The sequence below is a fragment of the Anopheles coluzzii genome, chromosome 3 (assembly GCF_943734685.1).
Source record: "Anopheles coluzzii chromosome 3, AcolN3, whole genome shotgun sequence".
NCBI classification, from domain to species: Eukaryota; Metazoa; Arthropoda; class Insecta; order Diptera; family Culicidae; genus Anopheles; species Anopheles coluzzii.
Window position 1 is genome coordinate 60,792,072 of NC_064671.1, and position 66,700 is coordinate 60,858,771.

Genomic DNA, 66,700 nt, shown 5'->3' on the forward strand with positions numbered 1-66,700 from the left:
CTTTTGCCCGTGGATGGCGGACCCGTGAGGAGTGAAAATGCGGAAGCGATAGGATGAGCAAGTTTTGGGGATACAGTCGCATACCATATTACACCAGCTCCAATTACAGGGGAAGAAAGATAAGGAAACAAACCTAAGTAAACGTAACCCAAAGCCTGACATGAAAAGAAGTGAAGCTGCACACTTTAATAGAATCGTTAAACAAAACCCAACCCTAAAGTGTGTAGAAATACTAAAGCACCAATTTGCAAAACTTGATGGAGACGCATTGAACCGAGCGAGGGTAGAGAGGTGCATGAAAGAACGATCGAGTGATGTGTATTGGTTGAAAAAAGGGTGAGAAAAGAATTAAATTTTGTAATGCGAAAAACATGTGGACAAACAATAGGTTAGTATTTTCAAAGATCAATTGTATACAACACGATCAGTTGTACTAACTGCGTTTAAACCGTGACATCGCCACAAGATATTGGGTACTTTGTTTGTTGAATTAACACTAAGTCAAGATTACTGAACACTTTTTTCCACACGATTTTGCACCTATTTTACTACTAACACGTGGAAAGGGCAAACAAAGCTAACATGGCAAAGAATGTACACCAAGAAGTGAAGAAAAAAACATGATTCTTAAAGTACCATAAGGATGTGCACACTCAATTCCACATTTTCAAAGAAACGCATGAATTCGAAACTGTATCGAGAACTTTGTACTTGACACCATCATCGATTAACCTTCTAACGCACATGCGTATGTGGGTCAATGGTAGATGTTTGTCCCAAGCATATGTCCCAAACGAAACGTAAACAGAACAGGTTAAACTGTAGGATACAGAAGGCATGATAGCCACGCAGTTACTAAATTAACTTATCAGCCAACACAACAAATGCCACACGCACGATACCCCCGGGTACGATTGGTAGGATTCTAAATGTTAATACGAAGACGGTACGTTAACAAAAGTGCATCATCCACTAAACTACTTTCCATCCCCCCCACAGCTCCACCCACAGTGCGACATAGCGCGATCCTTACGCCGATCTGCAATCTATTGACAGTTAAAATAAACAGGTTTTAATCATACGTTTAGTAAAAAACGGACACCGAACTGTTTTTTGTCATTGTTTATGAGAAATGTTTAATGGAAAATTAAATTCCCACATACCCTTTTACTTCGCGGCCAGTACGGCCAGTACGTACATGTGCTACCTAGAAGGGCTACTAATCATATCCCGGCTGATCCCTAAGTACTGATGATCGCAATGCTGGTGATGATGGTTATGAAGAAAAGGTGGGAACCGTTCTTCAGTCAATATTCTAACAAACGTTTATTGAAACGAAAGAGTATTCCTCGCCGAACAGGACGACTATCGCCTTTACTTTACTTGTACATTTTTAAGCGTCTGTGCTTTGACCGGTCCCTTCCCAGGTACGACAAAGGAACGCTCCTTGTAGCACGCCACGAGCTCACCGTTCGTCTTCAAATCCGGCGCTACCGTTTCGAAGATCTTCTTCTTCGGGTTCATTACTGAATCCGGCACGCGTGGATATCCCTCCACGTGTACCAGATCGCCCGGCACTGCGTCCGCGGGTGGAGCCAGAATCTCTACCCGGTCCGGCGTCGAAGCACACATTACCATCGCCTCCGACAGGATGCCGCGCATTTTCGCCGGCTTGAGATTGCACAGCGCCACCACCATGCGGTTCTGCATCTCCTCAATCGGCACATACTTCACCAGCCCGGAAATCACCGTCCGGGGACCGTTCGGCTCGCCACAGTCGATCTTCTCCACGTACAGACTGTCCGCGTCGGGATGGCGCGAAACTTCCACGATGCGTCCAACGCGCATATCCAACCGTCCCACATCGATCGGTGGTTCTTCGACGGACGGCGCCGCCGGCTTACCCTCCCCGCCGGCCGGTTTTTCCTTCTTGGGCTTCTTTTCTTTCGGTGGTTTACTGTCGCTCTGCTGTTGCTGTGCCTTGGCCGGTGGCTGCTCCTTGGGACTTTCCTTAGCGGCCGGTGGCTGTGCGACGGGTTCCATTTTTACTGTTGCTGGACCACTGCCAGCCCGTACTTCATCCGGTGTGGGGACCGGAATCTGTACCTTTCCGTGCGCCACCTCCAGCGAAACCAGCTGCTTCAGACAGGAATCGACCTGCCGGCGAAGCGTTTCATTTTCCGTCTGCAACATGGCGATTTTGCGTTGTATTTGCTCATTTTTTATCACTTTCAGCTTCAACGGGAAAATGGGTATTAATGTGAGATAAATGAGGTAATTGACCGCAAACGAGATACGAAAATAAAACCTGCCCGCCTTACCTCTTGCTTCAGCGACTCGAGCAGCTCCTCGGCTGCCTTGTTGTTGGATAGAATGCGCTGCAGATCACTCATCTTCAATAAACGCGGGACGGACAATATTCGTTTTACGACTGTGCCAAAGGTGACACCAAACATCGGCTGCAATGTCCGGGGAAAGTGAACCTTGAGAAGGGAAACCGGTATTGGAGGAAAAACGATATCAAAACACCACGGAACGTATCCGCAACGCAACGTGGAGGAGGCCTTTCCGAGCTGTCAAAATGATGGGTTTTTGTTTTTATTTTCTCAACGAAAATAATCCACCGAAAACTGAAAAATTAATAAATAAAGAACCAAAAAATGGAGTAATTCATAACAATAACAGCGCATATATTGTCTATTTTTATGTTTTGCGAAATTTTCTAAATCTTTATAGAAGTAAACGGTCATTACAAATGAACAAAGAAATGTCAACTGCATTTGTTGGTTTGGTGCGTTTCCGATGATAACAAACATCTGTCAACTCTGTCACCCTGATAGGAAAGGGAGAATCTATGGAAAAACACCAAACACGGCCGCGAAAATTGAGCTGTTTTGTAATTTTTCTCACCCTCCGTAGGGATTTTATCGATTAAAGCATAGAAAAGGGACAACAGACTGCGTAGGGCAGTGCGATAAGTTATTAGACATAAAGTGCTTAACCGTACAACATGACTGGACGTGGCCGTAATCAAGTAACGAAACTCGAATCCTCCATCGAGCAGTGTCGCAGTGAAGGACGATGGAAACGGGTGATCGAGCTGGCCGAAGAGCTCAAAACGGGATACCCGCAAGGTGCGTATGAGTCATAGCGACGCTGGGTAGGGACTTAGTCGTATCGTAATCTCACGACCGTGTCGTTTATGTTGCAGAATGTCTTGCCAACTTTCTCACTGGCGAAGGGAAGCTGGAAAGCTACCTCGAGGAACATCCACCGATAGAGGAAAACTACTCTAAAGCAAAGCTGGGACTGTCCGAGGCCAAGCGCTATCTTAATTCCGTCACGGGGGAAAATGGAAAGAAGGCTGGCTTTGCACTGGATGCACATTTGCTGCTAGCCAAGCTTTACTTTGCCTGTGGACAGTATGAGGAGTCGCTGCAGAACTTTGTGCTGGCAGAGTTGAACACCCTATCGGAGAAGCATCTTTCAGCGTAAGTTGGCATTTTATTTAAAAAAAAAACTAAGTTAATTGCGCAAATACTAGATAACGCTACGCAATTCCGAGGTGCCGATAACGGATAAGGGCCAGATTCATCTCGATTGTTGTATTTTTATTAGTACTACTTCCTAAACTGGTAAAAATACTATTCTGGTTTAAAAACTGTTATCATAGGTCCTACATAGGTCGAGGAACAGATCCTGAAGCTATCCCGATTTAAAAATTCATTCTTACCGTGGGATGATGTCTTTTTTAAATTCTATATCTATAACTGGACGAAGTAGTCAATTCAGGAAACAAGAACAAAATACGAATCACTCACAATTACCAAACAATGTATACTTTTATAGGAAAATCTAACACTTCTGTTTTCCTCGTTTCCAGGAGAAGTATACGAATCCTTGCTGAATCGTACGCCATCAAAGGCATGTGCCTGGAGAAGAAAGGCTCAAAGGCACCGTCGAAATTTAAGCAGGCGGAACAGGAAGCGGAAATGATCAGTTGCTTTGAAAAAGCTGCCGATCTGGGCATCCTCTACCTGCAGGGGCAGGATAATACCAATCAAGGTGAGGTACGTCGCATGGGTGCAATCCTCGAGACGGGCCTGCAGCAGGCCCCGATTGTGCTGATAAAGGCGGGAAAGCTGCAGAATGCCATCGACCGTTATCGCGTCATGTTGAGTGCGGTCGAAACGAGGGCCACTCAAACGTTACGCCTTACACTTGCCCGCCAGCTGGCGGAAGTGCTGTTGCGCGGTGTATCGGGCACCATATACACGCTTCCGACCAGCAACACACCAACACGCAGTGCGTCCGGCGGTAACAAGCGTCTCTGGGAACCGCGCAAATATTCCGGCCGGCAGCAATTCATCCCGAAGAACCAACACGAGGAAACGATCCTGCTGCTGCTGATTGCCGAAACGCTCGCCGTACGCGATGCCGTTCTATCGCAGTCGCCCGAGTTTCGTGACGCACGCGTACACTCCCTTGGCAATGCGACGGCCATTTACGATCTGCTAACGTTGGCCACCGTACGATGGAACCAGGTGGCACTGTTGCACGATTCGCTCGAGAAGGCGCTGAAGTTTGCGTTCGGCGAAAGTCACGTGTGGAAACAGTACGCGACCTGTCTGATGGCACTCGGGCGCTTCAAGCACGCGGTCTGCGCTCTGAAGGAACACTCCAACCTCGAACCGGGCGATAGTATGTCCTGCCTAATGGCGGCTCGCATCTGCTACGAACATTTGGATCAGGTAAAGGAAGGTCTTGCTTTTGCCGAGGAAGCCCTGCGGAAGGAGCTCAAAGCCCCGGTGGGACGAAGGTCGCGCGCTCAGCTGTACGTTGGCATTGGGCTACAGCAGATGGCCGTATCGTCGAATTTGGTATCCGAGCGCGACCGGTACAATCGGCTAGCGTTCGAAGCACTCGAGCGTGCCGTCCAGCAGGATCCAAACGATCATCTGGTGGAGTACTATTTGTCCTGCCAGCATGCACACAACTTCAACATTACGGAGGCACTGGTGCACATCACGACGGCACTGTCGCTCCGGGCAGAGCATGCCTCCAGCTTGCTGCTGTTCGCACTGCTACTGACGGCAAACCGACGTCCGAAGGAGGCGCTTGCCGTGGTGCAAGATGCAGTCGAAGAGTTCCCGGACAATTTGAATCTGCTGCACGTGAAGGCACATCTGGAGCTGTATCTGCGCGACGTCGAGACGGCCCTCGAGACGGTGCAGCAGATGTTCTCCATTTGGCGCGAGGTATACGAGGTGCAGCTCGCGAACGCTGCCAACGAGCACGACAATGAGAAGCATTCGGACACGAGGAGCGTCATACAGATGCAATCGTCTCAAATGTCTGACAAAGATTCAAGTAAGATAGAAAGAACCCCATCTTTCACGGCTGCTGTTGCTGTCTAACGGTCCTGAAAATGTTCCCCTTTTACAGATTCAATTCACGCAGCATCGTTGGCGGCATCACGCATTGAGCACGCGCTTAGCGAAGCGGCCAGCTCTCTTAGCTCGTTCAGTCCCCGACCCGGGCCACAGAAGGCTTGGATGATTCAGTTCAAAATTTGGCTTCTGCTAGCGGACGTATATCTAGCGATTGAACAGCCAAACGAAGCGATCAACTGCATCCAGGAGGCAAGCCTCATCAATCCTGTTTCGCATCAGGTTATGTACATGGTAGGGAAGGAAAATATTGTTAGCCATTATGGGTATATTGATTCTAATGATTTTTCTTTACAGCGAGGCCAAATTCACATCTTCCAATCCCAATGGAATGAAGCAAAGCAATGCTTTCTTAACGCCGTCTCAGCGAACCCGTACCATACGGACGCGTTGCGAGCGCTCGGTGAAGCACACCTAACGCTGGGAGAACCCCGGCTGGCCGAAAAGACGCTGAAGGACGCGGCCAAAATTGATCCAAACTGTCCCAAAATATGGTAAGTGTCAGCCACTTTTATTGAACAATGAGCCAGGATTATAATAACCATCCTTGTAGGTTCCTGCTGGGACGTGTGATGGAAAGTCTAGGAGATTACACGGCTTCGGCTGATTGCATGGCAACGGCACTACAGCTCGAACCGTACTGCCCGGTGTTGCCATTTAATGCGATCGGTCTCGTTTTCGACTAAACCTCAGTAAAGTTAATCTGTGTGAAGATTTTACCCTGCTCAAAGCAGCTCACTCAACACCACCAGACCGCGGACACAATTGTTCCGTGGAACGAATGTTCATCACCCGTATCTATTTGACTATTCTTATTGACCGTTGACTAATTTTAGGATCCAGATAATCAAACCAGTGCTATGCTCACGCTCCTCCCCTACCGTTTCCACCCTGGCGTGCGTGCATAATTCATATCAGTTTTAGCAAACCCCTAAAGGTGTCGGTCTATTTTAGAGCAAAAGTATTATGCCACAATGTCTGTGTGTCATTATTGGGTAGCGGGATAGTAGAGGTTCACTCCCTTGGATGCATTTCAACCTTCTAGTTATTAGTGTGATGTTTCGTTACATATGTACGATAATGCACTCAAATCACAATCTCTTCCCACTTCCCCCCAGATAGTTTTGTTTTATCACACTGTGATTGTATCGTTATTCATAAGTTTAAATGTTTTGTTTACAACGGACACGTCTTTGAGACGATTTATGTATTGTAGAGACCGTTGGTGGTAGTCAGAATGCAGACATGTATAAACAGAACTGGTGGTATTTTCTCTTCAACAAGCTCGGGATCATCATCATGATGTATTATCAATTGCAACGTTTAAGGAAATGGAAACCAAATATATACAATAAAGTTCGGACAATGGTTAAATGAAAGCTGGCCTGATCTTTACAACAAGCCGCCCAAGATCGGATGTCTTTCAGAAAGAAAGCCCAAACAACTAGCATTGATTAGAAATCACGATTAGATTATCCTTCCAGCTTCTGGAGGGGATGTTAGAAGCTTTATTTGATTTCCTTTTCCGCCACACATGTTCATTATCAACATAAAGGTGGTGTGCGCAGTGAGTACAATTGCTGGCAGCTGAGAGCAGCACAAAGGAAACATCCAGTGAAAAAAAACCACAGCACCTACTGCCAGTTAGTCCCACCCGCTCGAGATGGAAAAGGTGGTGTGTGCGGTTTTATATTTGAAGTGCAGCATAATGTGTAATATTAATCTTATATCCTGCAAGGTGTTGTTGTGTGAACGAGCATAAGTGTTAGCAATGAAGATAAAATTAGAATTAAAGTGCAGACGAAAAATGCTGATGCAACGAAAAACGGGGCCAAGATGAAAGTGTTACCAGCTCCAAAGGGCTGCTTACGATTCGTCGTCACTTCCGGGACCGCCCGCACGCGGTTTCGGTCCACCGGCCCGCTTCGCCATGATGATTTCGTCCACCTTCAGGATCGTACAGGCAGCACCGACGGCATACTTCAGTCCCCAGTACTTTGTCGTGTACAGGTCGAAGATGTTCTTCGTCGTGACGTCGATCGTGGCCGGTTGTTCCGATTCGATGTCGAAGCCTTCCGTCTTCTTGCCCTGCTTGTGTGCCAGGTACAGCTGGTGGACTACCTCGGTCGCGTTTACGCCACTGTTTTCGGCCAGCGCCTTGGGGAAGTACTCCAACGCCTTAGCAAACTTGCGCACCGCGTACTGCTCCAACCCGGGCAGCGTATCGGCGTACTCGGCCAGCTGTTGGGCCAGTTCGATTTCCACCGCACCCGCACCAGGCAGGAAGCGCCCATCGCGCGTCAAACCCTTGAACGTGTTAACACCATCATCGATGACACGCTCGATGTCGTCCATGTAGTTGTCGGTGGAGCCACGAATGACGACCGTCGCGATGCGGCTTTCCGTGCCCTCCGATTTGAAGATCGTCACCGAAGTGTCGCCTAGCTCGTGCAAGTACACGTTGTCGCAGTAGCCCAGCTCTTCCGTGCTCGGCGGCGTCAGCCGGGGCAGCACCGTACCACCGACGGCCTTGCTCAGCCGGCGCAGATCGAATTTGGAGTTCAGCCGCACCGCCATCAGACCGTACTTGTTCATGTAGTGCAGAGCCATATCGCCAAACTTTGCTCCGGCCACGATCACCGTCGCGCCCGTATCGACGATCGCCTTGATCTGGGCCTCCAGCAGGTTCTCCTCGCCCTGGCTGAACGTTTTCAGCTCGTCTGCCGACTTGATCAGCACCGTGCCCTTGGTCTCCGTCTGGATGATGTCTACCGGGCAGGAGTAGAGCGCAATCTTGGCCTTCGTCGCCGACGTTACCTCACCCTCGACGAACCGCTTGAACACCATGCCCGGGATGACCTCCGACATCTGCAGCCCGCTGCCCAGGATCTTGCACACCCGGATGTTGTCCACGTTGAACGTGGTCTTCTCGGGCATGATCGAAATGCACGCCTTTGCGATCAGATCGGCCAAGAAGTCCTCGTTGCCGAGCTGTTTTGACATGACCGTCGCACGAATTGCGTTCCGCACCGGCACCAGGCTGCGGTAATCCTTGATCTCGTGGCAGGAAAGCGTGGGCAGAATGTCCAGCGTCTTCTGGAGCGCCTTCTCGTAGCCCTCGGTAATGTCACTGCTGGTAACACCCAGCCGCAGCAGCTCTTCCGCCTCCTCCAGCAGGGCGCCGCAGAACACGACCACGAAGTTTGTGCCGTCGCCCGCTTCCGCCTCCTGCATCTGGCTCGCCTCGATCATCAGCTTTGCCGCCGGGTGTTCCACATCCAGCTCGCGCATAATCGTACCGGCATCGGATGTGACGAACTGTTTCTCGATATGGTTGATGATCATCTTGTTCATGCCGTTCGGCCCGTAAGCCGAGCGGACCGAGTTGGCGAACTCCTTGCAGGCGTTGATGTTACGGTAGACCGCTTCCTCGAGACCGGAATATGCCTGCAAATAAGCATGTGCGTGTGGGTGTGTGAGATTTCTCACGTGAATCATCATGCGCCGAGGGGAAGTGGGTTTTTTCGCTGTGTACGGCTCCACCGGCATGTCGGATGGATGTTTTCCATCGTGTTGGGTTATTTTTCAACTTACCCGAGCTCCTTCCTTGAGCATCGACGCAAAACCGGGTGCTTTCGGTACATGAAGAGCCATTTTTGTGCACAGATTTTTCTCGTTTCAGGAAACAGCGGCCGCAAGTCGAACAAAAACGCAATGCTCTCGCTCTCGGAACGGTATTGCTTGCTCCTGTTCTGCCTTGTGAGGTTATATTGGAAGCTGTCATTTTAGCCCAATGCGTTTAGCTCTCTTCGTCCGTTTCTGCATTGATGGCAATCGGTTTGTTTGAATGTTTGTTAACATTTGTGAAGTGATAGAAAGCAATTGAACTCATTTAACAATGGCTATAACAAATCAACGTGATTTAATATGTTCCAGGTACAATTTGCAGATCATATTTTTGTTTCTGCATAATTTACCACAGTTGAACTCGACACCAACTGTCAAAACGGAATGTCAAATGAGGGGTACAGAAATTTTTCATCAATAAAAAAAACTACGAACGAAACGATCATCCAATTAAAGCTTTCTGGAATCTCTTCGCTCGCAGCAAAAAGTCCCCACAAAGCCAAGTGCAGTTCACACGCCCTAAATAAAAGGCATCGATATTCGGCAAAAAGTCCACAAGTGCCCTGAACGCAGTTGTTCCCCTTTTAGCCCGTTGGTGAAGCAATCCGTGTTGCGGGTTTCGCATAGCTGCACCTGCTTGTTATTTTTTTCTGTGCGCGGAAACTTCCCGTAAAAGCATTCACCATAGGGCTATCCGAGACAGCCGTGATGGATATAATGGCCTCGAATCTGCAGCAGCAACGAGCAATCACCGAGCAGCTCCGGCGCGAAGCTGCCATCCAGCGCATCACGGTGTCGCAGGCCGTGGCGGACATAGTGAAGTACGTGACGGAGCACCAGGCCGAAGACTGCCTGTTGGTCGGGTTCTCCAGCCAGAAGGTGAATCCGTTCCGCGAGAAGAGCTCCTGCAGCATTCTGTAAGCTTGCCTGCACGATGGATGCTGCAGTACTCGTTAGTTTTGCCCCTATTTTCGCTGGAATGTAGGAAACAGATCCAGCGGAAGGAACAGCTCTATCGTCTCTATGGCGCGATGACGTCATCCGGAAAAAGGAGGATGAGGAGGTAGTATAGGAAGCATGCTCAAAATTGTACCGCCAAGATAAATTGATGTGTTAAGTGTCTATTTGGAAATGGAGTAACCGTGCCCTCCCCGGTAAAATGCAACAAGAGAAACGCACACAACAATCCCGTAAATCAGCCTACAGCGAATGTTGCTCGTACAACAGTTTGCGTGAGCAAAACAGGAAGCGCAACAGTTTGTTGCTTCGAATGTCACCCGATTACTCACATCGCTAACACCAACCCCATATCTCATCCCTCTCCAACCTCGACGCTTCTCGTAGGATAATGTAAAGCATAGAAAAGAACTCAACGCCATCAAATAAATTATACCACCCAATGGTGTGGTAGAGTGGAAATTGCAACCTCCTCGACACAGTCTGATCAGAAAATTCAATCCAACCATATTTACCGTCACCACCGGAACCACCGCCTATACAACCGTATACAGGAGGATGATGGGTGTTTTTCTACCTGGGAGGAACACGCCCGCTCGAAGACGGTGGGACACCTACCTACCCCAACTAGTACCGTGTTTTTATAGAAATTTTACTCCAGTACAGTAACCACCCGTGTCACCAATCGCTAGAAAGGCAAAGTAGAAGAAAAAAGGGCAAAATGCATCTCTCTCTATATATTGAAACTAACCAACAGACTGGAGTTTTCTCAGACGCTTCCATTCGTTTTTAAAACCTACACGTATACTGAAGGATGGGGATTGAAAGAAGGGAATTGCTAAAGTGTTGCTACCACGCTTTCCTATCCATTTATCAGAAAGCAGGAATCTCATTAGCCAACCAAAAACTCAACAAAAAAAAAAGTAAACCAAATATTTAGAAAAACGTACGAAACAAAAACAATACTTCTTCTTCCACCAGAACAAACCAAAAACAAAGGAGCAAACTAAACATCAATACTACAAGAAATGGGTAAAGCAACACAGGACAAATAAGGTAACCATAACCACCACCACTTGCTCTCGGTTCAAAGATGTAGTAGGCCAACAATTAGACTTTATATAGCTGCTGACTGTCGTCGGTGTTGTACAAGTATATTAGGGAAAGAAAGCGCGTGGAAAAGCAAAAATCAATGTTACTACTACTATATTATATTTACCACACTACTGACACACTCACACATACATACACCACACCCAACAAATCCGCCCGTTGGTTCCAGTGGCCGATGGGGCGCGATGTCACGCTCGTCCCCCTACCAGCAGCGTGTGTGGGGTGATGTTAGCCAGGGCCCGGGGTGGTTTTTCCGACCGGTTTCTTCCCTACTGGCTAGCCAACACGCTAGCGATCGATTGTTGCGGAATGGCTCGAATCGCGGACGGCAGCGGCGCCGGGTGGGTAATATGTAAGCGTGCAACAAAAAAACTAATAAACAGTGGACTATTTAAATGTGTCGTGTAAAAACTGCCCGTGCCCTACTTGTATAAAAAAGTATCCGAAACTTCTTTTTTGTGTTTTTAAAGGTTGCTTATATTAAACGCCACTCAATCCTCCTCCGCACTACCTACAAACGGACTTACGGCCATCCCGCTAGGCTGCCACCCTCCCTTACCACGCATTCAGCCACTTGAGCCGAGAATCTTTTCGTAACGTTTCCCCGTCTATACGATCTTTGGCGTGACGAAGCTGCTCCGCAGCGGACAGCTTCGTGTTGGTCACCTCCGCTGCCTCTAGCTTGCGTATCACGACACACTCGCCATCCTCCTTTAGGAACGTTCGCTCGATGTCAGCCTCCGTCGGTTCGCCGTACCGGTACGTGATCGGAAGTATCTCCACCAAATGCTTCACCTTCCACAGGCGGGCATTATTTTCCGGGATGTTCTTTACCACGGCGACCGCATTTTTCTACAAACACAAGGTTAACGAGAATAAGGCGTCTGTTTCGGGGTTAGCATCGGTTAGTTGCGTTACCTCATACAGTCCCAAGCCGCGCAGTATCCGCTTTTCCCAGTACGGCAGCCCTTTGATTGGTTTCATACGACGAACGCTGAACAGTTTCGAAGGTTCTCCATCCAGCGCAGGTAGTTCACGGTTGTTGTCCCTAAAAGCAAAGCCCAGTCGTATGATATGATGATCGACTCGTTTGCCTCGCTTTGGGTATGCTACAGTGATGTAAAGACCACACGTGCACCTGGTACACAAAACCTTACCGTGGGTAGTAATAAATCTGGTCCTTCAGGATGCCATCTTTGTAGAGGAACTTTTTGTTCGGTTTGCCGTAGTGTCGGACTGAAACCAGGGCTTTCAGCTGCTGTCCCAGCAGGGTGGACGACGATTGGAACACTTTCAGCATCTTGCGGAAAAGCCACCCGGCAGAAGCTTGAGAATAGTTTATTTTACATAACAACACTGTGCGCTGCCGCTTGCTGCGATTCGAGCGTGTGTCTTTTGTGTCACTTTTGGGAAAGACAGTTTGACAGCTTCGAATGCTTCGAAACGAACGGGCCGGAGGAAAGGTAAATAACACATATTGGAAATAAGGAATGGTTTGTTCAATGCGGGAAAGAATTTCTCTATTTCCTGAATGGATTATTTAATGCAGCGTAATCAATGTATGATTTTAGACAAGCAAATGATGCATATTTGTTTAGAACACCTTACGGCAGGGGTCAGCAAAGACTGGCGGCGATGCGCAAGAACCGTCGAGATTGTAAAAAGCTCAAAAATGCAAATAATTTCTGCGTGATGCGTGAAAAGGGAAACGAATCTTAGTCGGCTAAGAATCAGCTTAAAATACAGTCTATGATGATTAAATCTCAATCCCTTGGTACAGTCGTCAACTAGAACGACTTAACAACATGCCCGTCCTGAGTTCAAGCCTGAACTGGACCGTCCCATCGTAGAAAGGATTGACTATCCAGCTGTGTCGTAATGAAATAAGTCACGAAAGCCTGAATAGACCGGCATGTCCGCATAGGACGTTATGCCAGATAGAAAAAGAACGATTAAAACTAACTGAATGTGAATTGTGAAAATTAATCTACTTAAGTGGTTTCTCATTTTAACTAGAACTGCTAGGGACTTTAGTCTTGCCAAATAATAATTATTTCTGAAAAGTCCTCTTTGTTTCGGCAGTCAAAATACCTTGTATGGGTGGATGATTCAAACGGAATAAAATATTATTCACTTAAGAAATTGGGACTCAATTTAAAGAACCAAACAGAATATACATCGACGAAGAAGAAACAACTGTCGCTAAATTAGCTTTTGATACTAACATGACAAGTTTTTCTAGTCCTACATTTTACATTTTATTTTCTTTCGGAAAACTTTTTGATTAATTTCCAGGTCCAGGAATTTAAAAGAAAAAATAAAAAAATGTTTCTAAATAAATCATTGAAACATTTGGCCAGTAATAAGAGATGCAATTGCTTCAGAACCGCGCTCATTTCCCTTGAAAGTTATTCACCCCTGAAGCTAATGACTCCACCATGCCGGTGTATCAAGCCGGTTGTCAAATATCACGAAATAAACAAACCACAACCCAATGCCGGCTCGCGAAGAAAATGATTTCACGGAATTGTGTGGTCATTGAAAGATCTGAGAGGATATTCAGTGATATCCTGTCGTGAAACTATGTCTATTGAACGTAATAATCATTATCTAACCACAGACCATCATTTGCAGTGATAGCTTTTCAGGTTAGATCACTGGGCTAAACTCTACTAGATACTTTTTGTTTAATGAATTGTTACCCCTTTCGGGGTTTGCAAAAATTGCCATAGCGGACGGTATTTCACGTCCCCAAGGCGGGGTATTGGTATTAGTTTTCAACTAGCAATAATCGCACCTCGGTTGTACCTCATTGGTTACGATATCGCCACTGCGCAAAGCTAACCCAACTCTGCCCTTCCCGACCGTCCTCATCTAACGCTGACGTGCTGCTCTAGCGATACATAACACACCACACTTCTAACGCAGCTTGCCCTGATCTGCACGCACACCCATACAATCGCATCTCCAACCGCTGCACGCGGTACCGTTCGGGCCGAAGGGATGACTTGTGCCGCTCGCCAAGGCGCGTCCGGTAGAAACCTGTTTGTTGTACCCCTGCTGTTCGCCCAAATTCTGCATTTGCAAACCAAGGGGTGGATGCATTTTCCTTGCACTTTTGCACCCTTGCATGATGGGCGATTTACCCTTTTTGTATGGTCCTGCTTCAAGGTTGAATAAATCTGCATGTCCTTGAGCATTAGGGAAAATGGGAAACGATTATTTTGCAGCGGTCAGTCAATTTGCTATTTTAAGGGATTAAAAATGCAACACCAAGCGGTTTGTTTTAAACTGCATACGTTTGAGGCTGTAAAATATTGTTTACAATATTATATTAAATTATCAGAAAAAACGGCTAAACATGTGCCGTAATAATGGAATATATTATGCAAAAAAGTTTAATTATTAATATAATTTTTTTTAAGATAATTATTTACAAATAGTACTAATTGTTATCATGTGTACGCTGTACAAAGATAATATTAGAAATGATAGAACAAATCGAAGTTGAAAACAAGGATGCTGATCGTACAGGCGTCGCTGCTGGATGGTTTGCAAGAACATTTGTACGGTTCTTTCTTTAAGTCAGGTAAAAATGCAAACGGAACCCCTATTTTTCCAAGGATATTCGGTGCTTTCGTTTTATTGTACCGGCCGAACCGTCGTCCAGGTAAGAAGCAAATGTAAAGGTGAATATACAAAAAAGCCCTTAAAATGATTCAACGCATCCGTTCCCCGCTTATTTGATGCGTACAACGTCCAGCAACCGTTGGGACAAGGCCGCCGAATCCATCACCATACCGACCGAACCGCTGGACCGTGCGGAAGAAACACACCTTTGCTGATGCTGCAGCACCGAACCGGGCCGGGTGTTGCTGGCCGAAACCGTCACCACCGTTCCCGAACTGCCGCCACCACCCGGCCCGATCGTGTGCTTGACCATGTCGCGCAGTGCGGCCGTCGTTTTGGCCCGATTCTTCAGCTGATCGAAGATGCGCTTTTTGCTGTCCTTGAACTTCTGGAACCGACTCTCCCGTACCAGGATACGTTCCTTCAGCAGCGACAGCTTGTACCGCTCCTGCTCGAGCGTTTGCTTCAGATTGTGGGCATGCATCTTCCGCTCGAGCTGATTGTCAATCTTCAGCCGGCGCCGGTACACGTCCATCACTCGGCGCCGCAATCCTTCCGCACGGTTGGCACGCTCCTCCAGCGTTTCCACCAGCGACTGCCGCCAAATGTCCCTATCGAGCACCTTCTCCTCCTGATTAACCGTAGCGTCCTCGAGGCGCTTCAGCTCCCGGCTGCGACGTTCGCACTCCCGGATGCCCTTCTTGATCTCGATGTTCTTCAACAGACTTGCCGACCGAAGGTCCTTCTCGTTGATTTCGTTCTGTATCTTTTCTATCTGCTGCTGCTCGAGCCGGGCCAACCGTTGCTTTCGATTGCGGACCTCGATCATCTCGATGGTGCGCTTCTGTCGGATGGCTTTCCGATAGTTGCGCTCCTGCTGATCGAGCAATGATTTGCGGAACACTTTTTCCTGCTCCCAGCACTGCTTGGCCAGGACGGCCTCCTCTAGCTGCTCGAGCTCCTTGATGCGCTTCAGCACCATGCAGTGCAGGATGCGTCGATCGTGATCGGTTAGATCGGCACGGCCCGCGATCGGATCGGCGGATGATGGAGTGGCCGCCTCCGATTGGAGCGAGATTGCGTGCAACCGTCGACAGATGGTGTGGTAGTCGGTGGACATTGCGGAATCGGTACCGGTAGTGTTATCGAGCGAATCCGCCCGACCACGCTGAGAAGCGGAACGCGGTCGTCGGACACCAGACCCACCGGCCGAAGATGGGTTCTTTTTTCCTTCGCCACTCGCCACTCCATTGCGAGACCGCTGCTCAGGCCGGCTTTTGTACGACGAAAGATCGCTCGTTGAAAGGCATCTTGTGGTGATTTTATTTTCAAGCAAGGCCCCCTTCCTATCAATGTCCGGTTCCGAGGACACTTTTGTCGAGGACGCGCTGGACGCAGCGGTTCGGTTTCGTCGGGTTTTGGCACACGATGCTCGAGCCTTTCGTGGAACTTCAGTCGAGCTTTCCGACCCTGCACCCGTCATGCAGCTAGTGCTACCGAACGGTGTTCCATCGGTATTATCGTCCGTGCCTTCCCGCCGGTTGCCATGGTGATGGCGATGATGATGGTGATGATGGGGAGCCACATGGTTGTGCTGCAACCGGTGGTGCACGTTGTAATTGATGTGCAAATTGTAATTGTAGCAACAGTTGTAACTGAAAAGGGATGAATTGTCGCTACTGCCAGCACCGCCAACCGGGGCGCTACAGCAATTTCGAGCGTGCCTATGGTAACCGCTACCGTCACCACAACTGCTGCTACCCGGTACTGCCACCGATGTATCGGATTGCTCCGAAGCGGGTCGGGCCGGACTCTCGGATTCAAGCGAGTGCACATCGTAATCTACCCGATTGCTATTACAATCGATCTTCGATGAGCGGAATTTGCGTTTCAGCTTACTTTTCAGCTTCCACATGCCACAGGGAAAGAGAGTTTTAATCGCAAAAAATGCCGACCGTTTCACTTGCACTTTCGAAACGTGTGCGCCCAACTAACGATAACAATAACATGAACGTTCCAGACTACTGCTGGAGGGCACCCGGGCTGAATGTTTTTCGTTTATCGACCTAACGTTGGCAAACATGACGCTCCTTTGGACAAAAGCCCCATTCCTTGCCATGGCAACCCGGGTGAGGTAAAAGGGTTGCTAGTGACTACCTATGACGACGGTATTTCTGTAAAGAGTTTTCTATCGTTATTCCATAAATGGAATGGGCTGGGGGGTGTAGATACATGTGTGGAAATAATTAGACAATTACATTGCAGAAATTGAATGATTACAAATAGATGCGAGGGGAATTGTGATGGAATTTGTAATGCAAAACGGAAATAACGATAAAGCGAACAATTGTCTGCTATGGCAAGTCAGTCATTTCCATTGGATACTTTCAACTGGCACAGCTCAAACGAAATTTTGGGGTCAGTACTGGACCAGACGTTATTTTGACTGATAAATTTAGAACCATCATTGATATCTGATAAAACATACTATGTAGATGAAGCGTTAACAATAATTCTATAATAAAATATTATTTTCTTTCGCTTATGAAATTAAGTAACATAAAAATCCAGATATGTGCCCTTTTAACGTAAAAAACGTTTAAATACTTTGTTTTCTTTTTATTCCGTGTAATTTGCTACATTCCTTGTCGATGGTAACTCTACCAGAAATAAGCAAATGTACACGGAGAAAAGGGGCTTGTTGTTTGGTTACTATACTTGGATGTTAGTGCAAGTAACCGAACGTTTTATACACGGTAACACTCACTACTTCCATTGATGGTGGGTGAAGTAACGAACGTTACCATGCGGTCGAGCCACCAGTGACAGAGAGAGAACCCGATCACACGATGCTGTTGCTCGGGAGCTTTTGGTACTGCAGTAGCTTATGGGTCGGCAATCGTCACCTCAACCTCTACACCAGGTTCCATGTTAATCGAGGTGATTTGTTTCACGATTTCCGATGGCGAGTGCAGATCGATGATACGCTTGTGGATGCGCATCTGGAAAAAAAGCAGTAAAGAAGGATCGATTGTTTAGTACAAACAATAGCGAGCAGCAGAGCAATGCACCTGCGGCAGTGCGAAGCGAGGAAATGTCCGAGACCAATGGAGACTTGAAAAATTATGAACCATTGATCAAGCACTATGACGTAGGACGATTTTATCTTGGCCGGTTTTTCGAAAGTGCGGTTACCAGTGACTACGAGAGCCCCAAAACGGACACTTTGGTTTTAAACTTGCCGTACCCCGGGAGGGCGAGATATGCAGATTGTGCAAACTGAACGTACCTGGAAACGATCCCACGTCTTGGAACCCTCACCGCAAGGAGTCTTACGGGTGGTGATGCGAAGGATCTTGGTCGGCATGCGAACTGGACCCTGAAGGAAGTGGCGAAAAAAGTAGCGAATTAGTTTTGTCTGTTTACACATCCACAACAAAGAAGAAAAAGTGCAACAGAAACACTTACCTTCACACGCAGCTTCTGCTTCTTGGCTCCGGCAATCAGATCGGCACACACCTTCTCCAGGCTGCGAACATTCCGGGAGGTCAGCGTGATACGGATGCGGTGCACGGTCGCGGTCTCAACGACCGGCTTCTCAATGTCCTTGGTAGCTACGGCAGCCTAAGAAAATAAGGAAAAATCAGTAAAATAATCACTCCTGAATCTGTGACACGTGTAGCTAAAAAACACAGCCAGTCCCGCGCGCGGATACCCGCAGAAACCTAACCTAGCTTATGCCATCACGATTGTTTTTAACAAAAGTGGCCTCATTCAGCGGATTTACCCCCATTATCAATCGTTTTAATCGCAGCATAGGGTGTAATATTTACCATATTTATCTTCGATTGAAGAGAAGAGTTTTCTGGTCGAGATAATCAACAAAAGATTGACCAGCGCTGAACCAGTCCAAACCTCTCTGTTGTACAACTTTTGACGAAATGGACGAGTGGAGGTGAGCGCTTCAACCTCATCTGTCATTAGCTGGCTAGAAAAAAAATACCGGTTGGGAATATTGTCTGTTCGGAGAATATCGTACTTGAATCATGCAAAGGGTAAAGGCAAATAAACTGAAAAAAGATATACGTAGGGTGCAAATCGAAGGTAATTCAAGTCAACCATCGGTTATATCCTTAAATCGCATTCTCAACTATGCGTTTTTAGAGGAATGTGTTCTGTAATTTATTTACGTTTATCCGTAAAACCTATGGGAGTTTTTAGCATTGAAAAAACAACACAATTTTTGACATTAATTTTCAAAAACATCGAGAGTACTGATTGATTAGAAACAAAGTGAAAACGGTTGTAAGCATAAAATCAACGTTCTGCTCAGCCCTGCACGCTGCATGACAGTTGACAGTTGCGGCGAAGCGCGTTGCGAACTTCCGGGCCAGAAGGGTAACAACTGTCAATGCCGAACTCCTCTCGCTCTTTTTCCGGGCATCTTTGATGTGCTAGTGGACACATTTCGTTGTGAACCCAAATAAAAATCGCTGTAAGTGTTGCTGAAAATGTGCCAATTCCTTCGATTTGCCGCTCAACCGATAGACGAATGGTGGCCACACGCGACGAGTGTCGATTGCCGATGGCTTGTGGAAGCTTTTATTGGAGAAATGCGTCGATTTGTGAAATCGTGTACCGAATGCGATTCGCCGTTCCCGGTGGTTGATGTTGTCAGAAGCGGGAGGGAAGAATGTTGATGACATGACACCCCGGTGTGGCCGTGGACAGGGCGTATATCGTGTTGCATGCGCTATCGAAGATGGAATTGGCCAGAGCCAGGTTATTGTTGTTGAACGTAGTAAACAAGTATTAATGTGATGGTTTTCTCTTACCCCCCCTCTTCCTTTTTAGATGGTGTTCGGTTCCAAGGTGATCAAAGCCGGCAACGGCGAACCCGATGCGTTCGAGACGCAGATCGGCCAGGCCATCCTGGAGCTGGAGATGAACTCGGATCTGAAGCCGCAGCTGCGTGATCTGTACATCACCCGCGCGCGTGAGGTCGAGTTCAACAACAAGAAGGTAGGCGCGCGCGCACCGGACACGGGAAGAGAATCGAACTCTGGTGGCTGATTTGTGTGTTGTGTTTGGGTTTGCATTTTAGGCGATCATCATCTACGTGCCGGTGCCGAAACAGAAGGCCTTCCAGAAGGTACAGACCCGTCTGGTGCGCGAGTTGGAGAAGAAGTTCTCCGGCAAGCACGTCGTGTTCATTGCCGAGCGCCGCATTCTGCCCAAACCGATGCGTGGACGCCGCGACCCCAACAAGCAGAAGAGACCGCGTTCCCGAACGCTCACCGCCGTGTACGATGCCATCCTGGAGGATCTGGTATTCCCGGCGGAGGTGGTCGGCAAGCGTATCCGCGTCAAGCTCGACGGATCCCAGCTGATCAAGGTGCACCTGGATAAGAACCAGCAGACCACCATCGAACACAAAGTGAGTAGCTGTTAGAAGCGGGGGAATGGTGTTGCATGTTAAAGCTTGAATATCCCTCTGTATTCAGTGACTCAATTCCATTCGAGTTGATTATTTCGTATCCTTCGATGTTGTGTATTAATGTTGTGTGTTTGTTATTTTTCTTGCAGGTTGACACTTTCGCGTCGGTGTACAAGAAGCTGACTGGCCGTGACGTTACGTTCGAATTCCCAGAGAACTACCTGTAAAATATAAGGGTTGCGTGCTAGTGGATAGCCGAAGTTTGCAGCAGCTACAGCACTTGATTATTGGAGTGTTTGTGCTACTGGAATGTGAAAGATCGGAGAAATCGGGGTGGACGCAGAAAAGCCGTTAAAAATATCCAACAAATAAAAACCTGTATGGATAGGAAAACTTAACCTCCTCACTTCATGAAGAGATGATTTGAAACCGAAACGTGATTTATAGCTCTAACGGGAATGAATCCATTTTCATTCGTGTCGTTTCCGTTCCGTGTTGGTGGTGAGAAAAGGTGCAAATGTTCCAAAGGAAGCCGGTTAAATTAATTCAGTGTGGATTTCAGAACATGGAGTGAAAGGTCAATCAGCAAATCGGTTTTTCATCACTAGCCAAGGGGTTGTCAGTGATCTTCCACTGTTACTTTTTGCTTGTATGGAACGATCGGATCAATTTCGTTCAGCTTTCTGTTCTATTTGGCAATACCCGTTCCTAGCAGCTTAATTCAAAGTAAATCAACGGCCAAAAGGATCTAAATCGGCCATTTAGAGAGAATTTAATGTAATGGTCAGCCAATGAAGCATCGATGCTCAACATAGCTTGGCCAGGTTTGGGATGATTTCACATGGAAAAGGCCAAAAAGCTATATAAATACGGTACATTTATCGGATGGTTCTGAGTGAAGTGACTCGGTATGCAACAAAACTGTTGTGTGGTAGCTTGTTAGTATGTAAAATAACTTCCATATTGTTATCCGTCTTTCAAGTCAATCTTTATGAATCCATCGATCGTGATATGAACTTAATGAGGACAAATTGCCTAAGTTTCCAGTTTCCTAAAAGATTCAAAGTACAAACCCATGCTTCTGGTGGGTACCTTTTGAGATGAGAGCTTCCCATCGGCTTCGCAGACAAATTTCCGTTGATGATCAGCTAACCTGGTAAGCTGGGCTGGGATGTGAAATAGCTCATTCGGTTATATAGTTGTATCATGGGTTTCCTTTTATATGCGATTTTAAATCATATCATCCGTTGTTGTTACTTCATCTTCTGTGTTTGTTTCAAAATCCAGTCAATTTCATATGCGCAGGCTTTTTTCGAATCCTACAATCATGATCGGGTAGTGTTATTTTTAATGAACAGAATTTTTTTCATAGTTTCGGTCTCTTTAAAGTAATCATGAAGAGTAATTTAAGAACTTTTGTAGATTATATTTGATTCATTGATCCTCATACGAATTTGTTGAGCTTCAGGCCAACGGCGTCTTGCAACGAACTATTTTTAAAATATCCCCCGAACGTGAGTAGTGCCGCCACCTATTGGAGAATAGCATAAACATTTCTGTTGTGTTGCAGTAAACTCATTAAACTAAAAATTACAATTGAAACATTTTTTTTAGCGCCTATATAGTAAATCAAAGCATTTAAATGATATTAAAACAATTATAATCATCTAAAAGCGTCCAAAAAGCATACTTTCCATGTTCGAAAACAGCTGTCATCGCTTCGGCTCCCAATTCGACCAGCTTCGGCTTTCAAGGCGCAGAGACTGACATTTACTGCTCAGAAAAAAAATCTTCAAAACAAGGAAAGAAAAACCAGAAGGACGACGACGAAGCAGGGACAGAACAGAAAGAAAAGCCCAGCACAGTGCGCTCGACCGATGGGGGAAGGGGGACGGCAGCTTTTCCTGACTGCGTTTGAGTGAAAATTCTGCGCGAAACGAGTGAGAACGGAAAGCAAAACTAGCCCGTCGCCGTCAATTCGCCTTCTTTGGCGGCATTTGTTTTGTTTCGAAGCGCAGGCAAACCGTTAAATCTCGTCTCGTCCATCAAACAACACATTTGCTGCTGGGGTTTGCCGTTTGCTAGTTTATTTACCTTTTCACAAAAACTTTGTCCCCTGCACTACCTGTCCGTGGGGTAGGGTGCTGATGCGTTCAGTACGTGGTTAGCACTGTATCCAACGGGAAATTTGGGCAAGAAAGTCCCTTGTGCGGTATGCCATGCTGTCGAGTGATGTGTTTCGCGTGAAAAAGCCGTGTCGTATTCCGCCGTGTCTCTGAGTCTGCCGAGTGTTTAAGTGTTTGGTTTTGTCGGTGGGTGGGTTGGGTGGTGCAGGTGGAAAGGCGTTCTGCTTTGTGTCGTCCTTCACGCAGCGTTTTCCTTACTTGGCGATACGCAGCCCGTCCGGAGGGTATGGAGAAAAAGGTTGAAAATGAATCTGTTGCAACAATACCAAGGTAAATGCAATGCAGCATCAACAAAAAATGTGCAACGCAAATAAACAAATGTTTTTTTTTTCGATTCCTTCCCTTCACAGCACGACCTCGACGGGGACGGTGGAAGCAATGAAACAGGTGGAAACGCAAGCGCCACAACAGATACTGTCACAGACACCGATGCAGGAAAACCCCGCCGGCACAAATGGTACCAAAGAACCGCAGAGAAAGTGTCTGATGTGTTTGCTACCCTTCGACGAGCTCAGCTCGATCGGGACGGCATCGGCGGAAGAACTGAAACGGATAGTGGACAACATTTACAAGATTGCCAAAATCGAGGTGAGAGACTCGAAAGATGCTCCGCTTCTGCCCTTATTGTGACGCACCGTGTCTCTCATTCCCATATGTTGTAGGTAAAACCGGTCGATGGAAAGATTGAACCACTATGCAACGGGTGCCGGGCGAAGCTGGGGTACGATTACGACGAGGACGCCTACTTCGATATGCTAAGCCAGATGTACAACAGCGAGGCAGTGAGCAAACCGCCCACGATCACGATGCACAACGGCATACCGGTCCACGTGGCGGTTCCGTGCGATGCCAGCCCCGACTCGCCCCTGTCTGGGCCGGGCGGGCACTACATCGACGCGGCCTGCGGTACGTTCGTCGTGACGGAGCTGGGCGTGGAGGCACTGAACGCGGACAAGGACGAGCTGGTGTGTGCGATCTGCTCGAAAGCGTTCAACTTCAAGTCCACGCTGCGGTTGCACATCCGCAGCCACCATCAGACCGCACCCCGGGACACGATCGAGCTGCCGAAGCATCCGCGCAAACCGCGCACGTACGAGTGCACCGAGTGTAACCTTAGCTTCAAGCTAAAGTACGACTTTGACAAGCACGTCGGCACGCACAAGAAGCCGAGCATGCACCAGTGTGAAGGGTGCTTCAAGCTGTTCAAGCACAAATCCTACTATCTGATGCACCGGAACCTGAAGCGCTGCAAGGCACAGTTTTCGATCGACCTAACGAACCCGCTCGACCCGTTCCTGATGGCGGACGGGCAGGAGGCGAGCGTAGGGCTCGATGTACCATTGCCGATTGCGCCATCGACCGGTCGGCGAAAGAACGGCACGGCAAAGGAGCGTAACGGTGGTGGCGGTGCCGGTTCGCTCGGTTCGGTTCCTGCATTTCCGCTACAGTGCACCCCGGAATTGGGAACGCTCACTGACTGTGGTATAAGGAATGCCAGCTAAAGGGAAGCGTCTGGCTATTTTTTGTTTCGTTTTACATACACCCGTAAGTACTTGCCGCGCATGCTACTGCTACGAGGTATGGAATGACGAGGTTCCTAGGGGTGGTGTACTAAACTAACGTAGCTCGTTTAAGTGTACATATTACAACAAGCAAATTGGTGATGTGTGATTGCTTGCCGACTATTTCCGTACCGTATTCCTGTTACCGGGAATGTCACAAAGAAACCCGGTTCCTAAAGATTGGTTTGCCATTCGTTCAAGTCATGCAATTGAAAACTACCCAAAGATTTGAAACTTTTTTGTTAGTCAGCTTTCAGAGGCCATAGGCATGCGATTGCCTAATTTTAACCAAACTTAAGGTGGTGTGCATCATGTTGCAATGCCATAATCGTTTTTTTGTTATAATTTTATTGTTTTTTATATGCCCTTGTTTATATTCCGTTTTTTTGTTTTATTTTTAATGTTTTATTTATTTATTAATTTATTTCGTTCGCTCTATTATTATAGTCATTTCTTGCTCTTTGTCCTTTGGCTTTCCCTTAAACCGTGTTCAGCAGGAAATAAGCTAAACTACCCTTTCTCCGATTGATTAGGAGAAAAGGGTACAAAATTTGTTTTTTACTTCTTAGTGTCCACATTTGATACAAAGCTTCTTGGTGTGTTTGTATGGATGTACCGACCGATAGGTCCACGAACGATGAATGAACCGCGCGAGCCCCGTTTTAGGTGTAAGTTAGGGAAACTGTATTCGTGCGGGACAAATTTACTTAATTCTTAACCAACTGTCCATATCTTTCTCACATTCGCGGTCGCACCCGGCTAATCGGAACAAATCTTAAGATGTAGCGTTTACGATCGGCGCAACAAGGTGCGCTTTCATTATTTTTTTATTTACCACACTAAGATTTATACCAAAACGGAATGGAATTCTTGTCAATGAGATGGCAAAAACAAAAAAAAAAACGGGGAGCCATAACTTTCTACTGTTTGTCGTTTACTTTAGTCAGCTGCGTGTGATAGCGAGATATACAGTGTGTCACTCTTTTTGCCCTACCGTTCGTTCTACATAGCTGGTAACGTAAATTGGAGTTTTCTTACCTAACACGTACACGTATAAATAATTCGGATTTTGCATGTGTGTCGACGGGATCGTACGGGGTGTAGGAATGGGTGGGTAGCGTCCAGTTGGCGCAACACCTTCCCATCGAGGACCTACATGTGTGTGCAATTTTCAGCAGCTACTCTGCGATCGATCCTGTGCGGTTCGTGTTATTGTGATGAAGGTGGCATATACGATGGAATTTACGAATTAAGATAGTAGATGTATAAAAGCTTAAATGCGTAACTATATGGTAAGAATGCCTGGCGGCAAATTCCTTGGCGCGGAGAGCAAGGGAAAAGGGGAATTCGATTATTTTATGAACCGAAAGGAAAGCAAAAACCAAACCGAAACGAAAAACAAAGCCAAGAAAAACCATTTTTTTATGATTGAATGAAAATTTCATTGCATTCGGCATTGAGACAAAGTTCGGACGATCCAGATGAGTAATAAAAGTAAGCGTAAGAAAACTCGTAATTTAATCTTAAAGCAATTGTTATTTTAATTTAATGCTTAACTAGTCTTGAGAAATCCATGTCCCTCCTTACGTGGCATTTGTTCTTTCAAGTGATAAAGCCAATTGTATTTACGCAAACCGATAAAAGAGGGGAAAACGTTATACTATTTATTATATCATCCACTTACTTAATATATTTATCCATAAACTTTTTGTGAAAATCTGACCGGAGCGAGTCGTTGACGAATTGGTTTGCCTTCTTCTCCGGTTCGGAACGGGCGCAATTTTTAAACACCACATCGTCATCCCAGCGGCGCTTTACCTTCATCTCCGCCTTGGCAGTGGCCGAGTAGCTCAGCAGCGGATTTCCCGACAGTATGTTCTCCATTCGGATGCGCTCGTCCTCCTGCTGCTTGGTGCGTTCCTTTTTAGCCGTCTCGGCCGCCCGCTCCTGCTTGATCTTGTTCAGCTCCGCCAACAGGGCAGCCGTATCGTCCTCGTCCGAGTCCGTGTCCGAGTTCTCGCTGTCCACCGGATCGTCCGCGTCAAGGTTTTGTGGTGCCTCCAGTTTCTGTCGCTTGGTGCTTCCGCTGCCCGCACTGCCCGGACCCTGCTCCAGGGCACGGCGAGCCGTCGGGACGGCCGATCCCTTGCTTCCCTGCTTACTGTCCCGCTCGCGCTTCTCCAGCTCCTCGCGGAAGTCACGGTTGCGGAGCTCTTCGCTGGTGCTCTGGCCCTGGTCACGGTACTTTAGCTTTGTGTGTCCTGGCAGATCGCGACTGCTGTACTGTTTGGAAAGGGCACTCAGATCCTTCTCGCCACGGCCGCTACCACCGCGGGCGGGATCGAACGTTGGACGTGCGGCGGTCGTCATGGTCGGTGGGTTGGTAAATTCTGTTTTACGACAAAAACTATTACTACGACGCTGGAATATCGATGCTTTTGTTCCGCGAGTGTAGGTGCGATTGTTTTGGTAGAATGGCAGCCCGATGGCGTTTTTGTTGTTTCCCCGTTTTCCGAAACGTCCGTTTCGAACTGCCTCCCCCGTTTTCGAACTGTCAAAATAGGGGTAGCAGTTTGACATTTGAATTGGGTGGGAAATGGCCGTTGGGATGTTTGTGTAAATTTTTCAAATCTTTTTTGTGTGTTTAGAACACTGCATGTACGGTTTGATAGCTTAGTATTTACGAATTTGTAATAAAAAAAAACTAAAAAGTGCTGAGCAATCGATGGTGGTATAGAGTGATAGGGAAAGTATTATAAACAATATCATTAAATGTTTTAATGTTTGGAATAAAAGATAAACTTTAGTAATGCTTCTATAATTCGTAACGGTCTTGTGATACAGTCATCAACGTGCACGACTTACCTATTTACCCGTCGTGATTTTAAACTCATATGGAATGTCCCCCTTAGCAACGACTGAATATCCGCTGTGTCGTTGACTTAATAAATCTCGAAAGCTTGTATAGGCGGGCAAGACCACGTAGGTTGTTTCGCTAATAAGAAAAGGAAAAGTAAATAATTTACAGAAATAATTGATTTGATTGTTACACGGCACATTCCAAAAGCACTAAATAGTCAAAGTTATTGAACTCAACATTTTGTGAAAAAAAGATTTGATTTGATTCAAAATAAGTGTAATCTAATAAATTGGAGGATCTAATAACAGTTTTCTCGCTCATATGCTCTCCAAACTTTTATGAATCATCGATCACTTAGTTTAGGATATCTTATCTTTCATGACCCACATATATTGCGGAGATATATTTAATGGGTTAATGGTTGATGGGGACCGAAAACGGCCGCTCTCTCTCTCTCTCTCTCTCTCTCTCTCTCTCTCTCTCTCTTGTTGGCCTGCTCAAGATAGAGCACGTCGCTGTGATATGACCTGGCCAACAATCATTCAGGATTTCTCGGTCCCTGGTTGCAGCTCCTCCATCCATGACCAGATCTCTGTCTCGCTTCTCTGTCTCGCTCCAGCCATCGAGTTCGCTGTACTTCCTTGCGCCTTATGCCGAACTGGGGCCGCTGTCGAACACCTTCTTGGTGGGGCATGAGTCCGGCATCCTCATGATATGCCCCAGCCATCGTACCCTACCAGCCTTCGCCACTGTCAGGATGCTCGGTTCGCCGTACAGCCCAGCAAGCCCGTGGTTCATCCTTCTCCTCCACATTTCATGCTCGAACACACCGCCAAAGATGGTCCGGAAGGTACGTCGCTCAAACAGAGTGTTTGCATCGTCCGCTCAAATGGTCCAAGACTCGTATCCATAGAGGACCATCGGGGGAATCAATGTGCGACATATCTCACATTTCGTGCGGGCTTTAAGTCTTCTGGAACTCAGCAGTCGGTGAAGCCTATAGTATGCACAATTCCCCTGCACAATGCGTCTCCGGATTTCACTGCTGATGTCGTTGTCCGAAGTAACGACCGTCACGAGATAGCAGAACTCCTTTACTACCTCAAGATTTTCGCGGTCAACTTATACACTCATACATTTAACGGTAGGCGGACTAGGCAGTCGCCTGGGGCCCCGCCGATTTAGGGGATTAGGGGCCCCGTAGATCGCTAGTCTTAGTATGTATAAAAGTGGACAGCGTACTAGTGACAAGGGCCCCGGGAGGATGGACGATGGGGTCTTGACGTTTGCGATTCATTTGCACCTCCCCTCCCTTTAACCAGTTACCATTTACAAGGGACCTAAACTCGTCTTACCGCCCAGAGCCCCCGATACCCTTAATCCGTTACTGACTGCTTCCCAGATGGTCTTAGTCTCCGGCCAGCAGGTACTTTATCTTCCTCACATTGATTCTCTCTCTCCTTCGAATGACACCTTCCAGTGCGATGTTGAAGAGCAGACAGGAGAGTATGTATCCCTTGCCTCAGACCCCTGTGAGATTCGAACGATTTTGACACCAAATTCGATACTTATTCTAGATATGCCAGTTGAAAATTGAATCTTGAATGTGGGAAAAATTTGCAAGATATTTATTGTAATAAGCTTTTCTTCTAAACACATTATTTCGCGTACCACGTCTGTCAACGCCACGGACCATGCTTTACAGGGTGGGGACCATTGCTTTATAGGATAACGCTATATTTGTGAAGTTACGATTTGATATCCTATGAACGATGTGCAGCTCATTTTTCACATTTTAACACCAAAACTGTTTGTGTGATTTGTTAAAGTTAAAAGTTTGTCGAAATTTATAATGAAAATTAAAATGAAAAGTTAAATTTAAAATAATTAAGTACATAAATCTACAGTTGAAAATCCATAGCAATTTGGCTATTCTTGATAATGATATTGAGTATAGTATGAGATAGCTTACGCTTACTGCAAAGAGAAAAATAAACATATAAAAAGAAAATTGAAAAAAAACAACCGAATGAATCTAATCTATGAGAAAACTAAATCCGTATAGGAATACTTTATCTGTCATTGTGAAAAAACGTTGTTAAATTTACATTTTTTTATTCTTCTTATCTGTTACAACATTTCTCCTTAGTCTAGTCTGTTAAAGGTGTTGTTTGCCAACTGATACAAATTGGATTTACAGTGGGATAACTCTTCCAACATTCATGATCGATGACGATCGTGTTGTTCATCTATTATTTATTGTTTATAGTTCACAATACAAATTGTCTGCCATTGCCTTAACAAACGTTTATTGACCTTATTAGCTACTACGTGGGAAGATTGGGAGAGACGGATGAGGATGAGGAGAGGAGAAAACAGTGAAACAAGGAGAGAGGCAGAGAAAAATAGCATAAATAGAAGAACAGCACGAGATAGAGGATCATTTGTCACCCAGGGCTGTATGACGTCAAGGGACAGAAAGAAGCAAAAAGAGAGCATTGTTTTTTAACAGCTAACGTTTTAACGAATAGCTAACGAATAGGATATAGAAGTGTTTTTACCATGTCTCAAGGAAACTAAGCCCTAACATTTGGCAACGTTCTGAGTACGGGGGAAGTGGAACCTTGTGCTGCGCGAAACGTGTGGACCTCTCCTGATCATGCTCAATTCTAATGATAACTGTATTGTTGGATTTGGACCACATCATGGCAGTGTACTCCAAGGTTGAGCGTACAAGGAAGCAGTAAAGGATTTTCAAACGGGAGAGATTTCGAAATTGATCGGTCATTCGACGCCACTAATCAAGAGATCGGTTGGCTTTGGAGATTACACATTACAGATGCTGTCGGTAGGTGAGTTTTGAATCAATACGAACATCTAAATCCTTGACATAGGAAGAGCGATTCACTAAAAACCCACATTGTAATTGATTTGACTTGATCACTTGACACTTATTAAGGCAGAAGAGAAATGAATTTGACAAACATCAATTAGATAATGCATTGACTGCTGAGAGAAATTTACTGCTGAATCATATATTTAATCATATCAATCCTATCCTTGATCGATAGTTGAATGATTGTGCCATCAGCAATGGGATTTGGTCACTATACTTGCACTTGTGTTGCTTGTATTGTACGGTTGAGTACTCGTGGTTTGCCTAGAGGCACAGCCACTGTTAGATTTTTTATCCCTTCAGATGTATAACTTTGTGTGATATCAGTATTTCAACGCTTATTTGAATGCAGTCTGTTCAGCATTTTGCTTTTGTCTGTATCGTAACACCACTGTACGGTTCTATGCACCTACCATGCGTGTGTATCAACTGACTGACTGAAGCAGCAGCACCCGCCAGTGTTGCACAAACATTGCAACCAGCATTGGATGACTCCCGGCGTCCGCTTGTCGCTTGCACAATGCGTATCTTATTTCCGAGAATCTTTGCCTGCAGAAATTTCTTATCCATTGATAAGACGGTGAGAGCTTGTAAAATTGGATTTAACTACAACGCGTTGAGATAGTTTGGTGCTCAAGTAGGACCGAGCCGCACGAGCTACTTTCGCGCCCTATCAATAATACATTGGAGGTCGAGTTTGTCGAGGAGGGCCATCTTGTACGCAGCTTATTTGCTATCTTCACCAATACCAGTGAGCGCAGACCTACCCAGAAGAAATCACTGTGGACCGATAGTGAGCGAAAGTAAACACATCGTTGCCGAGGTGGAGGAGGTCATCGTTCAATAGTGGGGGCGACCAGTATTCGAAGCACCTGTGATAAGATAGTCAAGAGAAAACATACTTACGATATACCCCTTTCTTTGCGCGCCAGCTTCTCACCCTTGTTATCGATAGATCGGGGGGGGGGGGGGGGGGGGGTAGTTGAGTGTGGAAGAGAAGGAAGGGGAGGGAGTATTTGTTAGAGTGTGTGTCTATCTATCTGTTTGTGTGTGTGCCTGCGTGTGTATTTAAAATTCTTTTGGTATTGAACGCAGCTGATAAGCTGATTCTTTCTCGTTACTCGTTAGTTCTCGTTGCTAAACAGTTTCAATCGTTCAACAGCACACACATTCCAGCCATTTGGATCTGGGGGGACACAGTCAACCTGACAAACGTGATTGTGATGCTTGCGTACCAGCAAAGCTGATCTTGCAAAAGAGATAAGCGTGCAATAGTGTTAATAAATTTTACGACGTCATCGGTTAACCGGTAGTGAGCCGTTATCGTGGCTCCCAGTGACAGGATATTTCCGTGCCTCGGTTTTAGCATCAATGTCGATCATTTTCAGTTCGGAAATGAAAGCAATTTATTTGCTGTCGGTTGGTTTGATTTATTTCTGCAAAACCGTTGCAAGCCTTGGTAGGTATAGGGGGAGGGGGTATAGCGTTGGTACGGTGCCACGTACATACGCTCGCACCGACCACCGTTGACGTCACTGAGGAACGGAAATAGTCGTTCGCTAGTACAAACACCGGTGCGGTTGTAATTCAATTTTTCAGAGGAACCAAACACAACGCTAGCCCCGGTGGAAAATTACAAAACCAATCCGTACTGCTTCCGGTTCACGTGGATGGGCCCGAAGTACAACAAGGACACGCCGTACAAAAACCTCAGCTGTGACAACATCCTGAAGAAGGCGAAGGGCATTCCGTGCTTTCATCCGTTGGTTATAACGAGTGAGTATGGACAGCGGGACACGCTTGGCGTCTGTGTTTGTATCGTGTGTGTCGTTTACCTTTACCGCCCCAATGTTTTGGGCACGTTTTTTGGTTTGTTTAATTTCACCATCACCTTGTGCGGGGGGTTTCCAATGGCACAAAATTGGGCTGCCTGTCTGCCGTTTGGGCCATTTGATTTACAGACAACACCAACGTACCGGACACTAACTACATGTGGGAAGAGTACAAAGACAAACCGTCCCAAATTGCTTGCCGGCTCGTGCGTGGGGAGGTGTGCGCCCGGTACTCCTATCGCTACAACGGTGCAAGTGAGTGTCGCCTAGTTTGTTGCCTACCCCGGTCCCGCAAAGATGCGTGCGTCATGTGCCACTTTTCTTTTGCAGTTGAAAACATAACCTACATGTGCGCCAAACTCAACGTGGACAATGAGTCGTCTACCTCGACCAGTTGCTTTAAGGAGGATCGGCTGGGACGGGAGATCGAGGTGTGCGTCTGCGAATCGGCCGCCGGTCGTACGCCCTGCAATCGATCGACAATTGTGCTGGCGGATGGTGCACCCGTCGCGCCGATGATGCTACTGCTGGCCGTGGTACAGTTGCTACTAATAAAGTGTTTACAGTTGCGGTAGCTAACAGCTTGTTTTTGTGTTTGTTCTTGTCGGCTTTCGTTGGTGATCTCTGAAGTTGAGCAAGCAAAATTGAGAACATTTTGAGTGATGGTGTTCAAGTGACGCATTTAAAAGTTACAAGTGGAAGTTATCAAAGGAGATATTTGCAACGATGCCATCACCACAAAGGAAATTATTTGCCCTTACTAGGTCATCAAATGGCAACACTTTCCTATGAACGTCATTTGAAGCCATCGAAAATAGTAACGCTTGTATGAGGCAAACGCCCACTGTTGGTATCCTTATTGGCAATACCGTCCCACAGCATTTGCGTGTCCTTTCGCCTTTTTGTCCTTTACAAATAACCCGAGTTTCAAGTTTTGACAACATCCATCGTGACGGCAGCATCCCAATCAAACGTTCAATTGTGATAAGTTCGGATGGATCAATACCACGAACCGAACGCCAGATATGATTCTAACTTGGGAAATACTTGTGACAGTATCGATTCGCTGCACACAAGCACTCCATTTTACGTCCATGTGTACATCTTCGCCCACAGCTCCGCAGGACGCTTTCGGGATTGTGTTGTGTGCCCGGTGTGAGTCAAACCACCAGCGACCAACCGGGGCCATGAACGGTTCGAGCGTGAAAAAGGCACATCACACATTTTCCGCTGACATTAGCAAATTAATGACCGGTTCGGTTTTGCAGGCCGTACGGAGAAGGGCTTTTCATTCGGAGTTTGGATTTTGTCGCTACCTTTCTGAAGGACGGAAACGTCGCTGCAAACTTAAAACCACAGCTGGGGAACTGTGTTGAGAATGCTGGGCTGAGGGAACGGAACCAGCTTGCTTATGATGTGCCGGTGACGTCTGTGTAAAGGTTTCATCATTTTTGCCGAGTTTGCAGAAACATGGTGGCTTTTCGGCTCCATGCTCCAGTTCCAGGACATCTCGCCTATATTCTCGGACGCGCCTCACAGAGCCTTTCCGGAAGCTTCCCTCGAAGTAGTTTAGCTGTGAAAGTGAAGCGACCATAGAGGGAAAGGCATCATCACGCGTGATGATGCTCCATCGCTGGCAGCAGTGTTTGTGGTAGGATGCGAAGGCGATGTGCCTTTTGAAACCCGGTTAGCCGGGGATGGGAGTGTATCAAGCCGTTCTTAGGATTTGGATGCAATATGCTACGGATATGGATTGAGCTGGGCGGGCTGGGTAGGAGCAGACCGGTATTTGTGAAGCGAAAACCACACTCACCCCTTTCCCTTGCTAGAGGCTCTTCGGAATTCTCATTTCATATGCGGCAGAGTGTTATTTGATACGAGCTTTTGGGCATTATTGAATTTTGCCCTGGCGCCTTTTTTACACGCAACCGAATCTACGCAAACGCCACGGCGATGCCATTGACAGGCAGCACACTTTCGATGAAGTTTCGGTTGCACCAGTACCGTTTATGCAAATTACGTAAAACGCATTTACGCGTGCTTTTAGCAACAGGATTGCTTGGGAAAAGGATGTGCAGGGGGGGGGGGGGGGGGGGGAGAGTGAATTGCTTTCGCGGGAACAACACATTTTCAATAAACACGGACACGGGTACGGGTGGGGTGTGAGATTCCGTAGAATAAATGACGTTTTTGTTGATTGTTGCGTGGAGTTTTGCGAGAGTGCATGCTGCGAAGGATGCACGCGTTCGTTTCTTTGTGGCATCGTGACTGGTGTACCGATCCAATTAGCGATTGACGTTTCGGTGTGACGTTTATGATGCAAGAGATTTTCTCTATCACGACAGGCGTAACTGCTGTAATGTCGGTGCGTATGGTTTACAGCTTTACGCAGCCGTTTTTTTGCTAGCTTCATCAAAATAAAATTGTAGGAAATAAAGTGCGCTAGTTATGCATAAAACCGGAGGGAGAAGGTGAGATGGCCAAATTTCTTAGGACCACCTACACTCTATACACGAGCCTTTAATCTCGATCGATCGAAGCGCTCGAGAAGATTTGTGCTCGAGAGTTTCGCTTCGGACGTGTATCAAGATAAGGAAGCGATTTTACAGCCCACCGGCGGAGTAAAAGCACTCGAAACTCTTTATAGCTTGCGCGACAAAAGCGGACAGTATCCTTCAGGCGAGTGATGCCACAATTTGTCAACACGAAAATAGTACTTCTAGCTGGCAAAGCCGGGCAACGTTGCAACGTGCCAGTAGCTTATCTGGATTGCTGTAATGCAGCAATAATAGATCGGCTTCGGAAGGGTCTGTGTGAGTATGTACGCGCGTGTGTTGTGTGTCCAAGCCAGGGGCAAGGCAGGGGGGCCCTATACTTCCTGGTCAAACACATGGGTACACAGACCGCTCGGACGTACATTGTACGCCTCACAAATGCTCCAAGTGAGGCTACAAATTGGCTCTATTTTGCTTTTTACAGGGATAACCTTTTTAGTACATTGCTCGGAGCGATAACATGCTTGCCAGTTTTACATGAGGTTTCGTTGCACGAGAAGACGCCATTGCAGTGCCAGACAGTTTTGGAAACATTTGTACACGGTTCGTACAGGGTTGTATTGTCCCGGAGATTGTTTATTTTTTGGTAATCCTGTTTTTTCTTCTTTCTTTCTCTGCAGTGATATGTTTCTTGTATTCCCACCCTTATTCAACTAGAACGATCGTCCTATCGGGTGCCCTTCGATTTGCAAGTAAATCCAGTAGCTTTACTGAGTGCAGTGAGTCAGTCAGTAAGAACATGCTGGAATAAGCAAGGATACTTATGAAGTTCGGCGTTTGCAAAATCGGACCAGTGAAAAACACGAAAAAAGGAGGTTTGCGTAGGAATTGGGAACGGAATATGTATGCGTGTGTGTATGTGTTGCATTCTGGATGAAGAATATCCTAAACTTTCATACAAGGGGGTAATGATGGTGCCTTGGACTGCCAAAGTAAATGCAAACATTCAAACGATGATAGTTGTTCGGTTTGCTGCCATTTCAATGTCATTTCTTTTGCACGCTCCACTTTGTCCATCTTGGCCAGGCTAGCTGGAGGTGGAAAATTCGTGTTCGGTCCAGTTTCTGTAGGATATTTTAAGCGTTCTATAGTGCAACTGGGCAACTGGTAAGTGCATCGATGAACACGACAGGACGTAACCATGTCCTGCTTGGTTCGTGCACAATCGCGCACAGTGATGACGCTGTTTCCAATCGAGTGCCCTTTGCCGGAGCGGAGCTTTTGCCAGACATATTACCCTTCCAAGTGCCGAGTGATGTCATGTCCCAACGTGACCAAGCGGATGGCATTTGTTTTGCTCATTCCTGTCACGTTCGGCACACGTGAAGAACCAACTGTACCGAAAAAAAGGCAGAAGCGGGACTCGCTTATGGAAATGCGAGGTCCTGTATTTGGAATCTTCTGTGGAAACGAAATCTTCCAATGATTTCCAACGGCAGTGGAACATCAGCACTCAGCCGTTGATGCCACTCGTACTGTAACATTTACACACACACATACACATTAAACTACCTAGGACGGAGGCCGAGGCAATTGAATCCCCGTTTGCAAGGCAAATTTGCGTCCACAGCATTGACAATCGAGAATTGCTGTCCAATGTACCTAGCGCGTGTACCTAGGACCGTGAGTGTGACACTGAACCTGGGCAAAGGCATGGTTTGTCAAAAGACGTGCGGACAGTTTGCCATACAATTTTTCTCAATGTACCGGCGCGGACGTGATTTGTTGCCGGTTCGTTTCCATACAGACGACGTCAGCAGTGGTGTGTATGTGTCATTTATATCAATTTTTCTCCCGTTCCACGTGGACAGTTTCGCTCGTGTGGCAAGTTCGTCGGGAGCTTTCAGCGCCTGGAGTAGATGGAGAGCAAAAAAAAAAAAAGATCGTTTATTCAAGACTCTATTTTAGTAGCCGGTTTAAAGCACACACGGGCAAGGATCTAGAATGCTTGTGGCTTGAGCAGGGCTAGTGCTTGCATCGTTCACACGAAGCGGATAGTCTTGGAGGAAAGCTGTGCTCTTTAAGCATGCTTAATTAATTTTAACGAATTAATTTAATCCAATGCTAATGATAATGAAATCCACGTGGATCTTTCCATCTCCTCGCCGGTGCCATGGTAATGAGAGTGCAAGGCTCGATTAGTAGCGATGGAAGACACGCAAACTTCCAAAGCTTGCTCATCGTGTCCTGCCTTGGTTTTGTTGTTTTTTTTTGCCCCGAAATACCTGTAGAACCTTCAAATTCGCTTTGAACAAGAAACTTTAGCTTAGATAAATATTCTTCCCGGTAGATGTGCAGGCTTCCGGATTGAAATCTTTTAAAGTAAGTGGAAACTCATGTCTCGGACATGTTACAAGCGTCGCTCCCTGGTAGCGATGTAAAGCTTACAGTGTCTAAAATTAGCATGCCTTCTGCACTTCTTATCTTACAGTAACAACCGGCATCGCCTCCAAGCAGCCAGCTCCGAATGTTATTTATCGTTTCAATTTGCTGGTTAATGGCATGGTTAAGAGGTAAACCACCACCCACCACCCCATTCCACGTTGATTTGTCACCAAGTACAAGCATGTCTTTTCTTGGCGGAATGGAATGTCTTTCCGTCGTTGCGGAGGTACGTAAAATTTTAATTAGCACCCGATCATAAAACAACTTTCCTTGCGAGGGGGGTAATGCGTGCCAGTGTGTGTGGGTATGTGGCGATATTCCTTAGCTTGGTTTGGTGCAATAAATTTCATCCATTTACATGGGGACTTAACGATGTTCGTGCTGTACCGCTTGGCACCTGCTAGATATGGTAGCAAATTTTCACGTTGAATAAAACCGATCCGTCCGTTAAACTCCGCTCTGCAGCGTGTGGGTCGGTTGTGCCATCTAGTGAAGATTTTCGGACGTTAATCCCGCCGGTAAATATGGGTCGCCTTTATTGTTCACTCTTGTTCACGCGTCCAGCCAAAGAAAAGGGCAGCACACCGCTCTGGGTACCGCTGCCAGTGGAGCATCCAGTGAGGCTCTCGTGGGGTGTTTGATAATAGATTATCCCATAACTTGCCCAAACGAGCGATGGCTTGGGGTATACTTAGCATATGTTTTGTCTGCACCTTGCCATCCTGCGTGCGTTTTGCGAAACACTCTTTTCCGAGTAGACAGTCATGGCCATCGTCGACGGTTGGGCAGACGCACCGGAATGTGGGTTCACCTTCTGTTGTCGGTATGCATAATCGTATGCAACGGCATCGGTGTCCGTCTCATGGCCATATGGTGTGGCTTACACATTGCGATGCTTCTTGACGGATCCTGCCTTTTCTGCTCGGTTCCAAAGCTCCGTCCGTGTGCGGTAGCGTATAGTGAAGAACCTTCTCTTATCCTAACCTTGTGCAACCAACGACACTACTGCTTCTGGTTGGTTAGTGGTCTGCAGTGGAGCAACCTGCTGCAAACTGGTAAAGAGAAAAACAGTAAAGGACAAAAGTTTCCCCCATGAAGACCAATTTTCTAACTACCATTTAAGGTAAGAGCCAGGGAAAGGGGTTTAACGTCATCTGGTACGAAGCACACAGGTAAGGTGTGTGAAGTTTATACACTACACGGTAAAAGGTGGAACCAGTGTGAGGCAGTGGAACGGTTCGGTTAGTTCACTTAATGGGGACCGGTTTGCACGTATAGTTTCGTGTTGGAGTGGGAAGATGGCCATCCCACCGTCGTCGGCCCACCAAAAGCCAAACATAAAACATTCATTATAGCAATGGACAAACATCACTATCCTAAACACATTTTTGGCCAGATGTCGGGATGGGAGGATAGATTAGGTGCAATGTTTGAGAAGTGCTTACCACTCTTGATATTTCATGAAGGAAGGGGTTTTTTACTTGTACGAATGTTTTATTCATGTTTGTATGTATAGCACAAGCAAATATATTTGAAAATTATTCTATTAAAATTGCCCTTTTCTCTTCGTTTAGACGAAATTAAATGTGAAGAAAATTAGTTAAGCCAAGGAAATTTTCCAAAGCGTATTTGCCAATTTCATGCGTAAAAGCGTGTCCTGAGACACATTCATCCAAAAAGCACCTCATTTCACGTCTAACTTAAAGAATCTACTTGAGTCCTTTTAGCAGAGGGTAAGTTTTATCGCACCAGTAAAGACAACTAAGCAAACAAGGTTGTGTCAGAGGGAAGCTATCACCTTTACGGTACACCCTAGTATCACCATAAACTCAATCTCGTTTGTAAAGACAGAAACCGGAGTGTGTTTAGTGGACACTTTAAACTTTTATTTATAATTAGTTTTATGATTTGCCTTTCTATGAGACTAGATTGAAAAGGTGCCCATTTTTCTGCATGCCTAAACTCACACCTACTGTTTGTGGATCTACGGAACAGCTCTGGCGTTTTTTTGCAAGCAACAAACAACAAGGCTCGGAATCCAAAAGTGGCAAGCAAAATGCTTCAACAAATATGGCACACTTTGCGTACTTATCGATACAATCTAAATACGATCTCGGCAGGGACATGCTTTTGCCAAACTTTGCGGTTGTGTGGGGAAAGGACATGTTTTAACGAAATTGCTGTACCGTTAGGTTAGTTGCTTTGACTCTTTGCATCATGGTGTTTGACGCTTAGATTTGACCTTAGCCGGTTTCATGGTACCCAGCATCTTTGCTGTCAAAATAGAGTCCATTTAGATGAGATGGTCTGCTGAAGGGTTGACAGGGAAAAATCATACCATACGTGGGATGTGTTTGCATCGCCTGCAACACCTCCTGCTGTTTCGTGGTTAGTACCTTTTAATTAAATAAAATGCTTTACCCTAATAGGAAACTGTTTAGAAGGTCAGGTTTTTGGGGCAGAAAGACAATTTAGATGCAGTGTGTTGATAAAAGTAGTGGTGAAAGATAGTGGTGGAAGGTAGAAAGAGTCGGGAATATGGCACAACTTGGATAGATGCATAATTTCTTAAGGTAATTTCACGATTCTTCTTCTTCTTCATATTGGCTAACTGTGGTCATGTCGACCTAGACAAGTTTTCGAGACTTATTAAGTATCACGTAGGCGGATAGTTAGGACTTTCTAAGGGGGGATGGTCCATATGAGGTTTGAAGTCACAACGGGCATGATGTTAAGTCGTGCGAGTTTACTACTGTGCAACGTCCAAGAAACAATTCCTATACCTTTTACACTTGAACATATCTAAAGAATGCTTTACTATGAGTATACTAAGCCACATAGTTTTAACATGTGTTTTGAAGATGCTTAACAGTCTTTAAAGTTGTTAAACCTTTAAAACGATCTGAATACGCTTATAAGACTGGCTTATAAGACTTATAAGATGGCTGGCTTTAATTAACCTGTAAATGTATTTTTAAGCACGTTTTAAGACTTGTTATTTGAGACTAAGGTATTAACTGATCTTATTATTTATATAAAAGTCTTGGATGAAGGAAACATGGAACAAAATATGCAGGGTGTATCTCAGATACGCTATCAACGCAAAACGTGGGGTGGTCCCGTAGTACAGTCGTTAATTCAAGCGACTCAATAACATGCTCGTCATGGGTTCAAGCCTAGAATGGACCGAGCCTCCGTAGCAAGGATTGACTATCCGGCTGCGTGCTAGTGAATTAAGTAACGAAAGCCTGTATAGGCCGGCAGGACAGCAGTTTAGCTGTCAAAAGTTGTTGTTTGACCGCATTGATGATATTTTTCACAAGCGCAATATGATTTTAAATCGTTCAAGTTGTTTTTTAGAGACCTTTTGCATCGTTTTGCAAATTCAAACACGCATTTTAGATTATTTGTATACAAATCAATTATTTAGTGCGTTTCTAGCGTTATATTTATGAAATATTACGTATTTAATGTAAAAAATAATATTTTCTGTGCAAAAAGCGCTTCTCAAAAATATCATCGGTGCGGTCAAACAACAACTTTTAACAGCTAAACTGCATCTTGTGCTTCTGAAATTGTTTTGCTGACATTCGATTCTGACTTGTAAAGTAAAATTTAACATATAATTTAAAGTGTACTCCAAAATAGCTCCGTCAATCTGTCTCACTAAACCACATAAATCATTTGACTAAAGTATTCCTTCGTGAAGGACCATGCGTCTCCTTCACATTTTCCATAATCCTCCATGCAGGGCAAGCTATAAGTACACTGCAATATGTGTTTGTGTGTGTTTGCGTGTTTATTAGTGGTTGTTTGAATTGACCAGTGTTGAAGAGTTGAGTACACATAACATTAGTTATCACCGCTCCTGCGAACCAACTGCTGTATTATAATGCTTCATACAGCATGTAGCACAGCTACTTCATTTTTTCCTGCTGACTTGTATGCATCTTTTATGCTGATTTATTCTCCCGATACAAGTGGGGAATGAAAAAAGATGAAAAAAAAACATTCGAAAACATGTTCACCTCACTGCCGCTCGATGAATTGTGGCCACAGAAACAAAAAGAACCGAGCACGTATGCACATTGTGCCAACTCTCAATGCACGCATGCAGTCGGGCAGTTTTTACAAAACTCTGCCAATGAGTTGAACAATCGTAAGCTAGGGAGGAAAAAATAGAAAACGAGACGCGTTTTAAAATGAAAGAATACAAAAACATCCTTCACATTGTTGGCTTTTCGCACGCCACTCAGTACCCGCCAGTGCCACTCCATCGGAACAGTTGATCCATACCACTTATGTTACCCGTACTGACTGACCATCTAACCGGAAGTGACGGCTAGAGCGTACGGTACGTGTTGCGCCTTCCCGGAGCTATTTAATGCACTGATATCGGTGGGTTAGGCCGTATGAAGTGGTCGGCATGCAGTGTGATATGGCACTGAATCTATCTAAATCCGCGCGAACCATGATGTTTCAAAGTGTGCCACGCTGAATGAAGCAAACGTATGGCTAGCGCTCGACAGTGAAGGCTTTTCAGCGATTTTAATCTACATACTCTCAATCACAGACTCGCCTGGCAGTCGGTCTATTGTTTCACTTGCAAGGGCTTGCTTTTATTTCCTAGCGAGCTATCGAAACTTATCAATCGGCTTGATTAATACAAAATCGGTTCGTTTGCCATTGAGTGTGTTTTGCTATCCGATGTTATTGTGAATTTATTATGCGCATTTTACAATAGCACTTCTAGCGGGATAGATGAATAGCAAGAAAGGTAGAAAGTGAAAGATAAAATAGCGTAACGATTTAATGAGTAATTCATTGTATAACAAGTAATCTATCTAGTAACGAGTTTTCTGCTGTTCGAATGCAAACTCCAGTATAAACAAACCTAATTGTGTATTTTATTTTAAACATTGGTTTTGTCGTGCTATTTGTTGTTCTCTAATATTATTGATTCCATTTGTGAAAGACTTAAATTAAATGCTGTAACAATGTTTGGCCGCTCGGGGAGGAATGTCTTTTCAAATGTTTGGCACCATTCATTAATGTTAACCTGCGCGCTAATTTGAACTGTTTGAAAATAATGCTGTCAACATTCAAAGTTGACTAGGAAAAGTATTTCAATTATGTCACAAATGAATATTTCGAATGAACAAGCACCCGGTTAACAAGCGTACCACTGAATTCTGTCATACATTTTGTGCATTTAGTCATGTGCTTAGTAACCGAATAGTAGAAGCCTGTTTCCAAACACGTCACTAACGGTTACACTATCGTTTGCATACCCTGGGCTAACATACTCATGCAATAGATACCACACCCGGGGATTAGAGGGAGACGTGACGAAATCTGGTCAAACAAGATTAAAATCACTGCAAACAACAACCGGCTCCGAAACGGTTTCGGTAGAAGATCCCTCAGGGCCTGTGTTACAGCAGTTTGTTGATTGAATCGGATCCAAAATATTTGCCGGCCCGCCATAAGAGCATGAGTGGATTGGGATCGAAATAGTAAATTCCCCCAGGGGAGTATGCAATCAATCGTGCTGGTACATGCTCCTTTGCCAGCCCTCAAAATCACCTTTAATGATAAGAGGCTTTAAAAAAGGAAACAAATAAAAGGTTACCCATTAGAACCACTTCGTATGGAGGAAAGTGAACCGTTATTGCTCGTTTTATTGATGTTGATCCTGTTGATGATTTTGCAATTTTTTCGTCCTGAAATCTGATTTGAGGCGAATGAAATCAGCTCTTATTAGAACAGTGCATGAAAAAAGGACCTCTGAACTAGAAGCTAGGAATTGCAGAGTTAACATATCAGAGAGCAAAATTACCTTTGCCTGCAGTGGAGCTTTTTATCATTTAGTCTATAAATGGAATGGTTTCTTTTTGGCACGAGCCCATTTTAAACCTACGATGAACCGTTTTCCAATCATCATTTTTGGTGAACTGTATTGGCAATTTCACGAAATGGGAATGCGTGTGAATAATCCATAGAATGTTTTAGTGAAAAAAGGGAACGGCCAGACACGGACAGAAACACGAACCATTAGATAAAATCGACAATCGGGACTTTAGTCCACTCCAGTCCAATAACCGTACTGGCAAAAGTTCGCAAAGCGTTACAGACTGGACCGTACTGAACCGCTAAATCTTTCATCGTTGTAACGATGAGCACCACCACTGTTTCGAATTAGGGATTTGGGGTCTTGGACAATCGTACGTATAGCGAGTGCGTTCGAAAATGGTTTGCCATTTTCACTGACCAAACGGTTATCGAATTCGGGATGGGATAGCATTCGGATTGGAAAAACCATGATAAATGCCTTAGCAAAGCTTATCTTATCTATCGATGACCTAGCTTTGTGCTGTTTCGGTCTAGTGAAACCCGTTGTACTGTGCTTTTTTTTATTTGCTCATCGACAAACAGGGGATTTGGCGTTGTTGAAAGACTCTCTCTCTCTCTCTCTCAGGCTGCAGTAAAAGATTCCGGACGATTTTAGTCTCAGGATATAGCGAGAGAAGTTAATACAAATTGTTGAGAATTAATGGCATTCAATCTGGGATTAGTAGCAGGCAGGGTGGTTTGGTTGTTTGCAGCTACCATGAGATTGGACTTCATCGATGGATGAAACAAAAGGGTGAGCTTAAGCATTTCTAGAGTTTTTTTCTCTCTTTTCGTTTAATTGATCTTCAGCTATTTAGACACAGTGTTTGAACAAATTGCGTGCGGAAAATAATGCTCCGTGTGGTTAGCGGGGTTGAATTTTAATAATTGCTAGGTTATGTGATTTATGAATAGAAGCTTCCCATGAACAGAGGGTCGTGTGTTACAGTATGTACTATTATTTGTATTTTAACAGTTCACTGCACGCAAACGTACATCGTCCTGACTGGTGCAATCCCTAACGGACTAAGGGCTGTAGGCTATATTTAGATCACAGATTAAATTTAGCGTTTACTGTAATAGTGTGTGGCGATTTTCAAACATATCGATAATTGCAAATAAAGAAAAATGTAACTGAGAAATAATGTGTTACACATGTTCAGGATTGTAAAGCACGAAAAACAATGCTACAAAAATAATAGAACACCAAAACAGACAGAAGCCTATATTTTTATTCAAATATGAATGCATTCAAAAATTAATTATAATTTAGTACGTCTTATAAATATAGAAAATAAATTTTCGTTGTTAAACCGTTCGGTTTATTTTTATAGTAATTATTATCCGTACTAGGGTCTAATTGAGCAATGCAATTACTCACACTACAGTATCTCTTGAATGTAATGGAACGCAAAAGTATGTGGTATTTTTGCCACTCAATACGCAACTTTATTCTGCACTTAACGTAATTGTGGCTTAGACATGGTTTTCCTATTGTTCGTTACTCTTAGCCGAGCTGTTTACATGATTTATAAACCATATTGTTTTATATCTAAACAACCATTGTACAACCTGCTGTAGATGAAAAAACACTTTGCTCTTCCTACCTTTTGAATAACTGTTCAGGAGGGTCGTTCAAAAAAGGGTGGTGGACGAGAAGAAGAAGGAACGAGAGCGGATGATTGCGACGAATACTCGAATACTGGAGAACAATACTGGACACAACCGTATGACGACGACCGAAAACTGACCGAGGGGGTAGAGGAGGTGGACCGAATGAGGGAGAAAGTTGACACAGACTTTTTGTTTTTCTGACGGTGTTGCTTTATTGCAATCTGATCAACGACTACCTTCTCAGCTCAGTTCTCTTCTTAATAAATTCATTTCGGTTTGCATCAGGCAATACCATTTTGCCACAATTCTTACATATATGTTTTAAATTAAAGCACTTACACGTTGCAGTCAACGAAACGGACATTTTGAAGTTGTGTCCGTTACCTTTATTGTGTGGACAAATACAACACTATAGGCTTTCCACCACAAATGTCACATGTCAGAAGAAGCGGCTCATTTTACCACAAGCATGAATGCCCATTTTACCCCAAGTGAAGCTTTTTTATATTTTTCGTTATTTTAATAAAAAAAATCATTCAATTATCATGCTTACTACACACAAATTGTACAGATATACCACATCTTTCAAAATATATCATTTAGAACTTCCACGCGACATTACTTAAATCTTATTATTGAAGGTATAAAAATAACATAACTTTGCTACTAAACCTTTTTTTTTTATTTTTATTGTATTTTTATTGGGTGTTAAAGAAATAAAAAAAACGGGCTATAAAACTTGAGTGTTCATAAAATACTCCAATGAAAGCTGTTTGAGCCTTGGAATGTACACTTCATGTGAAATAATGGTCACCTAAAAGGTGAAATCACGTAGCTCTGTATAGATTTATCCGACACATATCTCTGACATCAATTGTCCATTAATAAGTCCCTTTCACATCAAAGATGTATTAAATTGAGCATGGGGAAATGTGAAACACATTACCTTTCTAGCATTATTAGCCTTTCTACTATACCTATCGTTATGCGTGGGTGATAATTTCATTGCAATAGAATAATTAGCGCCCATTTTAACGCATTCACTCTTACACACTAGCATCATGAAAAGTTAACAACACCTGCTTATCAGACGACCTGCACGATAATAAGCTTGTCAGAACGGGTCACGAAGGCAAACGGTGGTGTACTATGTCACCTCACCCCCTTCCCATGAGTCTCACGTTAGATTCTGCAAAGGTAGTATAGGAAAATGGTTTCGCAGAGAAACCCTATAAGAATGGGGAATACGCTCTGTAGCACCCAGCATGAATGGTGAAGGCTAAAGATGGTTTTCATGGCGTAGAGGAAAATAAAACACCAGCATCTTCTCTTGCGCATAATGTCAGTGCCAATGCACCATCACCCTAATAATAATCTCGATTGCGCTAGAAACGATGTGTGTCGTAATTTTTACTTACAGCTTGGTGTACCATGCTGCAATGGAACAGGCTGGTGCGTGCATTCATTTCTTGCATCGCTTGGTACCTTATTTATGAAGTGCGACATGTGATAAATGGTGTTGCAGGGTCTCCAAGGAACTTGGAGTAGATGATAAAGAACACGCTCTACTTTTCTGGGCGAAGCTCACCTCGTTTCATCATGGTAGAATATGAAAGAACACCAACGCAATGTCTTGTGAGGTATACTATCCAGCATGTTAAAGAGGTGTGTGAAATCCCGTCAAGGAGGGAAGCAGAAAAGCAAATGATAAACAATGTGAAGCGTGCCCGTTCATACTGTTACGGAGTGAAAATTAGCTTATTTGGGATTGCATTGAAAGATTTGAAGAAACAAATATCTGCCTTCATTTTGTTTTGCTTATTGTTTCTGAATATATCCGACTTGTGTATTGAAATTTTAATTATTAATACAAGTTTTACACTTTATGATATACCACGTTTGTTTCAATTCCTGCTTCATTTGGTCGTACTCGTTTGAAATACGCTTCTGATTTGAAGCGAATCTGTATATTTGATGATGTTTGAGGTAAATTTCTATGATTTTGACGCCAGCATCTACGATCTTAATCTTAAACGACAGTACTTAATTGATACAATACGATAATTCTTAAACTTTACATTCGTCCTACTAAACTAACCATGGCATGCAGGGAGGCAATGACTAGCACAATACTGCTGACGGCACGTTGAGCACCAGACGCTTTGGCTGCTGTACGAGGAAAATCATCGTCGCAGGCAAGGTTAAACCGTTTTGCCGGTCCCATACACCCGGCGTAACTCATGACATACGCAATGTAGTTTTGTTCGAACGTGCCGCGCACAAGATTAGCACCGGGGCCGGATGCAAACACAGCCACATCTTCGCCGCCGTGCGTTTCGTCCGGCAGCGGGAACGCGGACAGATGCTTGTAAGTCACTTCACTCCGGTTGAGTTGATTCAGCTTAATCCACGTGGCCCAATCAGTCGACTCCTCGCTCAGCAGGCTAGAGTTCCAGCGATGCTGCAGGAAGCCTGGTCCGTTTGCGTAGGTTATCGTTTCGTAGGGAGTCGCGTTCGGTCGATTGCCAAAGCCTGCAGAAACAAAACACAAACAATTGATTCCAAAGTTACAAAAAAGTAAGAATTGCAATACATACCTAGAATATCGTTTCCTCGATCTGGATAGCCGTTGAAGGTCATCGCATGCGAATGATCCGCCGTTACGATAATGAGTGTTTCGTCTAGATCCACCAATTTGAGCGCAGTTTCTACTGCTTTATCTAACTCCACTACCTCGGCCAGCGCTAGATGGGCATGGTTTTGATGATGTGCGTGATCAATTCGGCCGCCTTCAACCATTAGAGCAAACCCTGCCGAGTCTGGCCGCTGTAGAACCTTGATTGCTGCCTCCGTCATCTCACTCAGCGAGGGCTCGCCATCGGGAGTACGATCGCGCACCGTATCGTAGCTCAAATGATCGTCATTGAACAGTCCCAGCAGATGATCAACCTTATCCAGCTCGACTGCTCTCAGGTCGGAGGTTTTCCACGCGTACGCAGCATTCGTGCCATTCCAGCGTAGCTTCCATTCCTCCACCAAGTTGCGTCCATCGGTTCGCATGCAAGTTTTCTCCATCGCTCCTTGGAATTGATACTCCGGCTTAAGATGGTTTGGCATCGACGCACCGAAATGGTTCCTACCACCACCCAACACGACGTTCAGATTCTTCCCCGGTGCATCCTCCATCATCTGACGAGCGATGTCCTTGATGCGATTCTTCAAATGTACTGGAATTTTGGCCCCACACTCATAGTTTCGATTAATCGAGTGAGCGTAGCAAGCGGCGGGCGTAGCATGTGTGACGCGTGTCGTGGTCACAATACCCGTTCGCTTGCCTTCCTCCTGTGCCCAATCCATAAACGAGGGCAATTTGGCCGCCTCCAAGTTCGTCTCGGTGATCGTGTAGTCCACTCCCAGCACGCCGTACTTTGTCTTGACTCCGGAGAACATGGCAGTGGCTGTACCGGCAGAGTCCGGTACCTGTCTGTCGGTGTTGTACGTTTTCGACATGCCCGTGTTGGGGAAGTTGTCGAAGCTGAGCTGTTCCTCCTCGCCCGACCGACCAGCCCGCTGGCCCTTAAAGATGCGTCCGGTTGATAGTGAGGCAATGCCCATTCCATCGCCCACGAAGATGATGATGTTCTTCGCCACTGACGGTATCATACGACGGTTTTCATCGTACATCAGTACTTTCTTGAGGTAGGTTTCGGCATTGCGTCGCCAAAAGCGAGCGTCTGGCAGGGGAAAGAGGAAATTCAATTAATAACTTATAGAAGCATTAAAAGGAATAAACACATGTGTTAATTGATACCAAATGCAAATTATTGAGAAGATCTTTGATGTGATTAAATGATTTGTTTACACAGTGAATCCAAAGATCATCTGTTAGCTTCCCTGCACCATAACATGATAATGGTTGTGCAATTGAACTATATTAGTTGTACCGCACTGGAACTAACCGTGAATGTAGCAATCAGCACCCGGCACTGTCTTGCACAATTTGTTTCGCTTTAAAAATAAAAACAAAACCGGTCCCAATTGCTCGCACTATCGATGGGCTCGCCCCCAAACCTGGCGACCAGGTTTAAAAATAGACGCAAGATTGCTTTCCACCACGTGCCAAAGCATGATCGATTATGTTGCTGGTAGCAAACCTGTTTTCCAGGCTGCAGCTGATCATATGAAATGATGACGGAAATGGAATTCATTGCGCAATATGCAGCGGTATTCTCGGGCCACCAAAGAGGAGGACCGGAGAGGCGTATCGGAGAGGCGTATCAACAGCTGGCAATGGGTAATTGTGTGTCTTTGCTAGTGAAATTACTGTCCGAAGTTGATGAGAAAATAAAGATACGATTATGATCGGTTAGCTGATGCTTTATCGGGTTGGCAGTAGTCACGTGTTAAGGTTCCCTGCACTACACCAGGTGATCATCGAACCGGCCTCTGAGACCTAGCACTGTTGCTATCTGGGTTAGCGCGCGTACCTGCTGAGAGGTGGGCAATTAATTGCTATTCATTTTGCATTTGACCGAAGTACTGCCACTGGTTAGCCTAGATGGACCGTATCCAATGTTTAACAGCAGTGATTTGCGATTTAGTTGCGTCCGTGTATTTGGACGGTATACGATTTAGTTGTTTCTTTTCAAGAATGAAGGCTGAGTTTACGAAGAACTGATTTTTTGATGAAATGATTTTTCTCTCTTTAACTAAATTGAACTCTTTGAATGATTGATTGTAAGAGCTTGTAAATTATGTTGAGTCCTAGACCTTACATTGTTTTGTGGATAAACAACAAATTTGACAAACGTGGACAAGTAATAATAAAAAAAGAAAATTGTCCACCACAAGCACAACACCCATTACCAATCTTGAAGGCCAAATTCCCAAACTGATGGACAATGCGCTACAAATTGGCAGACAGAGTCACGGCCGCAAACAATCGCAAAATAGTGACACTGAAAGCAACAAATCGAAGTGCAAGCATGCGACCGTGACTATTTTTTCGTGGCCGATCATGATCGGCGAGACGGTTTTTTTCACAGTGGGGTTTCTTAATTGAAAAATAATGAAATTTCATTGTGGTTACAAATGGCAGTAAACAATATTCATAGCCGATGTTTTGCTTTTATCACTAAAACGGAAAACTAGTTAACATTATTATCTGTAGTACTGGTTGCACTAGTACAGACTAGTACACTTCCATCGTACATTGTTGCGAAAAAATGACACAGGTATCAATAGAACAGTTGTATCAACAGTTGCTAATGTGGTTGAGAAAACTAAACACTTCCTTTCATGCACATAAACACACTACACTCCGCAATGCGGCACTTCTGTATCATTCCTCATAAATAAAAAAAAATACACACACACTTTACTGTGTACTGTTTCCATTGTACATTGTAGTTTAATCTTTGATTAGTATTTGATTCTTTGAAACACTCAAATGCTTACTTCGGTTGCAAACAGTTCGTGTTCAATGTGTAGGTAATCAATTTTTCCCACTTGCTTAATACATACCGTCGAGATTAGGTGATTTGTATACGGAAGCACCCTGTGCACGATCAATATCACAGATTAGGACGAACAAAAGGCCACTTAACAGCAATAACACGCACCGGGCCGATGCAAACCGCAAACACGACGCCATGATGACAATTTGCCCAGGAACCAAAGGTAGAAAACGAGCACCAACCGTGTGGAATGCGTCCAATTGGAAGTGTTTGAATATAGGCTATCTCTATTGAAGATAGCTATATTTCACCGGTTTGCAGAACACTTTCACCGTTCAAGAAACGAACCTAAACTAATACCACACCATTGCACATCGTTCGAATACAACTGATCGGGTTCCGATCGGTACTGTAGGCGTCAGTCTAGCCCGTTCAACGTGTGGCTTGCTTTTGATCTTGGCCCACCAACAAACGCACCGAAACGCTACGGCAGCCCCCGGCAGGTGTGTTTTGTGTACGTCTGCTCGAATTCGAGGCGCACACTTTCACTGCGTCCGATCGGAGGAGCCGCCCGAAACGATCGCCGAATGCTGTCTGCTGACCTTCTCGTGGGCCCGATCGTGCTTAAATACTGAAACCCTCACTACGTACCTAGAGCATGTATGTGAGCTGCTGCTGCTGGTGCTGGCGGGCACGGTTCTCTCGGTCGGTGTTGATGCAGCTGGAAGGGGTGTGAGGAATGGGCCACGATCGTGCACGGTTAGGTATGAAGGGTTTCCGAGCGTAGGGTAGAGGGGAGAGGTGATTGAAGGGAACGCGAACAACCAGACGAGATAAGAAGAGGAGGGCAATAAGCAATCATGTCTTGACAATCGGTACCGAACGACGGACCGTGGAGGACGGGTCGAAATTTCGCTCTCTTTCGAAGGTTGGCTCAAAATGCTCACGTGTGCAGCACGCTGCCATAGCACACTCTCGTTCTCCAAACGTGGTCGTTTTGTACAAGTGTTGAACAAAGCTCCAATCATACTCCGATCAGCTGCAACGAAGCGTTTGTTTAGAATCGGGAAGAGAGATGAGTTTGCGCTCGATGATACACCGATAAGTGTAATAGAAAGAGATGAAAGCGTGAGAAGCAAAATAATGGAGTTCAGATATATACAAACACCCAACGTACACAGTCGAATCCCAAGCCAATTGTTCATCGTAGTGCATCGTATCGCACCGATACACAAACATACGACGCTTTCGCGTGCTCGACGACCGCTCCCTTCCGTTCGTTCCTTTCCCTTGTACGATCCTAACCGTTCGTTCTAACCAGCACTGTCACGCATATTTATGGCGCTTATCAGCTTAACAACCGCTGTCTGTTTTGACAGTAGCAGAAGTGATGAGGATCGCTTAGATCGCGTTCGGGGAAATCGGGTGCGTGTAAAGGGCGGCCGTCACAGGTGCCGACATTAACGATCACTCATAAAAGTGAGTAAATCATTTTATTGAACCCTATGTGTCCGTGACTGAGACCTGCTTTGCGAAGTGTTCTTGGTTTGAAGCTTGCTGGAATGTCACCGCAACTACCTGCTGACGTACTCTTCCCATAGAGTAATTGACTTTTTATTTTGGGTACCTTTACCGGCTTGGACTGGCTAGTCCCGTTTTCAAATGGTGGTAAATATAACGGGCGCCAGCTTGGCTCGTGTGCGGTGCGTGCCTGCATGCATGACGTCATTAGCAAAGCTAAACACGATCACGTGGTTAGGGGAAACTATAAGTTGATCTATTGAAAAGTGACAATTTGTTAATGTTGATCGATGGCAAGCGTGCAGTGCACGGAGGCAAACTTTACTCGAAGGTTGAAGAAAAGGCCCTGTTAATGACCGAGCTGAAACAAGTTTCAGATTCGAAGGTTCGGTGTCGTTCTAATGAACGTGTCGCGAAGCAGTTTCCCATGATGTAGGTGAAATATTTCCCTTCATTCTGTTTTCCACATGCACCCCTTACACAAGGCCTACAAGAGCATTGGGAAGGGTATGTTTACTAGCGGGAAAGAACAGAAAATAATAAACAATAAGGTTTGTATCGTTAGGCGGCTGGCTCAACCCCGTGGTTGTGCTAGGTTGAGAACGTGATTTGAATATTGAAAGCAGAAGGTTAGGTGTTCAGGGGGATGTACCGGACATTAAAAACTGGTAGGGGATATTTGATGTGGGCATCAAGCGCATTAACGAAAGCATTTACTGTTAGTGGGTGGTAACAGCAGCGCCCCGTGTGCTTATTTTGTTCTTACGATTACCTAGATGAAAGTAAACATCACGTGTAGGAATCGTGATGAGCTTTTCCGGTTTTAATGAGTAAAATAGTGATAGTGTTTTAAGACAATGAAATAAAAAAGAAAACAGAATAAGCCTTTACATTGAATGTGTGCTTAATATTTCGGGTAATACATTTTTGTGGATAATTTAATGATACAGCCATTCGTATTTGTATGTAGACTCGTACTAATTACCAGACACAATGTATTGCAAGCTCTCTTGCACTTGGTAACGGATCCTGCTATAATCATGCATCGTAAACGATGCAATGCCTGAACCTTTGATGTTGAATATATCCCCGTAATGAGTGCTATCCAGGACTACACGTTAACAGTTAAATTGAGCAATCAGCGTACCTGCCTAGATAATGGACGCCGGTGTGTGCCAGTGTACATTCCCGATAAATCGACCCAATGTTACCACGTTACCGTTGCTAATTGCAGCTAAATTGACCCGAGGAGAAGCCAGATCATACTGTATCTTGAGGGGTTCTTAAAAACCACTAATTCGTAGCCACTAAATTTGTCCCGCGTGTGTGTACCGTACCGTACCGTACCGGGTACCGTATGTTAAATGGTAATCGAAGGTTAGATTTATGTTTGACCACGTTCAACAGCGCTCTAGGCATATAGGCTGGATAAATTAATCTTTGGTTCGATTTGAAATGAACAGACATGGTTGCAGAGCGGGGATATCGCCAAACCTATCGGTGGAAATTCTGCTAATACATCCTCGTGCAGGTTATAATGGTTTCCAATGCACTGCCCTCATGTGCGGTTCATGAATGACGGCAAGTGTGAAAGAGAGGGCGTGAAGGAAAACGGTAGAATTGGTGCTTAGCTTCACACGGAGGATGCTGTATGTTTGTAGACATTGACAGCTTTAAGCGGACGCGGACATGGTCACTGTTTGGCATTATAATGGCATATAGCTCTATAGAGTGCGCTTCATAACGCTTCGCAAAGAAGCGGCATCACCTCACTTCTCGGTCCGCACTGATAACGCAGCCGAAAGAGCTTAGTGGATGCATTCGGCGGCAGGGATTCGCACTGACGTTAGCTCAATCGGCTGTCAATTGCAGCGAGGAAGCGGCGGCGCTTCATTTTGAAGCTGTCAGAATGTATGATGGTACCGTCGGCACACAACAGACACGATAGACCGCGTGGTGAATGAATGGCTTTTTGCGTAAACGTGATCCCAGCAGGTGACGCTCTTAGAAGGCAGGATATGGTAGGTTGGAACTGGAGTAAGTAAATTGCTTGTAGTTTAATTATACAGCAACTTGATAAGTTTCGAGCATTTCAATCATAGTTGTATGAAGGATTTTTTGTATTTTTGAAGTCAATATGATTGTAGAGATATGGAGTATGATGTACTGTATATGCATGGAATTTAACCTGAAACTCGGAATTTTTGTTCAATGTTACGAGTAATTCAGTACCGAGTAATTACTCTAAACCCAAGCGTTGTTGAGGGTCATATTTACGTTACCTTTAGCTAATGAGAAACGTTAAAATCGTTAAAGTCGTTTTGATACGATAATAAATAAATAAAATTTCTAAAGCTCTCCAACATAGATTAATTGCTTCTCATCATAAAAAGAGAAAATTTGTCATATGACTAAAGTAGTTGAATTTATAAAATATATGTATTAACCTTCATAAAGTTATTGCGTCAACACACCATAGCTTTTTGACTGCTACATTCCAAACACTTATCCCTCGCTGCATATGTTTCATACTTTTGCGATCCGTAGGTCATAGACAAGCCCTAAAATGACAATCGCATGTCGGGTGGTCCGATTTTTATGTTATTATGACCAGCTATTTAGCGTCTGTTGACATGACACAACAGTGCTACGCTGTGGAACGGAGTAGTCTAGAAATGGAACAGATCGTTCTTCACCGTTGAAAAGGGAATCTGGCTAGACTAGACTAAGCCATCGATTGAAGGTTGACTGACGTAGCTGAAACGTTTGCAGCACGTGAGGCGAACGTGAGTGGCACCGGTATGGGTGAGTAGTTTTATTACAATTTAAGCTGCACTGGAGGCGGCAGATGAGATGGTGAAATAAAACAGAATTCACTGTCGGTTTATGTGCATCGCTGGTTAGATTGTGATTCGTCCTTCAGCAGATTTTTTTAGTTTTAGACGGCTATAAACAATTACATAGAAGTTTATCTAGCCGGCACGACACCTATCAGCAAAGTACTGGCTAAAAATTCATCTGTTTGTGTACATCGTTTGATGAACGGGCGGCAGGGTGAGTTGATTTTGGTGCTTTATTGACAAAACCTGTCTCGGCGTGAAACCTTTGTGGAAGTATTTATTATTCCGTGTTAGCGGTCGTTTGCTAATTGTGTGATGCTTGTTCTGCCACCTACCGCTGGTACGATGATTATTTGTAAATCCGTACAACGAATAGTTTAAGATCAAGATCAGGGTCGTACGAACGAGGGTATGGCTCCAATCTCACTCGTAGAGAATGTAGTGCCGAGTTTAAAAAGTGCTAAGTAATTGGTGCTGAGTAAGTAACATTTTCATTATGGCATTCAATATGGGACGATGTTTGTTAGCGATCACTGAACGAATGTATTGTGAGATATTTGAAATAAGATTTTTTTTTAGCAATCTTTTTCATTTAATGCATGTGTGATTAGATGATAGGATAATTGATCATTTCGCACACGATAGGTGTGCAAAAAAACTAAACTTGACCAGACTCGCCAAATAAAAGAACCAGCAGCTAGGTTTACTGAATGGGCTAGTTGCTGGTACGTGGCATATTCCCCATTATATTTGAGGTGTGCGTTAGTGTTATTTTTTTAAATGTACGACGGGAAAATGAGCGCATTGAGTAAATTTTTTATTGTTGGTAACATTGCCCATCCAAATAATAGCCATACCAGGGACCGTTTATTATTTTTAGTTTTGCTTCTTGGCATAACGACTTGGCACAATTACAAAATACAAAATAGACTCGAAAAGATAAAAATGATTTAGGTTAAATAGACTTACGTTAAATACCTACTAAACAGTTACTAGCTACTAGTGATGGGCGGGTCGACCCGAACCTATCGGGTCGGAGCCATCCGTAAGCGACCCGGAGTCGTTCGGGTTGACCCGAAAGGTACAAGTAGGTTCAGTGGGTGCAACGACTCCGGTAGGTGCGAGAAAGCATAAGCGACTCCGACCCGTTGGTGCAACGAGTTCGGGTCGGGTCGAGTCAAGATAGGTTCAGTTTGGTGCGGCGAGTTCGGGTCGGGTCGGGTCGGATTGAACCTATCTTGACTCGACCCGACCCGAACTCGTTGCACCAACGGGTCGGAGTCGCTTATGCTTTCTCGCACCTACTGATCTTTCGGGTCGACCCGAACTCGTTGCACCCTCGGGTCAAAATGAACCTACCGTGGCCCGACCCGACCCGAACTCGTTGCACCAACGGGTCAGAGTCGCTTATGCTTTCTCGCACCTACTGATCTTTCGGGTCGACCCGAACTCGCTGCACCCTCGGGTCAAACTGAACCTACCGCGGCCCGACCCGACCCGAACTCGCTGCACCAACGGGTCGGAAACGCTTATGCTTTCTCGCACCTACTGATCTTTCGTGACGACCCGAACTCATTGCACCCGCGGGTCGTATTTGATTCCAACTCCGACCTAGTGCACCCGCTGCACCTACGGGTCGGAATCGATTTCGGCTGGCTCGCACCCGACTCCGGGAATGAATCGTATGACCCAACACTACTAGTTACTTAATTATTTGAAAATTCTCTCTGCCTTTGCGGAAGCCAGTGCATCCAGGAGTTTGTTTAAAAATGGTAAGGGAAATAGCCATACATTTTAAATTAGTAATAAGATTCTTTATATATTGCACTTGATTATTTCACATTTCCATTTACATGCAAATGCCTTTGACATGGTTATTGCCACTTGGATAATTAAACGGCCTGCATATAATATAATGTAATAATGGCTCATGATGCCGGTTCATCTATTGCTAGGTACCGATATAGCTAATTGTGCCTTCGACACCAAATATATGTCGTAGCAAAACATTAGACCCTTTTTGAAGCATTTTTATAAATATTTCAATATGTATGATATAATGTTATATTGATATTACAATATAAAACGAAACACTTCCTCAAGTATCGGCACAGCACAGCCCAAAATATGTTTGGTAAATTGTGTTGCATTTTGTATCGTCTCGATTCACTGAAATTAATAAATTCTTTGATTGATTTGCATTTTGCACAGTTGAATCGTTTCAGTGAAAACGGTTTCGGTAAGCTTTTCGCCTGAAATGCGGTATATTTCATTACATCAAGCGCTAGTCAACGGGTATTAAGCCCACATTGCTTGGCAACGCGGCTCGATAATTGATTTAGCACCGACCACAGAATGGCGCTCAAGAACAGTAAAACGGGCCTCCCTATAATAGAAGCTGCTGCTGCTGCTGCTACTATTCCAGCATCTGTTCCGAAATATTCCTGCACCGCCAGCCCTCGGACCCGTATAGCCTTAAGATTTATGATCGCCCAGCGTTCAAGGATATGTTTCTGTTTTAATTAGAATCTTCCCACCGCACCTTACTGTGAAAGGATGCAAGTGGCCGTACTGATGAGCGGAATATGTTGCAGAACTAAAGCCGCCAACGCACAAATTTTATGATGCCGCGTTTACTACCCTACGGTAATGCTGTTCATACGGTAGGATTTAGGGGCTCGTTCGTTAGGGTAGTTTATCGTTAACGGAGGCCGTGCGGTATCATCCACATCGTTATCATCGTTCTATACCGCATACCGTCGTGGCCGTGGAAGTTGTTGATTTAATTAAATTCCTTAATCATATCGATGAGCAATTTAATAAACGCCACCGAGCCAACGCGGTCAAATTTCGCCGTAGACCCAATCGATTTGGTGTCCCACCCGCCAACCCGATAATCCTTCCGTAGAATGGCTCGAAATAATTCCAATACATAATTTTCTCTATTTGAAAGCTCACTGGTCACATTCATTCAGGTCCTTGCTCTTCACTTGAATCGTTTCGTAAAAGTTTAGCATTCTTTTCACTTTCTAAGCAGTCCCAAGCAGGGACGCTGAATGACCTTTTTTGCCTTTTTTTCGTACGGTCATTTGTTGCTTATCCGAATCACTCGACCGGCCACCACAAATCTCCTTCAACCGGAACGGAAGGATCGTTTGATATTGTACTATGGGGAGGAAGATTTCCCTTCTATGCCTCATTAAACACTTTAATGCCTCCCGAGATATCCCACGGGGTTGGTGTAATTGAATTTGCACTGTACGCTACTGAACGCGCGAACCGTAGCAACACAATCGAACGTCTCGGGAGTGATTAATCAGGGTCGGGTTTGTTTGTGGTTGTCCTGAGCTTAGTATGGGGCAGAATTTCTGAGGAAAGAGCAGCGCAGGACAAACCTGAGGTCACGGTCGTAGAATGGCAAGCTATAATGAATTTAGTGTGTAGTAGCAGCTTTGTAGCAACAGCATTCAGCAGATAGTAGGCAACGCAGTTTGAGTAGAGTTCGAAGTATGGGTTTGGAGGGAGTTCTGGTGAAGGATCTACAAAGTATAATGTATCCGGCAATTTAAGAAAGGCCAAATATGGATTAAAAAAATCAGAAAGCGTTATTAAAACTCTAGCACGTGTTCTCTGAGTGATCCGAAAAAAAACGGGATAGCTGAAATAAACCGGTTTACGTCAATTACTTCCGAATAGAAAAAATACAATGAAATAAGAATGATAAAAAAATAGGAAAAACAACAATTTATATATAATCTAGTTGACGCTAGCAACACCATATCCTTACTACTTGAGAAAATAGGCAACAGTCGTTAGGCATAACAAAACACTTGTATAAGTCAGATAAAAATTCAAATAATTCTCTTGAATAGAGAAAATTGGTCGCTGTATGATGACTGTTGATTGGGCCGGTAACGTTTTACAAAATTAATAAATATTATTGATAACTATCCAAATTTACTATAAATTATTCATTTTGAAATAATAAAAGTATAATAAATTATTTTGAAAAAATAATCAGTTACTCAACGTTGTACGTTATTATTATTATGTCATTATAATTATAATGGCCATTGGCATAAAAACTTTCAGTATCATCGAAAACAAATCTTTTGTTCACCTATAGATGGAGACATGTTACACTGTATCTGTTTGACTGTAATGAAATTAAAGTAAGCATTGACTGTTTCTTACGCATTAAAGACATGCCCAACAAGATTGAGAAGACATGCCGAAAAAAGCGTAGGACTCAATAAATCTACAGTGGCAGCCACGTAAAGTCGGCAACCTTATATTTTAACCTGTTCGGTGACTTTGGGGCATCCTGGTCTGTTATTAAACTACTTATCGGAAAACTCTTCAGCTGATGTTCCTGCACAAAATCAGGCCAATATCTTAAACATTCTCGGGAAATACGTATCGGAAAATAAATGAAAGAAAAAGGTCATGTGCGTATTATATAACCTTGGTCAAGCGCTTTTCAGTCCGAAATAGCTGAGTAGTTTTGAAGGGGAATTATTGTATTTAAATGACTATCAGTATTCGTAATTTCAAGGTAATTAAATTTGTTAGAAGTATCCGGCATGAAGTAATGATAAAGATTTTGTCAGTTTTTTTTCCACACAATACGTTAATTAAAGATAGGTAAAAGACGAAACTATACAACAGAAATGGCCTGCGAGGTCTTTCGGTATGGCCCGCGACCGGTTGAGCTAAAAATTAATTGTAGAAGCATTTCTGCTTTTACAGTACATGACAGTCTATTCCAAACTCCCGAAATTTCAAGAGATATTCAACTTCCCAGGTTTGTCTACTAATTGTCAGATCATACAATGTCATAAAACCTTGTCGATATTTTATCGTACCTGTTTTCTTATGCTTGCAAACACAAGAAAAAAAATTCCACAAACTGTTTATATTGATAAAAATGAGCATTCAATTCCAGACAATTTTATAGTAAAATGGTTCAAAAATGAAATACCCTTTCCGATGAATACATTGGCTAGCAACAAATTTTTGATGAATATTTTTTTAAAGAAACAACTCGCATTTTAGCTTCAAAGTCATACAAATGTAATAAACCCTACGCCCTACGTATCCTACGCATCTGTATGTGGTTTTTGAACATTTTTTTTAAATTCAAGGTAGTACTCAAGGTATTAAGGTTAGGTAGGATTGGTGACAAAAAAAAGTAAATTCTATAAGAAAAGGATTTTGAAAAAAATAATCACAAAATCACTTAACCAACAGAAATTTAATACCCAAGCCTCAAAACTTTGTGGCCTATTGTTTGGAATTGTGAATCGTAGAAAGGTCGAGACTTCTTTAGGTATATTTGCAGCTTAGAACATTTTACTTTTGCAAAACGTTTAGAAAACAGATGAAATAAGATGTCAGCACAAACACGTGTTACTTTTGATAGGTTGTTACAAACGAAATACTGTTCACAAACAATACTAGCTCAAAAATATTGATAATCAAAAAGATACCAATATTCTGTATTGAATAAACCAAAATAGTTACTCACGACCAATTTTTGTCATTATTTTTGCGTACTTATCTTGTTTGTTGGCACAAAGCTGTGGAAATTTTGGAAATATCAGAAGTGTATTTGAAAACTATGTGATATATTTTTTTACTATATTTTACATCAAAGTTTTAACTATTGCAACATAATTACTATCTCAAAATGAAATGAAAAGAAATACTTAAGATCTGATTTTTGTTTCATTTAATATCATAAAAAACTAGACTGCAGCCCTTATTACTATTTTCAGTAGCATTTTGACCGACAGGGTCAAATGAGTTTGACATCGCTGCTATACAACAATGTGGCGATGTCATCAAAAAGATCCTTTTTTTTAAAAGATTGTAATAATACATTAAGGTTCAATTTGTTTTCCATTTAACAAACTGGCCAGAAATTCGCAAATTTGAAAAAATAGGTGAAAATATGAGGTGTCCGACTTTAGGCGACCACCACTGTATAAGCACAACTGGAGCGTTTATGCGTCTTGCTGGTATTGTTTTTGACGCGCTATTTCGTGCTCAGCTTGGTTATTGCTTTCCACGCGGTGAATCAGCGAAAAGGCCGAGAAACACATAAATCTTAGACAGCATCATAAATAACCAATCGGTACGAATTCCTTACAGCTTACGACTTTAGCGATTGATGTTCGCCTGGTGTTCTAGGCGCTTAGTGTCTGGACATTCCAAATTTTTTTTTGGTGAATATCCAGTTAGCTTTTTGTGAAAGGTAAAAGCGTGCACGGTTACGGATGATTTTTTTAGTTTTATCAAGATTAGTTATTGTCTATTTATTTGGAATTTAATAAATAGTTTGAATAGATGTTGGAATAAAAATGACAATAAATATAGATTATTAAAATGTAATACAATGCATGAGAATATCCATAGAATTAATTAAACCTAATAAAAGAGCAAACTTTTTCTAACTTCACTCCTTTCATCATAAAGCAAAACACAAGTGGTTAATTTAACGCATATTGTATGCATCTGTTTTAACGATTACCTAATAGAATGTTGAGAGTAATGTCTGAAGAAACATAGAATACTACCATCTAGGCATAGTGTAAAAAAAAACTAACGTACCATGCGTAGATTTACGATTGCCCAAACATTTTGCACTCTGTGTTATTCCTTCCAAACAACCAGCTAATAATGTCCGATTGCTGTAACCACAGGCGAGTTCGCAAAGAATTCACTCTTGTGATGAATAATTTTTTCGAGGTTTTGTTTTTCCTTCCAGCATTAAATAATGCGTGTACGTGTGCCAGTATTGCTATAATGTATGCTAGAAACAGCCGCACGGGGTTATGCTGGGAGTTTGTTTTGTTTGCGATTGGGGAATTTTTATTATTGCGTTTTGGTTCCCACTCAGGCCATCCCAAGTCTATGAACTTTACTGCTAATTGGTTTTGTATGGTCTCGCAACCGCAGTCCTGGCAAAGGCCGCTGTCCTTCGGGGTTTTCTGTGCGCCATCTGAAGCGAGCACCCCTATAAAAGTGTGCAATCGATCGGAAAATTTGTTTTGTATCGGTCATAAAGCCGGAGCCATACGCTTGTTATAGTTTATGGCGCCATCTGCAAAACTGAAAGATTCGCTTTTCCGACATGTGTGTATGTGGGAAAAAACAGAGCGTGAATTATTCGTTGTTGGTTTGAGAGACGAAAAGTGGATCTGATAATGCGTGTAAATGGGGAAGGCGAGGCAACTGGCGTAAAATTGGAAAAATATGTCTGAGTGTTTAACTGCTTGTTGTCTGCGGTTGGAGAGAATTGTATAAGAAAACATTGCTTGCTTATTATACTTGCTTATTTGTACTTTTTAATGTTGTAAGATAACAACCATTGAATAGACTATATCTCTATAACCATTAATATCTAGAGAATAGATATCAACAACAATTGAACAGACTAAAAATATTGTATGATTTTCATTGAGCGAGCTCTCTACTGCATCTATAGAATAAAGTAGATACCGTTAAGATGGAGAAAAAAACAAAATAGATACATGTAAAATGCTTTAGCAACATTTGTTTCTATATAGATTTATTTTCACTTGAGCGATGAACGTTGTTTAAAAAGTAGCATTACGAAATATATAACCATCAGGAACATCACTGACATCTGTTCGACTAACAGAAAGATAACATTTGCATTCCTTTCATTCTAACGACTATCAAAGCTCGTAAACTTTCGTAAACGACCATGGAGCAAGACATTTCAATCAATTTGAGCTCTGAAGGTGTTGCACATGCTCAATTTTCTTGCACTGAAAGAGTAGAAGCAGAGGATTATCGTTTCAGAAGCGCAAGAGTACTTAATGTCCTTTGTTTCCCTGGTGCTAAAGCTGCAGAGTGCATAGCAGAACGTTTTAGGACGGCACTAATCCTTTAATGAAGATGGTTAAATTTACGTAGTGTGACCCTTTTGTTTGGCCATTTTGTGGAGCGTTGGGCTGTTTGTTAGCCTTCCATTGTACTCGGACATACCTTTTTTGAGGCTTTGTTTCTAGAGGGAGTAAAAGGTTCCTCCCACCTTTACCCTTTGTATGTATTAGTGTGTTTCTTAGACGGCTTGCTGGATTATGATATCCTGCAGCAAACATGTCCGGTGGTTAGCCCGACAAGCCGATTGGGTTTCTATCTTTATTTTCGAAGCATTTGTGGATGTGCATTTAAACAGTGTCTCAGTACGTGCCAATGAATTCATTAGAGTGTCTTACCATGAAGACGTTTGCTAAGCCTTCGTAACCACCCCCGGTGCTAGGTTGAGATATGATCACCATTTGTGTAAGCATTGCTGAGGGTTATATGTAGAGGGTTAATATATGGTATTATTATTAGAATTATTGGCCGTGTGAACGATTTTACGCAACAAGCTCGTACGTTCGATCAGAAAATAAAATAATAGACAACTGTAAATGTACTGTTGATTCCTGCATGGTGTGGAGTAACATGTAAATCGTTTATTTAGTACTGGCCTTGAGAAAGATTAGTATTACAGAGGATATTGAGTGTTGGACTTGATTGTGAGACTATGTGATACTATGTGCGTATCATTATGTAGCTCAGTCATGTGCTTTCGATAAATTGATTTGCTGTGTCTACTTTTATTAGTTTGATCGTATTTATTCATGAAATAATAACCTTATGAAAAGACAAATCGATAACCATTGTGATTAACATGAACAATTGAAGCATTTTTTTTTGTGATGAGAAAATGAGCTCCTAAATGTAGTTTTTCGTAAAAATGTCAAATCTAAATTTGATGATAAACAGTATTGTGTGCACAAGCATTGTTTGCAAAAAGTTTGACGGGTTCGAAAAACAACTATAAAATCTAACCACATTAGCAAAATCATGACTGCACAAGCAGCCAATATCGCATATTTTTATGCTGGAGCTACTTACGACAAAGTGTGAACGATGTTCACTAAGTTTGCTATCGACTATGCCGCGACTCGTAGTAAGTTATTCATCTCGGTAGTAGCCCACTTAAAGCTAGCCGGAAGTTCTTCGGAAGTAAAGTAGAGGATGATAATAATCTACGATGGTGCTGTGGTAGTGTGTCGATTATATTCCGTTGTTGTTGCAGCTGAAACCATGGAGGTTAGCTAGTCAAGTAGGGGAGACTATTTTTTCAACTCAAACTTATTTTGGTACAAATCACCGTCAGTTTTGTCATTCAGCTTTAAGACGCTTGTGACGCTTGTAAAGATGAGCATTGGACTCTGGTTGGTTTTTATTTCTTTTCTTAGTTTGAGACATCAGACAAGAAAAAAATGACATTGTCAAGCGATTTTGCTAGTGTTCGTGTGCCCGTGTATGAATGAGTTTCTACAAGCACCTAGGAGACATTAGCGCCAGCAGGTTTTAATTTATGGCCACATGCATACTCAGTAGCCACGCTCCCGCAGACGTGGCGGGAGTGAGAAAACTGTGTTTCATTTGTCGCTTCCTTGGAGACACACGCCACAACACAAATTCGTAGCTTTATCCGTAACGACAGTGAGTAAAAATTATGAGATAATTTATTTTACCGGATAAGGTGGTAAATTTTCTCACACCGTAGCCCCAAACGAGCTGAAGTTTTGCCGTACAGTCTATATTGCACAAGCAGGGATATCCATATATCCTTGGGAAAAGGGCCATATAGAAGAAAAAGTTCTGCACAACGCACGAGATAGAGGAAAGTGAGAGAAATTACCGTTGGCACCATGTGCAGCCTCTTGGAGCACTTTTGTGTCCAGTGTTTTTTTACTTAGGAGTGCTGTACGTTTTGCTGCTGGACGAAAGATGTCATTTTTGCGCCTTTGGTTAGTGTTGGATGTTAGCGCTGGAGTGTTAGCATAAATTAAGGCGCTATCAAGTGTTGGGGAAGCTGTCTGGTTTGTGGTGAGTATTCTCAATCGCGCTTGCTTAATGGTGGTGAATAGTCGCTGAATGAAACTGAATTGCTTTTTGTTTGCGGAAACATGTGAACGAATTGTACCTCGATGATTAGTTTGGTTTGAGTTAGTGATTAATCAAAATAATTGAGATTTTCATTCTGAGGTTCATGTAAAAAAATAAGAATTTTTTAAAGAATTAACTCAAACATAGACAAATATCTATTCATTATATGTTTATAGTTATGTCTCACTTCTATACATGAGTTAGCTTGTATCTGCTAGAGGAATTAAAATTTAATCCTTCGTTCACACCTATCACTTAGACGTAGGCTACAATTATTTAGCACGGCGATACACATAAAAAATGGAATAACGTTAAGCGCCAACATGACCACTCAAAGAAAAAAAAAGCAAAATAAAGGAACCAATCTGTTGCGAATGATTTATAGCCGAGCACACAAATCACGGAACCAAAAATCAAACATACGATACGGTGGACCATATTAGAGCGTTGAGTTTTACGATCCGCGCTAAAATTGAGGAGCGCCAACATCCGCCATGAAGACAACCTTGCTCTGCTTAAACGTTTTCCTCCTATTCCACCGTTTTGAAGCGGCTTAGGCTGGTGCGTATGAGCTAAGTCGAGTCCATTTGTGGTGATTAATCATTCTAGAGGGCTCTGGAGTGATTTTTGTGCAATGGATTGGGTGATGAGTGTAGTGAATGTTTGTAAGTTTATTAAATTTGCGGCTAGATTTAATTTAATTTGAATTTAATTAGGTTGAGATGAAGTGTTCAACATAATGCATTCTATTTTTGTACATTTGAGCTTTGAGGGTTCAATTGATCATGATTTGACAGTATGCAACAGTTCCAATCCATTAAAACTTTGCATATTCAACACACCTTCCTTTTATGCAATACTGAATAATGATAAATATACTTGTTTATAGCGTTTTCCAAAACAAGTTTCACGTGCGATTACATTTCTTCTACTACGTTACTTCAGTTCGATGGTTATTGCTTCGGCATTATTTACTGCTTTAGGAGAATCGTTTAAGGTCCAGACATGTCCGTGAAATAGATGATTTGCGATGCTCCAAAACTGGGTTGAAGAAAGAGAAATGTCACTACTCAAGTTCACTGTCACTCACGGATTGCACATCAATCGTTACGTTGTATCGCTGTTCACGATCACAGATCCCTGAATGCGATCCCGTAAATGGACACATTCGGAATTGCTTTAGATAATCCGCAACACAAACGGAGGCTGCATGATGTATTGCTACGGTGGCCGTGTGCTTTTTTTGTTTGTTTGCGCGTAAGGTTGCGCATATTGCACGAGGTGCAATCAATTCATTCATCGATAATTGAAGGGAATGCCCGTTGGAGGTGTATTAATCACTGTTCACCACTCGCTTAGTACGGTTTGAACTGACAACTATTATCGAAGACACATGAACGAACACGCAACGCGTGTGGCATGATGTAATGTAACACACAAACGGTTTGGAAGGTTTCCATTGTGCTCTCCGCACAGTGGTATAGAAGGAGGAAAATCATTTTTCAAAAAAGGTTCGATTAAAAACCTTCACTGCTTCGCTTGAAATTAATGTCGTGCGAGCGGATGTGTGTTGGATTCGGTCCCGGGTTTCCACCCGTCTCATGATATGCTTTAATTTTCCACAATCGCGTTGTCTTTAGAGACGCTTTGTAAATGTCATCTGACAGTGCTGTGCGGCTAGTTCAATTCGTTAGGAACCCTATCGTAGTCCAAGGTCGGAACAGGTGAGCACGACTTTCCCGCTCATCGTCGAGTCTTCGCTGGGAACAAAGTGGTACCCTACGGCGATCAGAAACGTACCACTGCAATGCAACGGCTACCGGAGATCGCGAAAGATACTTGCTGTACACGGGGTTGGTCGCTTACAGTGTGCCCTGGGAGTTGTAGTTCTTCGTAATGTTGGGCGATGCTATTCTGTATAGTTGGAGGTGGTCATTTTGCTGATGCATTTACTACACAGATAGAATGCAATTATTTAGTTATTGCACAGAAGAAGCTCGAGGATAAATAAATACCATTCGATAAACGATGTCAAAGGTTAAACGTGATCGATCGCTGTATGCGATCGGTGCTTGTCAATTTGTAGTGTTTAGGATGAAATGATGTTGCACGCATTAGGTAATTGAATATTGGTGTAATATTGTTATTGTAATATAATATGCTTGTTTGGTAGTTAATTCCGTAAATGGATATAACAAAACCTGCTAATTTTAGAAATATAATTTTAGCTGGTAGAGGCTATTTACAGAAAGGCTGTGCCTGACTGTAAGGATAATGAATATTGCATCCAGATAAATGCCTATACAATAACAAAAAAATAGTACAAGTTAAGAGTGAAATACCCAATTAAAACCTTGAGGCATCAGTTTAATAAAACTTTCAGCTTAAAAGAGGCCTAATTAGAGAAGTATTTGAAAAATGCTTAGAAATATCTTCCAGCCTACTAAACACCCTTCTTTTCGACTAGACAAAGCGTAAACGTCATTTGCGATCGATTTCTCAAATGTGCATACCGTAGGTAAGAGTAAATGCAATTTAGAAGTGCATTATCCATGTGTCAAAAATCTCTCATTCGCTCGTATTCCACCGATCGCTGGACTAAGTGGGTTTTTCGTACGACCAAGCCAAGGGGGTCAGTCTGTTGTAGGTGTCCCATAATTTGTGCCTTAAACTTGCAATGCCACTGTCGCCAGATAGGACGGTGGGGCAGCAATACGGAACGATGCAAATTATGGGCTTGAAAAGAGTTATGAGGGCTACTTCCACCGTAGACAGTGGTTTACAAAAAATCGATGGGAGCTGGTCCAAATTCCTTTGGTAAACGAAACTGTGCAAGCCTAGTGGTAGCTTCAGTGAAGTTGTGCAACAATTTGGGTGTAGTGGTCGGAGGGAAGGTATTTGGGTTG

General features: G+C 44.0%; 12 protein-coding genes, 1 long non-coding RNA gene and 1 other non-coding gene across 18 annotated transcripts; 6 read left to right on the plus strand and 8 right to left on the minus strand.

Annotated features, from left to right (window-relative positions):
* Positions 1-1,270: 1,270 nt before the first annotated feature.
* LOC120958120 (aminoacyl tRNA synthase complex-interacting multifunctional protein 1) lies at positions 1,271-2,583 on the minus strand. The gene is made up of 2 exons (XM_040380694.2): positions 2,322-2,583; positions 1,271-2,235 (listed from the first exon to the last, which is right to left on the minus strand). Exons 1-2 carry the CDS (start codon positions 2,454-2,456, stop codon positions 1,375-1,377), a joined length of 996 nt encoding a protein of 331 aa, XP_040236628.2. The 5' UTR covers positions 2,457-2,583; the 3' UTR covers positions 1,271-1,374.
* Positions 2,584-2,829: 246 nt separating this feature from the next.
* On the plus strand, positions 2,830-6,829 carry LOC120958118 (tetratricopeptide repeat protein 7B). The gene is made up of 6 exons (XM_040380691.2): positions 2,830-3,134; positions 3,212-3,491; positions 3,884-5,370; positions 5,446-5,684; positions 5,748-5,944; positions 6,004-6,829. Exons 1-6 carry the CDS (start codon positions 3,011-3,013, stop codon positions 6,134-6,136), a joined length of 2,460 nt encoding a protein of 819 aa, XP_040236625.2. The 5' UTR covers positions 2,830-3,010; the 3' UTR covers positions 6,137-6,829.
* An 88-nt stretch (positions 6,830-6,917) lies between these two features.
* LOC120958119 (T-complex protein 1 subunit theta) lies at positions 6,918-9,210 on the minus strand. Its single transcript, XM_040380692.2, has 2 exons — positions 9,045-9,210; positions 6,918-8,897 (listed from the first exon to the last, which is right to left on the minus strand). Exons 1-2 carry the CDS (start codon positions 9,102-9,104, stop codon positions 7,317-7,319), a joined length of 1,641 nt encoding a protein of 546 aa, XP_040236626.1. The 5' UTR covers positions 9,105-9,210; the 3' UTR covers positions 6,918-7,316.
* A 267-nt stretch (positions 9,211-9,477) lies between these two features.
* Positions 9,478-10,502, plus strand: LOC120958123 (guanine nucleotide-binding protein subunit gamma-1). The gene has a single exon (XM_040380697.2). The coding sequence runs from the start codon at positions 9,786-9,788 to the stop codon at positions 9,996-9,998; it is 213 nt and encodes a 70-aa protein (XP_040236631.1). The 5' UTR covers positions 9,478-9,785; the 3' UTR covers positions 9,999-10,502.
* A 721-nt stretch (positions 10,503-11,223) lies between these two features.
* LOC120958122 (39S ribosomal protein L30, mitochondrial) lies at positions 11,224-12,564 on the minus strand. Its single transcript, XM_040380696.2, has 3 exons — positions 12,305-12,564; positions 12,066-12,195; positions 11,224-11,999 (listed from the first exon to the last, which is right to left on the minus strand). Exons 1-3 carry the CDS (start codon positions 12,445-12,447, stop codon positions 11,703-11,705), a joined length of 570 nt encoding a protein of 189 aa, XP_040236630.1. The 5' UTR covers positions 12,448-12,564; the 3' UTR covers positions 11,224-11,702.
* A 1,284-nt stretch (positions 12,565-13,848) lies between these two features.
* LOC120960248 (U4 spliceosomal RNA) lies at positions 13,849-13,989 on the minus strand. The gene has a single exon (XR_005752304.1). It is a non-coding gene; the product is annotated as a U4 spliceosomal RNA (small nuclear RNA).
* A 777-nt stretch (positions 13,990-14,766) lies between these two features.
* On the minus strand, positions 14,767-17,245 carry LOC120957704 (myotubularin-related protein DDB_G0290005). The gene has a single exon (XM_040380036.2). It carries the CDS (start codon positions 16,690-16,692, stop codon positions 14,887-14,889), a length of 1,806 nt encoding a protein of 601 aa, XP_040235970.1. The 5' UTR covers positions 16,693-17,245; the 3' UTR covers positions 14,767-14,886.
* Positions 17,246-17,353: 108 nt separating this feature from the next.
* LOC120957703 (40S ribosomal protein S20) lies at positions 17,354-18,745 on the minus strand. The gene is made up of 4 exons (XM_040380033.2): positions 18,611-18,745; positions 18,246-18,401; positions 18,067-18,156; positions 17,354-17,779 (listed from the first exon to the last, which is right to left on the minus strand). The coding sequence occupies exons 1-4, from the start codon at positions 18,611-18,613 to the stop codon at positions 17,663-17,665; spliced, it is 366 nt and encodes a 121-aa protein (XP_040235967.1). The 5' UTR covers positions 18,614-18,745; the 3' UTR covers positions 17,354-17,662.
* Positions 18,746-19,146: 401 nt separating this feature from the next.
* LOC120958284 (40S ribosomal protein S7) lies at positions 19,147-20,612 on the plus strand. Its single transcript, XM_040380966.2, has 4 exons — positions 19,147-19,272; positions 19,632-19,799; positions 19,882-20,214; positions 20,364-20,612. The coding sequence occupies exons 2-4, from the start codon at positions 19,632-19,634 to the stop codon at positions 20,439-20,441; spliced, it is 579 nt and encodes a 192-aa protein (XP_040236900.1). The 5' UTR covers positions 19,147-19,272; the 3' UTR covers positions 20,442-20,612.
* A 1,390-nt stretch (positions 20,613-22,002) lies between these two features.
* Positions 22,003-25,490, plus strand: LOC120956529 (zinc finger protein 599-like). The gene is made up of 3 exons (XM_040378051.2): positions 22,003-22,670; positions 22,751-22,988; positions 23,063-25,490. The coding sequence occupies exons 1-3, from the start codon at positions 22,627-22,629 to the stop codon at positions 23,900-23,902; spliced, it is 1,122 nt and encodes a 373-aa protein (XP_040233985.2). The 5' UTR covers positions 22,003-22,626; the 3' UTR covers positions 23,903-25,490.
* A 110-nt stretch (positions 25,491-25,600) lies between these two features.
* Positions 25,601-30,291, minus strand: LOC120956530 (protein CWC15 homolog). Of its 2 annotated transcripts, none has more exons than XM_049608417.1 (3): positions 30,132-30,291; positions 26,828-26,957; positions 25,601-26,352 (listed from the first exon to the last, which is right to left on the minus strand). In XM_049608417.1, the coding sequence occupies exon 3, from the start codon at positions 26,330-26,332 to the stop codon at positions 25,643-25,645; it is 690 nt and encodes a 229-aa protein (XP_049464374.1). In that variant the 5' UTR covers positions 26,333-26,352; positions 26,828-26,957; positions 30,132-30,291; the 3' UTR covers positions 25,601-25,642. The 2 variants fall into 2 exon arrangements, with proteins under 2 accessions (XP_049464374.1, XP_040233986.2); XM_040378052.2 differs by having other exon boundaries at positions 29,936-30,291.
* Positions 30,292-30,449: 158 nt separating this feature from the next.
* LOC120956531 (uncharacterized) lies at positions 30,450-32,129 on the plus strand. Of its 2 annotated transcripts, XM_040378054.2 has the most exons (5): positions 30,450-30,521; positions 30,881-31,177; positions 31,318-31,494; positions 31,680-31,805; positions 31,881-32,129. In XM_040378054.2, exons 2-5 carry the CDS (start codon positions 31,090-31,092, stop codon positions 32,123-32,125), a joined length of 636 nt encoding a protein of 211 aa, XP_040233988.1. In that variant the 5' UTR covers positions 30,450-30,521; positions 30,881-31,089; the 3' UTR covers positions 32,126-32,129. The 2 variants fall into 2 exon arrangements, with proteins under 2 accessions (XP_040233988.1, XP_040233987.1); XM_040378053.2 differs by lacking the exon at positions 30,450-30,521 and having other exon boundaries at positions 30,845-31,177.
* A 1,555-nt stretch (positions 32,130-33,684) lies between these two features.
* Positions 33,685-43,700, plus strand: LOC120956697 (uncharacterized). 2 transcript variants are annotated; one of them, XR_005751870.2, is made up of 3 exons: positions 33,685-34,363; positions 34,530-34,648; positions 34,726-43,700. It is a non-coding gene; the product is annotated as an uncharacterized LOC120956697 (long non-coding RNA). The 2 variants fall into 2 exon arrangements; XR_007452548.1 differs by having other exon boundaries at positions 33,685-34,648.
* Positions 43,701-45,929: 2,229 nt separating this feature from the next.
* LOC120956696 (alkaline phosphatase 4) lies at positions 45,930-50,083 on the minus strand. Of its 2 annotated transcripts, none has more exons than XM_040378372.2 (3): positions 49,520-50,083; positions 46,594-47,730; positions 45,930-46,528 (listed from the first exon to the last, which is right to left on the minus strand). In XM_040378372.2, exons 1-3 carry the CDS (start codon positions 49,647-49,649, stop codon positions 46,071-46,073), a joined length of 1,725 nt encoding a protein of 574 aa, XP_040234306.2. In that variant the 5' UTR covers positions 49,650-50,083; the 3' UTR covers positions 45,930-46,070. The 2 variants fall into 2 exon arrangements, with proteins under 2 accessions (XP_040234306.2, XP_040234307.2); XM_040378373.2 differs by lacking the exon at positions 49,520-50,083 and adding an exon at positions 47,956-48,319.
* Between the last annotated feature and the right edge of the window lie 16,617 nt (positions 50,084-66,700).

What these genes read in the sequence shown, in the direction of transcription:
- LOC120956531 (XM_040378054.2), top strand. Translation starts at nt 31,090, where the DNA reads ATGTCGATCATTTTCAGTTCGGAAATGAAAGCAATTTATTTGCTGTCG. An exon ending in CAAAACCGTTGCAAGCCTTG is followed by an intron (nt 31,178 to 31,317) that starts GTAGGTATAGGG and finishes TCAATTTTTCAG; the next exon opens with AGGAACCAAACACAACGCTA. An exon ending in CTATCGCTACAACGGTGCAA is followed by an intron (nt 31,806 to 31,880) that starts GTGAGTGTCGCC and finishes TTTCTTTTGCAG; the next exon opens with TTGAAAACATAACCTACATG.
- LOC120957703 (XM_040380033.2), bottom strand. An exon ending in AGCAGAAGCTGCGTGTGAAG is followed by an intron (nt 18,157 to 18,245) that starts GTAAGTGTTTCT and finishes CACTTCCTTCAG; the next exon opens with GGTCCAGTTCGCATGCCGAC. An exon ending in AGACGTGGGATCGTTTCCAG is followed by an intron (nt 17,780 to 18,066) that starts GTACGTTCAGTT and finishes CTTTTTTTCCAG; the next exon opens with ATGCGCATCCACAAGCGTAT.
- LOC120958123 (XM_040380697.2), top strand. Translation starts at nt 9,786, where the DNA reads ATGGATATAATGGCCTCGAATCTGCAGCAGCAACGAGCAATCACCGAG.
- LOC120956696 (XM_040378372.2), bottom strand. Translation starts at nt 49,649, where the DNA reads ATGGCGTCGTGTTTGCGGTTTGCATCGGCCCGGTGCGTGTTATTGCTG. An exon ending in CAAATCACCTAATCTCGACG is followed by an intron (nt 47,731 to 49,519) that starts GTATGTATTAAG and finishes TTCCCCTGCCAG; the next exon opens with ACGCTCGCTTTTGGCGACGC. An exon ending in TCGAGGAAACGATATTCTAG is followed by an intron (nt 46,529 to 46,593) that starts GTATGTATTGCA and finishes TTGTTTCTGCAG; the next exon opens with GCTTTGGCAATCGACCGAAC.
- LOC120957704 (XM_040380036.2), bottom strand. Translation starts at nt 16,692, where the DNA reads ATGTGGAAGCTGAAAAGTAAGCTGAAACGCAAATTCCGCTCATCGAAG.
- LOC120958122 (XM_040380696.2), bottom strand. Translation starts at nt 12,447, where the DNA reads ATGCTGAAAGTGTTCCAATCGTCGTCCACCCTGCTGGGACAGCAGCTG. An exon ending in CAGATTTATTACTACCCACG is followed by an intron (nt 12,196 to 12,304) that starts GTAAGGTTTTGT and finishes CTTTGCTTTTAG; the next exon opens with GGACAACAACCGTGAACTAC. An exon ending in GCGGCTTGGGACTGTATGAG is followed by an intron (nt 12,000 to 12,065) that starts GTAACGCAACTA and finishes TTGTGTTTGTAG; the next exon opens with AAAAATGCGGTCGCCGTGGT.
- LOC120958119 (XM_040380692.2), bottom strand. Translation starts at nt 9,104, where the DNA reads ATGGCTCTTCATGTACCGAAAGCACCCGGTTTTGCGTCGATGCTCAAG. An exon ending in TGCTCAAGGAAGGAGCTCGG is followed by an intron (nt 8,898 to 9,044) that starts GTAAGTTGAAAA and finishes GCTTATTTGCAG; the next exon opens with GCATATTCCGGTCTCGAGGA.
- LOC120958120 (XM_040380694.2), bottom strand. Translation starts at nt 2,456, where the DNA reads ATGTTTGGTGTCACCTTTGGCACAGTCGTAAAACGAATATTGTCCGTC. An exon ending in TCGAGTCGCTGAAGCAAGAG is followed by an intron (nt 2,236 to 2,321) that starts GTAAGGCGGGCA and finishes TTCCCGTTGAAG; the next exon opens with CTGAAAGTGATAAAAAATGA.
- LOC120956529 (XM_040378051.2), top strand. Translation starts at nt 22,627, where the DNA reads ATGGAGAAAAAGGTTGAAAATGAATCTGTTGCAACAATACCAAG. An exon ending in TCTGTTGCAACAATACCAAG is followed by an intron (nt 22,671 to 22,750) that starts GTAAATGCAATG and finishes TTCCCTTCACAG; the next exon opens with CACGACCTCGACGGGGACGG. An exon ending in ACAAGATTGCCAAAATCGAG is followed by an intron (nt 22,989 to 23,062) that starts GTGAGAGACTCG and finishes CATATGTTGTAG; the next exon opens with GTAAAACCGGTCGATGGAAA.
- LOC120958284 (XM_040380966.2), top strand. Translation starts at nt 19,632, where the DNA reads ATGGTGTTCGGTTCCAAGGTGATCAAAGCCGGCAACGGCGAACCCGAT. An exon ending in TCGAGTTCAACAACAAGAAG is followed by an intron (nt 19,800 to 19,881) that starts GTAGGCGCGCGC and finishes TTTGCATTTTAG; the next exon opens with GCGATCATCATCTACGTGCC. An exon ending in AGACCACCATCGAACACAAA is followed by an intron (nt 20,215 to 20,363) that starts GTGAGTAGCTGT and finishes TTTTTCTTGCAG; the next exon opens with GTTGACACTTTCGCGTCGGT.
- LOC120958118 (XM_040380691.2), top strand. Translation starts at nt 3,011, where the DNA reads ATGACTGGACGTGGCCGTAATCAAGTAACGAAACTCGAATCCTCCATC. An exon ending in CAAAACGGGATACCCGCAAG is followed by an intron (nt 3,135 to 3,211) that starts GTGCGTATGAGT and finishes TTTATGTTGCAG; the next exon opens with AATGTCTTGCCAACTTTCTC. An exon ending in TCGGAGAAGCATCTTTCAGC is followed by an intron (nt 3,492 to 3,883) that starts GTAAGTTGGCAT and finishes CCTCGTTTCCAG; the next exon opens with GAGAAGTATACGAATCCTTG.
- LOC120956530 (XM_049608417.1), bottom strand. Translation starts at nt 26,332, where the DNA reads ATGACGACCGCCGCACGTCCAACGTTCGATCCCGCCCGCGGTGGTAGC.